This window comes from Vanellus vanellus (assembly GCF_965231255.1).
Source record: "Vanellus vanellus genome assembly, chromosome: 5".
In the NCBI taxonomy this organism is placed as follows: domain Eukaryota; kingdom Metazoa; phylum Chordata; class Aves; order Charadriiformes; family Charadriidae; genus Vanellus; species Vanellus vanellus.
In genome coordinates this window covers 14,106,189-14,178,277 of record NC_138910.1, presented here as the reverse complement: position 1 = coordinate 14,178,277, position 72,089 = coordinate 14,106,189, and the positions used below count along the sequence as shown (strand labels likewise).

At 44.2% G+C, this 72,089-nt stretch overlaps 1 protein-coding gene across 1 annotated transcript; it reads right to left on the bottom strand.

The window, feature by feature from the left end:
• Positions 1-33,893: 33,893 nt before the first annotated feature.
• Positions 33,894-68,681, bottom strand: TFCP2L1 (transcription factor CP2 like 1; the record flags this gene model as incomplete). The annotated part of the gene is made up of 15 exons (XM_082484631.1): positions 33,894-34,068; positions 34,522-34,573; positions 36,649-36,791; positions 37,838-37,938; positions 38,625-38,715; positions 39,607-39,700; positions 39,797-39,845; positions 41,239-41,330; positions 43,078-43,188; positions 44,348-44,500; positions 45,102-45,208; positions 45,480-45,585; positions 47,215-47,291; positions 64,049-64,200; positions 68,620-68,681. The coding sequence occupies 15 exons, from the start codon at positions 68,679-68,681 to the stop codon at positions 34,031-34,033; spliced, it is 1,428 nt and encodes a 475-aa protein (XP_082340757.1). The 3' UTR covers positions 33,894-34,030.
• Between the last annotated feature and the right edge of the window lie 3,408 nt (positions 68,682-72,089).

Genomic DNA, 72,089 nt, shown 5'->3' with positions numbered 1-72,089 from the left:
AAACTGGTATTAGATTTTGGATTCTGTAGGGTACTCTTCACAGATAATATATTTTGATGTAATACCTCGTTAATATGCTTCTGAGTTGCCCAGCTGCACAGAAGTCACGTGTCAGCATGCAACCTGGACACGTACCCGTGTTGTGAGACTGGTCTTTCTGGGGACATCCAGCTGGGCAGTAGTTGGAGAGGGAAGGGGTTATTTCTGTTCGAGACAGTGAGGACAACCAGCAGTTCCTGGGCCAGGGTCTAACCTCATCTGCTGGCAGGGACGTACACAGACACCAGTCTGCATGGGGCTGGAGGACCAGGAGGCAGTTCGTAGTGGTTGAGGCACTGCCCACAGCCCTGCCAGCCCCTACCCTCGCAGGTAGCCCACACTCGGTGCTCAAACGCCCTGGGAATTGAAGGTGCCCACGTGCTGGGATACAGCACGTCCTGGGGAGGCTCCCGTGGTGCTCACCGGTGACACAGCTGTCACCAAGGGATGGCTCTGCTGCTCAAGAGGGACCACAGCATGGGGGCACACTCTGTACCTGCGTGTTAATCCTTGTCAGAAACCATCACATCTAATCAGGAGTTTTATTGGAGAACACTTATTTTTATGAGGTAATAACCGTCTTCTAACCCAAGTAAATTTGATAACCGCAGGCAAAGGAGACTAACAGAAAATGCTACTCCTGAGCAAACAGAGACCACTTCAGGTCATCGTGGCTACAGCTGGCTACTAAAAATATCTTTTGTTCTGGCCTCAAACCATCCATGCACACAGGTTAGAGGGGGGAAAAAACCCTGAGAAACAGAAGAGCCACTGACACCTCCAGGTATCAGGAACCTGTGTTTTCTCTTCCCAAGTGCCAGAGCATGGGGGAGTCGCTCAGTACAAAGAACCCTTCTGTTCAGCGGAGGCACTGCTCCGGGATCTGCCCTGACATCTATGCAGCCACCTCAGATGTTTCTCAGCCTCTGCTTCCCACAAAAGGACGAGCGTGGACATGGCTCCCTGAGGTGTGCCCCCACTTGCCACAGGTCGCTTGGCTCGTGCTTGGCATTTGATGTGCTTCACCAGAAGCCACTAAATAACATCTGTAGGGAGTTTCTTTTAATTCTAGCTTGATTTAAAGAAAAGCCATCAGAGTTTGGAGGATATGGGAAGTTTTGCAAAGAATGCCCATGGCCAAAGCAAAGCTTGCAGAAACAAGAACAGCACGATAATTTCAAGGTAAACCCCAGAGAGAGGAAAATTATTGTGGGATGTGACACAGTTTGATTGCAACCAGGATAATCTGCATGATATCATCTCCATGACATGCCCACTGCAACAGGTAAAGAGGAACATGAGGAGTCCTGAAGGTGACAAATGATGCAGGGAAATTCTGTGTCCAGAAAGGAAACTGAAATCTATTTTGCAAAAGTGTCCAGCAGCCTGAGTAAGCAAATATTGAGAAAGAGTTGGAGACAGTTCACAAGCGCCAGCCCTGCAGTAGTACACAGGAACATAAAGCTAAGATGTTTCCAGGTACACGAAAATGAGACGCTGGTTCAGTCCCCTTGGAGCAGCAGCAAAAGCAGAGACAAGTGGCTTCTGTATTCACACTAATAACAGCAGTGCCAACGTGCTGAAACAGGGAAACAGGGAAAGCAGCTTTGGCTTAGGGGTAAAAACTATTGCATCCTCATGTACCATACAATCCCCTATTGAGGAATATTGCCAAATATCGCCCCCAGTTCAGAACTATAGAGATTACGCACTCGGCAAATTGAAAACAAATGTGGGATAGAGTTGGGGACTCAAGACATTTTCTCTACAGGGTTTCACAAAAGCAGAGAGCAGAAGAGACCACAGAGACTGTGTATGACAGTTATATCAAGAAAAAAACCTGTCTGATCTCAGAACAAACGATGACCACAATTGCCACAGTTAATGCTGAGAACTGGACAGTAATTAAAGCACAGTCAGGTCAGGGATTTTCCCATCAGTTCAGTGTGGAGGTTGCAGTAACTGGCAGGGTTTTGTTGAAAAGCACCAAGGTGCTCAATAACACGTTACAGAGCAACAGTAGTGAAAGAATCTACAAAGGCTGAGAATTAGAAATTGAAGATAAAATCTCAAGCCATTTTTATTGGCCCTAAAAGCAGCGACACGGAGGACATGGTCAAGTTTGCAGCATGGGCAAAGGCCTTGTGCTGGTGGAGTAAGAAAAGGTGTCCTTCCTAGGGAATTGCATGTGCAGTTCTTTAAACTGAATGAGAAATTCATATATATTTTTATTTTCTCTTCCTTGAGCTGGAGATAACACAGTCAAAGTGATGGTTTCACATGTCAGGTGTATTTTTGGAGGACCCGGTTCATCTGACACAGGGATGGCAGTCACACAGGCTGTAGTTCTGTTGGGTGTTAGAGACCTTAAGGTGTTTTGTAGGCAAATAACTGCTTGACCTCACTGCTAGCAATCCAATAAGCCACTGGAAAACATTTTTAAAGTAAGAAAATAACTCCTAAAAGGATTTTGAAGTTTGCAGGTTTAGCCCTGCTAAGGTACACAGCTGTCCCATCAAAACCTGCAGACATTTAGTGTAACAGAAAAGTGAAAATAAAAATGCCAGGAATGGCTGAAACAGAGATCAGAGGAAGTCAGGATTTGTAAGCACGTTAAACAACAGAACTAAGAATCAAACTAAACAAGAAGTCTGTCCGAAATGAGGCCACAGGAATGCTCCCACTTTATCAACATCACACCGACCCACCGGTGCAATGAGCACAACCAGGCAGAGACACTCTGCCTTTGCACGGAGGGACCTAGAGAGAAGAAGAGCAGGGACAATTCTCCACTTTCCAGAAAAGAGAGGGATACAGTCTGGGGGGATTGGGCTCAACTAGTTCAACCTCCAGCATTTGAAAGTTAGTCACCAGTGTAAGGTGGTCACCAAGGCTCCTTCTGCCTATCAATGGGTGAAGAGGATTGACCCCAAGTTGACATGGAGACCTGTAGCTTGCTGGAGGAATTGCTCCACACAAGCTGACCGTAATGGGGTACGAGACCACTAGCTTAGACAAGACACCTGACTTTTGGGTAGCTAAAGATGACTCCTAAGCATGGTTTGCCATTTTACCGGGAAAGGTCTCAGTGCCAGGCAGCAGGCAGCACAGAACAGCCGCAGGACCTACCACTGCCTGATCTACTGAGTTTATTTCCTCCAAGGAGTAGCAGAACTGAAGAAGACCTTCGAATCCAAGCTGCTGCAGAGAAAGCTGAGAATTGCTACCAAACACTTCTGAGTCTTGGCATGCAGAATTTCTTTGATCTTATGAGCAAAAACCTTCCTACAGCCAAGAGTGATGAGACTTGTTTGGGGTCCTGGCCCTGAGGGTGGTGAATAAAACAGGCCAGGTGGGTCTGCTGGCCTTGTGCCCCTGCAGCTAAGCCCTCTCTCCTGCCACAGTTGGACTGGGGGGTGACTGTCTCCTGGGAGTGGTCCTTGTTGGAGGAGAGCATGCTAACTGCCCCTGGCCCTTGCCTGGCAGGGTGACACCAGGCATAATCTGAGGCCATGCCAGGGAGTGCACTCAGGATTAAACAGCATGGACAGCAGTGAGTCAGAGCCCAAGATCAGGCTTTGGTTTGATTTACCAGGTCTCATTTTTGTTTACTGGGTAATGCCATAGCTCCCTATCAGCCAGGTCTTCTTCCTGTGGAAGCCCAGTTCACGTGTGTCAAGATCTTGCCTCTTCCAGGCATTGGGACACAACAGCATCAGGCACTGGGTCTGGCTGTCACAGTCAAACTACTTTTGGTCCTATGCTGTTCCAGAGCCACCGCCTATTTTAAGCATTTCAGTTTCTCAGGCAATGGAGATGGCATTTTTCTGGAAGGCAGAGCACCATGTGGAGCTGCATTACTGAATACAGAGGGTTTCTTTCAATCACTTCTGCCCAGAGTGACTCCTGAGCCCCATTCAACTTAGCTAAAGTTATCATCTGACTACATCCAAAATATCTTAAGTTCTCCCTCAAGGAAAGATTTGTTCTGACCACTGACAGATTGTGTCTGACAATGTCTTCTAGAAAAGGCAGAGCATAGTAAATTATCTTATAAAAAACAGGAGTTATGGACATTTAACAAGCCTGGATCTTGAGAAAAATACCCAGTTAAATCAGCATGCTTGGTAACAGCATTACACTGTCACATCCCAGCAGATATTGTTATCCACCAAAAGCCACGTCTGTATTCTTGAGTCAAACGATTGGCACGTATTGCTCTCTGAAGGCATGAGTCTAGCATCTCATTCCTCCTGTCGACCACTAATGTCTTCCCTAATGTTAGAAGGCATCTTATTCCCTCTGTGCACATGAAGATATTCCCCCTTATTTTCCCTTGAGGAAGGCTTCTCTCCTTCTGTCAGTTAAGCTACTTTCCCTCCTTGATTTTAACTGATGACAAAATCACATCATTAGATACTCTCTCACGAACAACCCAGATCATTTTTTTGCCTGGTTATGCACTGCTACAGTATTTAGTTTCAGGGCTCAGATCCTATGATCAGCTTCACTGCTGGTAGACTTTCCTTCTCCCATTCCTTGTATCCTTATAACCTCTAATTTCATTGCTCTCTGAAAGAAGCGGGGTTTCTGGGTCAATAATTTTCCTTTTGGAACCTCTCCAACTAATATTTTTCTATTTTTTTGTGGTGCCTTTGTGACTATGTTGGGCTGCTATTCCTAAAACAGTTTTAAACTATTTTATTTTTCCCCTTCTGGGATGAGAACACAGACTCCTAGTTCACATTGTCTTCGATTCAGTCTTCACAGCACTACACACATTTTCAGCAGTTTCCTTCATTGTAGCTCATTTGCATTGTCCAAGGATACATCCCATAACACTATGCATTTTCTCTGCCTTTGTCAGTGGCTGCAGTTGACACACAAGATGAGAAGTGGCACGGTAACTCTTGCTTACCATACACAGAGAAAATTTATTACCCTAATGGATTTAACATTCTGCAGCAGAAGATTTACATCTTCTGCCGTTCCTGGTGCGCCGGGTTTGCAGCTCATATGACATATCAGATCTGAATGGCACAGCACATTCTCAGATCTAAACAAAGACCTTCTCTAAGCCCCCCCAAAAGGGAGCTGTCAGAGGACATAAATTGTCATAGCTCGTGGAAGTCAGTGGTATAGTTTCACCAGCTGGAGTTCAAGATAACTTCTTCAATTGATGAGGCAATTAATCCATGCAGTCATCTCTCTTTTTGAAGAAGTTCTATCACTTTATTTTCTTTAATTTCTGCCTACACTTCGAGTCCTAATGTTGATCTTCAAGCTGTCAGCTGAACTGTTCTCACTTGTTTCAATATCACTGACAAACCATTTTTGGTAACACTAATGATTGTCTGCTGGTCTAGGTAATTGGCTTATGCCCTTTCACTATTACCAAATTTAGATTTGCTGTTATGTTGCAATTGGTGGCTAATGCCATATGTTAACATTCCTTTCCAATTAGCTTCTCCTCCAAACACATGTGAACAAAGAGAAATCTTTTATTTTCTAAGCACATACTGCCAGGCAAAATGAATGTACAGCACGGTCTGTGTCCTGAGTGAGAGTGGTGTGCTTATGGCCAAAACGCCAACAAAGTTAAGACAACACAATCCAGGAGATTACAACATGAAAGCTGCCTGCTGACCTGCTGGTGCCCCAGGCTGTAATTTATTTTTTTTTAATCTTATAATTCCCTTTCTCCTGCCCCTTCAAACCCAGGCAAAACAAAACAAAAAGCAGAGAAAAACAAACAAAAAAAAAAAAAGATAAAGGCAAAGACAAGAGAAGAGGCGAAGGACAGGAAGGTGTTCTGCTACAACCCAGCACAGGTAAAGCCACTGATCCTGCCCATTCTCTTCCGTTATTTAGAAATATCCCAGGTTGCACTCAGCTCCCTGGCTTCATCTGACCCCAACACAGCAGAAGATGAGAAAAGACACAGCATCATAAAGAAAGCTTCCTTATCCACCTTCTTCTCAGCTCTGGAGTCCTGCAAGTTGGCCATTTATCGTAGAAAAACCTTAAAAAAAAAAGTTTTAAAAGTCTTTCCTCAGGAATATCAGGACTTCCATGTAACTTCAAAATGTTTACTTTTGTGTGATTAATTTGTGCATCTTTGAGTTGGATCCCCCTATCCCAGAATAAGTCATGGATGACCATAACTCTCTTCACGGATGTAGGATCTTATAAATGAGGATATTGTTCAGAGGCCTTCAAGATAACAAGCTATAATAGACCTGAGTACTTTGTACATGTTTTCTTCCCAAAACAGAACTCCATACATAAAAGTTGAGCATCATCATGACTGCTTTTAATCAAACTTAGTGTTTAAAAGAATTAGACACAGTTTAAGCATATATAGCAACCGGCACACCTTTGAGATGCATACCCCTTTTCTCCACCCCAGACAGCATGAGGAGGGAGAAAGGCATTTGAGCAGGTGACTCAGCCAGGTAAGGGAGGTCTTTCAAAGGCTGAGCATTTTTGACATCATGGAAGATATTTTCCTCAGGGTTTGGGAGCCTAGAGCATCTCAACACAATTGCGGAAATAAGACAAGACACTATGATTCACTGTCATGAAAACTCTCACCCGCTAAATCCCACTAAAACTACATTTAAAACACTGTAGGCTTCGTTGATTGCTTTCTTATGTCTCCTGTCCCCTAACATAACACTTTACAGAGACGAGAGTTGAGCTTTCAGACTGCAGAACTGGATTTTAGAAGCAGCCGTACATGTAACCCACAAGGCAACAAGCCGATGCCTCTGAAGCAACTTTTAAAATATGCTTTGTGGAAACTTATGTATAAGTAGTTGTTAATGACAGTAAGAATTTGAAATTCAAATTGCTATAAAATTAAAGGAATGGATTTGAAGAATGAATAGAAGTTCTCCTGCTTGCAACAGATGAGACATCTTGATTCCTTGTGTACAGTTACCAAATGTCAGAAGGCACTCAATACAAACATTGTCGTTTTGCTGCATGATCCTGTAACCGTCAATGAGAAAGAGGGAGCTGATCTTCTCTCTGAATTTCGGAGTTCAGCTTAATACCAATGACCACAAGGTTGCTCAAATTATCTGGTGTGCTTTGCCACATGTGTAAGCCCTGCTAGCTAAGGACTCCCAGGAACCAGGCAGGATTCAGCCTGTGCGGCGATGGACTGGAGCCACAAAATCTGGATACGCTCCCATGCAGTAAATGTCTCTCATGGATATATATGACTTTTATTAAGAGTCACATAAGGTGGCTAGACAAGACAGTCTGATTCCCACCTTTTTCATGTCCTGCAATAGCTTCTTTAAGGCCTTGTCACTGTTGCCTCTTGCACAACCCACGCTTCACTCGCTTCTTTTGCGTGCGTAGGACCAGGCGGTACTTACGCAGTGCTCCCCACACGGCTGTTTTGCTCTCTGCCCCTGCCCCCAGTTCACATGCAATGCCTTAACTATTTCAGTCGAGGCGCAGACCTACAGGAGGAAGCTGTGGAACAGGTGGGTGCCAGGCTCTGCTCGCCACATCAGCCCCGGCAGCACGGCAGGGTCAGGGCATCCACCCCCAACCCACCTTGTGTCTCCAAGCCCTGGCAGGCAGCAGATGGTCTGGACCACAGCAGCTGTGGGAATTAATCTCCTCCACTACAGGAGCAGGCAGACACCACAGTCAGCCCAAGTCATCCTCAAAATGCCACGCTGATGAGAACACGATGACCAGGTTAGACAGAGGAAAGGGGAAAACAACCATGTCGATGTACATGGCCAAAGTCTGCAACACCAGCAGTGGTGCATGAACTGCAGCCAGTTGGAAACATGAACAAATGCTTGCAGGAAGGCAGGCAAGCACTTTAACACCACTGCTAATAAAGGGTGAAGCAGAGGCAGGGAGGTTAAGTAGTTTACTCAAGCTATGGAGCAGAGCCTAGTTCGGCATCCTGGAGCTGGGCTCAAGCCACTGTTAGACCAGCAGATTTCAAATAATCATTCCCACAAACTTCTTCTGTGGTGATATTTCGGAACAATACCAGGGAACATTCCATCATAAATTGTGCTGTGTTCCAGTTTCCACATTATAGCTATGATGTAACTCAGTAACACTTTGTCCCATCAAGCCCAACAACAATAGATTTAATCAGAACATTTGTCTCAGGGAGACAATGGGGAGTTCTGATTAATCTGGCACCAAACTCTGGCAGTTGCCTATGAGGGATTTTTTTTTTTATTTATATCTAAATGCTTGCCCTTGGCGGCTCTTCAGTATGCAATATGCCAAGCCTGCAGGCTGCCAGGGGAGCTGTGAAAATGTCCCATGCCATTTGACATGCAAAGAACATACTTCATTTGGGAAATGTAACATTTCTGCAGAAGTCCACGGAGGAAGATGCTGATCCCCAGACATCCCACCAGCCAACCACATGAGCATCGAGGACATCAGACCAGTCAGACACGAAAGGTCAGTCCTGCGAGACCTTGCTGGTGGAAACCAAGCTGCAGCCACTAAGCACCCAAAAGACGGGAGTGGACAAGGGTAGCACAGCATCACTTCTCTGCAATGGGTTGGTTGGTTACTTTTACACCTCTGCTACTTTTCAAGCAGCTCAGACCACAAAAACGCTACAAGTTGCTGCAGAGTGGAGAGGCCCCCTCATATAGACTAGATGCAGATGGGAACCCAGGTGAGAAGTCAAAACACAGGTTTACTCAAATATGGTGATGGACAGACATCACCGTCACTCATCAAAGGTACAGGAGCACAGCTACAGCCCAGTGGGATCACAAACAAAGGCAGGGCTCAATTCTGCTTCTGTGCATATTTCTGAAAAGATTGGGGTTGTGGTAGGACAGTGTAACCAAGATGACAAGTGGTCCTAACAACTTGCATGGCTCTTGATAACGCTGACAATAAGCCACACTGCCGCATTCAAGTGGGAAGTGGCAACAAGTGTTCCCCGCTGGCCTGCTGGGTGGCCTAAAGTAGCTTTCAATTTGGACTTAGGGGATATCCTGCATTGTCTCTTCCCGCAGCCCTCCCTGCTCACAGCCCATCCCAGACAGCTTCCACCCCAGCTCACATGCTGACAGCCTCCCCCCATCAACCTGTCCCGTGCACAGCGCGAGCCACCGGTCCTGCCAGCCGGGCTGGTTTCCTGCATGCAGCTGCCTGCCTCCCCAGCACTGCGGTCCCAAAAAAACCTTTCCCCTAAAGGGCCAGGATATACCAAGGCCAAGGCTCAGACTTGTTCTTGAAGTGGATTGCTGCTGGGCAGTAATGCTTAGGAGTCGAAAATTTAGTGGCAGCATCTCTCTCAAACCAGCCCTTGGCATTCGCAATCTAAGAAAGTTTGACGTAGGTTGGGGGGATATAAAAAAAAAAAAAAAAAAAAACAATAAATAAGAAAGAAGAAATGTAGTAACCAAAGCCTGCAACAAGGTCCCAAAGCAACTCACAGCCTCTGGCTCTTGCTCCATTCTTCTTCCTCCTGCTCAGCTTTGCTGTCACTGCTTTCACTGCAGTAGCACAAAGGAAATGGGCCAGTTCTGCTAGAGGAGATTTGGGTCTAGGGAAAGAAAGGGGGCTTCCCCTGTGCTCCCTACCAGAGGAAGTATAGAAAACACATTAGCATGGAATCTTCTGCAAATACTTCTTTTTCCACAAAAAAAATATCAAGGCAGTTTCTCCAATATTTAAGCCCAGACAAAGTTCGAGGTTGCCTTGGTGTGACCAACACCTTCTTTCACTCTCCTCCTTTTGCCTTTTTCATGCACAGGGCAAGAGGTACTTCTGCAGTTACAAAAGCTTTTCTGTGTGTTGATGCTGGAGCTGAAGAAGCTTTCTCTGGATGGATCTAGTCAGCCAGAGAAGAAGCTTGAGGATTGTTACAAGCACATTACTCATCTTGGCCAGCCCCTGCCTCCCATTCATTTCAATAAAATGTGTTTGTTTTGTTATAAATCTTGATTTGATTTTTGGGAAGTGAAATGCCCATGCCTGCAAACAAGAAATGGTGCATTCTACATGTCACCACTACGTCCTCCTCTTCTTAAGAGCTAGATGTTATGAAATAAAGAGATCAACTTATATTAAGGCCAGACTTTTATCAGGTCAAGGCTTGTAAGGAAATGAATCTGTGTATGGAAAATATATTAAAAATGACTGAGGGCTACTGAAAAAAAAAAAAAAGTCACTGCTCAGAGCATGTAAGCCACTACCTTGTTTACTGATTTACCCAAAAATCTCTAACATTCTCATGACAGTATTATTATTGTTTCATCCACCACTGAAATACCATCCCGACTCTGAGAATCCATTTCAATAGCTCTCAAATCATACAGGGATATCACTAAGCATACAGCCATGAATGAAAAAGAGTGAAAAACACCTCTTGAGCTTTCTTAGGGGGCCTCAAGATATCAGGTAGAAACCTCTCTGGTTTCTTAAGAGCCTGGTTCATTACAGGAATTATATTTCTGCCTTGGAGGTGTACAAGTGTTTCCAGTCCTGAGCTTTTGGAGTGATGCAATAATTAGTTTTTCCTCCAAGCTCAGGGGGCACTGGGAAATCCTGAAGATGCCCTTTTTAAGAAAAAAAAAAAAAAAAAAATTCCTGTCCATGTGCATGCGGAGAGGTTTGAAAAACAGACAGAGAAGACCCATCTGTACAAGTAATTATCTTCTAATATTATTTGGAAGCCATTCAGGAGCCAGTAATAGTGTGCATACGCCATAGTTTTGTTCCCCCACCATCAGTAGACTAATTCATATGCAATTATATTCCCAACTGGCATGACCCACTTTGCTAATTTATGGTATTTCAAGGAAATTGTAATGTCACGCTTAGCCTCTTCATTACTAACCAAGTGGATATTTTAAAAACTTCTCTTCAGTTGCTCAGTATTTTCATTAGAGATGGTTTCCGATTAGATTTCTAATGCCCCAGCTTTGGGGCCATTCGCTATGTAGACCTTGGGTCTATCTCTTCTAATAAGTAAGACCTACAGATATTGTTCAAGTTAAAGCAGCCTTTCATGCAGGGGCTCTTTACACCTACCAGTTTTGTTTAGGCCTGAACGTAATTTTTCTTTGCCATTGAGCAAGGCACATCTGCCACAAGTAAACCATGCAGTGAAAACGATGCTTGCAGCTGTAAGGAACCGAGCCCTTCTCAATGGATAGGGCAGAGACCTGGAAAGAGGAACAAATTGACATAACTGGTCAACGAGGCTGTGTTTTAGGCCAAGAAGGGTTTACATGGCGCTTCCCTAAACAGATGACGTTCCCAGAAACTATTCACATCAGTAGCCACATCCACAGTTACGCAGTGCTCACTAGAGGCTTGCAAATACCCATCAGCTACAGAAAACCAGGGCCCAAAGACAGTGATCCCCAGGATAGTTCATCTCAATATGTTATTTATTCACTCCTCACTCTCTTTAATATAAGATATTTGAAGTTCTACCTCCAGATTTTTCCTTTCCATATGCATTTCTTTTGGAGTCTAGTAGGTTTAATTATTTCCAGACCTTGCAGCAAAAAATGGAAAGCTGAAAGAAACCTAAAACATACGATTAGAACATTTTTTTTTTCTTAAAACACGATGAATAATTCATTACAATTATTTATGTCTTTGGATTGAGTCAAAGTAAGAAAACAAGTATGTCATAAATGACATCTTGATATATTTTGGTATACCACTGAAATGCGTCAATGAGATGACTTTTAATTTGTTTGGTTTAGGTTCCTGAGAAATCTTATCAGGATTATTGCTGAACACAAGCCAAAGTTGATATTGTTTGTATTTTGAGTTGCAAATTAAGGGAAACACAAGGCGTGTTTTGGGTAACTCTTGAAGACAACTAAAAGAATGAATGTTTGGAGAGAACAGCAGCAGTTATGATGGTCTAAGGCAATGTCTGTAACGAGAAGATAGTATTTCTGAAAGTGTTCTTTTATGCCTGAAAACTTTTCCAACTATAATAACCATTTTAACAAAAGCTGTGGTCTCTACCTACGAACTTTGCCCAGACTACTTCTACCCTACCCTCTGCCTACAAACCTTGCCCTGATTACCTCTACCCTACCCGCTACCTACAAACCTTCCCATCCCTTCAGGGAATCTTGTTGCTTTAGGTCAAGTGGGATATGAGTGAAATTCAAGCGATGATCTATTGTGAATTAAGATGCATGGCCTATCAGTTCAACATATATAAGTACCTTTGGATACGCCATGCTGAAGAACATCACATCACAGCATGCGCCTGCATCCCTTTCATAGCCAAAAAAAAAAAAAAAAAATCACTGAACTGACTTGTCATGCATTCAACTTTGAGTTTGCCATCATAAGATAATTCAATCCACTCTTTTTCTCTACCAGAAAGCTTGATAATATAGCGCACACTTCTAGCAAAAGCTGGTTCCTAATCAATTCTCATTCATTACTCCTCCAGAAAAATACTCATTATGTTCAATGTTCTATGCTGAAAACAAGATGAAGGTAAATTTTTCAGCTCTGAAAGGCAATTTCCCAGATCTGGTGTGATTAGCAGTTTTTTCCCTTTACTTCTGAAAAATCTACAGTTTCTCTATCACTGCCCTTATTTTGTTTAGAATTTACAAGGATGAATTTCCTCCCCCTGCCATGAGCATTTGGGTTTAAAAAGGCCTGTGAACAGGCTAAAGCAAGGCAATTCATTCATCCGAAATGGTCGGCACACTAAGGAAAACTTTCACTGCACTGAGTTAAAATCAATTAGGTGAGTCTACCTTCCCACACGCCACCCACCTCTCCGAAGGAAGGAGCAGGCTGGTGGCTTCCCATTTTGCTGCACAAAACAGGCAGCAAGTGGGAACTCAGAAGTCAGGATTAAATAAAAATGGCAATCCATGCTGCCTTGCAGAGTGACAGGCACTCTGTGTTTGTTTTTTTTTCCAGTTAACATCTCCAAAAAACACTGCAGTGCAAAGATTTGGTCTATGCACCAATTTTTTCACTTTTGCCAAGTCACCACATTTCCCGCTTTGCATTCGTGCGCAGCCAAATCCCATGTGAAAGTAGTTTTGCCACAGCAGGGCTACCTGTGATGATTAACAAGCTCATGCACTGAGCCTCCTCTGCGGTCTCAATGTCTTGCTAGAAGTTCATGCAGTCATAACTCATCTTGAAACAGCAGTTCTGATTCAAAACTTATGGAAGAAGTCGCACATAAGCAAAACTAGTGGTGCTGGCATTTATGGGTCATTGCAGGTAGAAGATCTTAAGACTTCTGCGCACTCTATGAACTTTACTAAAACGGCACATCTTGAATTCTGTAACAAATTGGTTTTGGTTAAAAGAAAAACCCACATCAAGCTGTTTTGCAGCTTTATTCTGAAGAACCAATGACACAATGTCTGTTGTGGCAGATAAAAATGAGAGCTCTTTGTGTGAGGTTTCCTGGTTTGAGCAATCCTAAAACTTTACATAGTGTGACGTTTCAAGGGCTCTCACAAAGTCATCGAGAGACACTGAGGGCTTTGGCTGTTTTCCAGCTTTCTCTCAAGGGAAAACAAAAGAAAAAGAGAGCATGGATTTGTTTGTCTTTTAAGGAGCTGTACTTGGTGGAAGCATGAAAAGAGGGATAGCTCCACTGGGCAATTAAATAATAGTTCTTTGCAAGTAATAACTCTTCTCACATTGTTTTTTAAAGTAAGTGCAAGAGGTAAGGAGCTGGGGTTGCATCTCCTCAGACCATGTTCTGCACCATACTTGCAGCAGGAAGCCACAAGCAGCTCTGGATCCACGCTGCTGCTTGCTCCCTCAATAGACTTTTGTTCTGTTTCTCTATGGGCCTGTGTTTTTTTTAAGCTACCCTTACTAGTTAATTGCTTCATCCCTGGCTGAGAACATCAGTCAGATCCATGAGCAGCTTCCAGAGCCCATGCTCAAATTCCCTATAGCGAAGCAAAGGCTTGGGGTTAAGGGAGCAGCAGACAGCAAAGGTGGTCATGGCCTCTTCCCCTTGGCCACAAATGCCTGCAACAGCATAGTGTCAGAAGGACCACCCTCCACCCTTGCAGCTCTGCTGTTTGGGACGCCAGGCACCTCAGTCTTGCTATCCTTTTGACACAGCCACCCTCAAAACAGCCTGTCCCTGTCCCCAACACCTCCCTGTCCTGCTGGTGGCAGCTTCTACCATGAGCAGCCTTGGCCTTTCCAGGGCTGTGGCCAAGCCATGCAACCCAGCCCTTCCTGGTGATGGGCTTCAGCAGCCTGCAATGGAGGCATTAAGAATCTGAGCAGGCAACTGACCTTCCTTAAAAAAAAAAAAAAAATAAAATAAAATAAAAAGACACTTTTCTTTATAAGTGCTCAGTTGACTCACCCATTTCACCATGCAGCTCCACCACCACCTGTGCCAGAGACACCCTGGGTGATGAGACAGGATGGGGGGGGGTACTAAGAGCGCAGGCACAGCCTTGTTGTTGCAACACGGCAGGAAGGGGATGAAGTTAAACCATCACAGGGGTCACTGCTGGAGGCTGAGGGAGATGCTGATACGTGGACTTCTGGCCCCTTATTCAAACTCCACTGGCAAAAGGAACCAGCTTTCCAGGGTGTAATACAACTTTGTCACCGACCTCTCTGGTATTGTCTTCAGGAGGACAAGATACACATTTTTAATTTCAGAATGCTACTGTTATACTTGAATATGCGTTTCTTTCCCCACCACTTCAAACACACTGTCTTGGACCAACGTAACCATTGTTGTAGCTATGGAATGAATCACATCAGGTAATTCTCCCAAGCCAAAACCAGTCATTTATTTCTAACCTAGAGTAGTCACTGTGCATGGGCTGGCAGACGGTGCAGGCAGCACACCACAGCCCAGGCAGGCATGGGATGCAGGGCAGGAATATACCTTGGATCAGTGCAGCAGCCAAACACCTCCTCTTGTGGGAGCCCATCCCTAGGTAACCCACAAACACCTCATCCTGAGACAAGCAGTGCAGGATCAACAGTGGGAGTGGTGCAAATCATACACATGAAAGCTGAAAGGAGAAGAAAATGGAAAAAAAAACACACACTGTGGAAGAGAAAGCCATGCGGTAAGCTTTCTCTGGTTTTACCTAAAAGTGTGTAGTGAGCTGTTGCATCAATGGCAAACATTGGACAATACAAAAGCTTGGTCATTAACACTCACATCAATCACTGGGACCGTATGGCCAAACCACATGCTAACCAAGGCAGTGTGCAAGACCAGGGAGGAGGAAGGGTTCACTTTGATCTGCTACACAGTGAAAAGCGGGCTCATTGCAACCTCTACATGAGGATTTTACCTCTCGGTAGTTCACAAGCTCACAAAGTCTCTGAAGACATGGGAGGCACAGGCTGGAAATGTCACCAGCAGGTGCTCCGATTGCCCATGACTCTTACCTTACCCACGCAGCAAGATGAAATACTGCACAGGGCAGGGAGTCCCACCTCTGAGCCCTAAATCTCCAGTGACAGTGGGAACTGGTGCAGCCACAGCTCCCTGGGCTTTGTCCCAGGGCTCTCCCTGGCTACGTTTTCCCATGTGGAGGGCCCAGTCTGTATGGTGTGATACTCTATACCTGCTTGGTGCTGATCCAGCACTTGTATGGCTTCTCTTACAGGGCACTAACTGCCACGCAAGACCATCATCCAAATGCACTCTCTCTCTCTCCATCACACTTTTTATCTCCCCCATTCGTAATTGCACCAAAGGAGGCTCTTGGATAAATATCAGTAGTAACACTTTCTCCCTTGCTTGTCATTGTTCTTCCATGATTCAAACGGCTTCAAATGACAGGTTTGAAAAACAGCCAGGGCTTGTAAAGTGTGGGAATGGAAAAGTTTCTGAATGCTGGCAAGTGCTTATCAACGCCTGCATTGTAGTATCAGCAACCAAGTGGCAATAGAGCTGTGCCAAATTAGGTGGAAAAGGAGAGCACACAAAGAAAGATCAATAGATTTTAAAGTCAGAATTGCTATGAGCATGAGTACTCCTGAGTGATTTCACCCGCTATTTGCTGCAGCGGGAGTTTCTCTTCGGGAGCATCTCTAAGCATTGTTTCAGTCACCCTCAGGGAAACCAACAGAAATATTCTAGTTTTCCTGCTGCAGGGCAACATATACCTCACCCAATTTTGCAGCTTTTAAGCAAAACCAATCCAATAGCTTAGTCGCAGTTATTTGGGGAAAATATTTCATTAACCTGTGACCCATTTGAATCTGCTTAAGAACATCAGAGCACTCAGGCAGCCCTTCAAAGAGAAATGTTCATGTGTATCACATGCTACATGATGCTACAGAGAAGTCCTTGCTCAAGAATACATGCTGAATATTTTGCTCTGTGGGGTGGGATGCTCTCCTTGACCAGTTCTGTAACAGACAGCATTATTTCACTGACCAACACTGAGGTGATGCTCTTTGTTACAGTATATGGGAAACTCAAACGTTGAGCAAAAATACAGTGCACATCTTTACCCTGTGGTAAAACAAGCTTAGCCGTGCTTCACCAGCACAGATGTCATCCCAGGATTCTGCCACAGCAAAGCTTTTTTGACATTACAGAATCTTCATAAGAAAGTTTCTGCGAAAAATAAAAAAGACACTCGCTCCCTGAAAAGTCCATCCAAATATTACAAAAGCAGTTTTCTCTAGCGAGGAATTGCTCCACACTAGCTGAGCATAACAACAGCCAGGAGGTGTGGACATTCACCACGAGGGACTGAGGGACCTGGGTCTTTTTAGTCTAGAGAAAAGAAGACTGAGGGGGGATCTTATTAATGCTTTCAAATACTTAAAGGGAGGGTGCCTGGGGGGTGGGAACAGTCTTTCTTCAGTGGTGCCCAGTGATAGGACAGGAGGTAACGGGCACAAACTTGAACATAGGAAGCTCTATCTTGACATGAGGAGGAACTTTTTTCCTTTGAGGGTGGCAGAGCACCAGCACAGGCTGCCCAGAGAGGTTGTGGAGTCTCCCACTCTGGAGACATTCAAAACCCGCCTGTATGCCGTCCTGTGCAACTTGCTGTAGGTGACCCTGCTCTGTCAGGGGGGTTGGACTAGATGATCTCCAGAGGTCCCTTCCAACCCTGACCATTCTGTGAAATAAACCATGTCACAGACTAGTTAGTAAGGGCTGGGCTTAAACCTAATGCTAAGTAAATTCTTGTTAACCTTACAGATCTCAACTAAGCTGCTCCCCAGGATGTTGCAACCATAGCCAGGAGGCATTCAGAATTATCCAGCTTAATGCTTTCTTCCATGGGTCTTGTTGATGCCCCTTTCCAGTGCCAGACATAGCTATAGCAAAGTCTAGGTTATGCAAGAGCAGCCCTGCATACTCATGTCATTCTTCCTGAAAGGAAAATACTTCAAAATTTGATCCAAGACTGGGTTTTAAAAAGTCCCCTCTATTTACATCGTATCTATAATACTCATATCTTATGCCACTGACTTTTGTCGTGTATTTAAACCAGGAGTCAAGACTTGTGGCTATTGCCATGGAAATCAGGAATTGCTAACCCTGGTAGACAGACCTACCCTGAAGTGTGGGCAATCACTGTGACTCAAGGGACTATGGACCAAATCTCTCCTCTGCCACAGACTTCAGCCAACGGGTAAGCCATTTCTCCTCAAGTCCACAGTAGCAACTAGGCACCAAATAGTGTGGAGGCGAGTCAGGTGCCCAAGTAATTTAGAGGCTCTAAGTCTAAACCTCTTTGGTTTAATTTCCCCCTCACTGAACGAGGGAAGAGCACCTCCCAGCCTCCCCAGGCTCTTGAGAAGAACCTGGGAGATGGGGCGAGATCACACAGCAGCCCATCAGTAGAGCAGCTAATAAGCTATTTAGCTATGACGGACATGTGAGTATCCAAGGGAGAAGAAGAGCTAGACAAGCCAGGTTGTCCAAAGTTCAAGTAGTAAAATGAGCAATGCTCTTTGGGTTTTTTGTACTCTTTCTTAGCTGAAAGCACAGGGGATGTGGGTTTGGACAGCATGTGACATCCTTCCTAGGCCAGGACCTGTAGCATGCAAGACTGCAATATGCCAGGAGATGCTTCGGCCAAGCTACGAGGTCAGATACATTTTCAGAAGACAGTCTGCATACTCAAATCAGTGGAACAAAGTGTACAGGCTAAATAACTTAATAAACAAAAATGTACCTTAGGCAATTGGTGTTCTACCCTGCTCTGCTGCCCTTCATTTACTGAGGTGAACAATGAATTAAATTACGCTTTGCCAAGAAAAGTCTGTTGAATTGTGTCAGAACATCTCATTTTGGAAATGAGTATTTTTGAATGGCAAAACCTAAATTTACCATTTGTTGAGTCACAGTTTTGAGTGGTAGTTTCACCCTAAATATAGATTACTGAAAAAAAAAAAAAAATATTACCAGCTCTGAAACAGAAAGAAGTCTTCTCTTTCCCCAAAACTGTACCAGACACAGGTGGACTGTTTGAGAAAAGTTTAAAATTAAATTCCACAAAAGCGTTTACTACTTAAGTAGTGAAGTTGACACAAGAAAAAATGTTCTATACGACACCATATTATTTATACATTTTGGAAAACAAGCTGTTCACTCAGATTTGGGAAAAAAAAAAAAAATAGGAGACATGTTGAAATTATTTCTATAGCTATGGACCAGAAGCTCAATGTGCTAGCTCTGGACTAAGGTGGAACAAAAAGATGGTTCCCATCTAAAACAGCTCAGAAAATAGCTGCTTAGGTTTATTCCTACATGCAGCCCCTTTGAAATCAGTGGGACTGGTGACTAGAAAAAAAGCCAGAGTGGTTAGTCTGCATCTCGTACAGAGTGCAAAAAGGAGACACATGGATACACCATTGAAGGGTCCAAATTCACAACACACTTTGTCACCATAGACCATGGCACCCATAAAACCTCAGTACTGTTGGCAGAAACTACTTGCAGCAGCAAACGTGTCAGGTGAGATTTGAAATGGGGAAAAAACCCAACCAAATACATAACATTTTTTATTATCAGACTATGCTGTTCTCCACATTTTAGGTCTTTCAAAGGTCAAAGCCTTCCTAGAGTCTGTACAATGTCCATCATGAGCACGCTGCATTTAGGACTGGGCTCTTCAGCGCAGAGCCCATGGTCACAACTCAGCTGACTAAGGAAGCTGCTGAAGCACCTGCTAGAATTGACCCCTTTTTGAAGGGAAGCAAGACAATCATGCTTTCCTTCAAAGGAAAGGCATGAAGGAACCACGTAATGCTTCTTATGCTTATAGCCTATGAGACAGACTCAGCCTGTAAGACATCTTGATTTCGTTGCGGAGAATCCTGCCTGTTGTAGCCTCTACATTCAAATTAAAAAGCATTGAAAGGAAGACTACTTGCATCTTCATTTACTTCAATCCTGTAACTTAAGGATAAGTGTCTGTGTTACCCACCAACTCTGCAGCCATTTGTCCTCTTGATTGTGTATTCTACCAGATACAAAAAAAAGCTGAACTAATGCACCCTCTCATATCTAGATTACATGGGACACCAGCGCAAGTGAGCAGAGCTGGGAATTTGCAGTGCACACAGCCAACTGCACGAGATCCTAGTTTGGAGATTTAATGTATTCTCAGCACAGGTATCCGAATCTGCTCAAAAGGTAGCATAGGCTGCCTCGCACCACAGCACATACAAGGCAAGAGGGCATCCACACAGTATGGTGTAGCTCATCCACCGCAGTTTCACCCCAGCTTAAAGCCCACTAGACCCCTCACGCTCCCAGTCCCACCTGTCGCTGTGAAGCAATACTGTTAGCAAGTAAAACCTTAGATTTTTAGTGGCAATTAATATGTGTTCAGCTCCATTGTGACCAGGCGACCATGTCTCCACAAGACCTGCCAGACTTAGTAGACAGTGGTTGCCAAGTTATATTCTTTCTATTTGCTGGGAAAAAAAATATTAAGTAAACAAATATATCCCAATATAATTTCTAAATAGTCATTCTTAAGGGATGAACTGAGAGATAATTATGGCTTGGCACGCCTGTGTTATTTTACTTTTCTCCCACCCGGCACTGGAAAGACAAAAGCTTTTCTTAGTGAGTGTATTCATAGATTATCTGAAGCAAGAATGGGGCATTATGATCTCTGGTCAGATTTCCTGGCTAGCGCTGGCCACGGGCTTCCGCTTGCCGACACCACACAACACCAAGCAGCCTTTGGACTAGCTTTGCTTTTAGCAAGGTCTGGGCCAGATGACTCTCAGAGACTCCTTCCACCCTAAATTATTTTCGGAGCCTATAAGTTTATAGCATTTGTCACAATCACAGGTTGACGTCAATCACATATTCTGGCAAGACAGTGAAACATGATATTAAGGCTGGGAGCAAGTTTCATCTATACTGCCAGTTTTCAAGAGTAATTATCTCATTGAGTGCAAAATCAGCAGCCTGTAATTAGTTTAATTGCATCCTTCTGCAGCTCTCGCCAATGCCAAGCACTACACAACCAGCACCGGGCTGGTAACAAATCAAAGACCCACAGGTGAGCCCCATCAGGAGGGATCAGCACAGTTTACAGCAGCAGGCAATACTGTTGGCTACCCTGAGACTTTGGCTTTGTGGTTTGGGGTCTGAAAGCTACTTGCCTGCATGCCCATTTTTATCACCTAGACAAGGGTTTGCTCTGAATGAGCAAGATTAACGAGTTGACTGGCGTACATGGCTGGATAGGCAAAACCCCAGGTCACAGAAATCACAGAATCTCCTAGATTGGAAGAGACCTGTAAGATCATCTAGTCCAATCATTAACCTAACACTGACAAGCCCACCACAAAACCACATCCCTGAGCACTGTATCTACGTGACCCTTAAATACCTCCAAGGATGGGGACTGCACCACTGCCCTGGGTAATGCGTTCCAATGCCTGATGACCCTTTCAGTAAAGAAATTATTCCTAATATCCAAACTAAATTTCTCTTGGCACAACTTGAAACCATTTCCTCTTGTTCTATCACCTGTTACTTGACAGAACAGGTCAACCCCCACCTCTCTGCAACCTCCTTTCAGATAGTTGTAGAGAGCAATAAGGTCTCCCCTCAGCCTCCTTTTCTCCAGGCTAAACAACCCCAGTTCCCTCAGCCGCTCCTCATAAGATATGCTCCAGACCCCTCACCAGTTTCGTTGCCCTTCTTTGCACACACTCCAGCACCTCAACGTCCTTCTGGTAGTGAGGGGCCCAAAACTGAACACAGTACTCAAGATCCTTAAGGAACACAGTAGAAAGAGCAGATGGAGCATCACTCACTGGAAAAAGACCATCAAGATCACTACAGATTCCCATCACAAAACTTCTCCAAACTATACCATTAGCTTCATTCCTAAGAAAGTCACACCCATTGCTACAATGGCAAAGCCTTGTAGCACAGCTGGCATAGTCCAGGCACTGCCAGCTCCTGATAAAATGAGAGACAAGGACAGCGATGTGGGGAAAATACTGTTAAGAGTGGGGAAAGAGGAATGCAATATGGAATTTCACACTGTGAGATCTGGTACAACTGGGACAGACATTTAAGGAGCATAATAAAGCCCAGCAAGAAATGCAGTACACACCAGTAGTTAACAACGCGCAAGTTCAACCACTCACCTGGGATAGGCCCTGCTCCTCCTACCCTAGCACTGCCTCTCCTGCAGCCACCTAGGAAGGGAAGTGGCTGAGTTTATGAAGCCAGCTCTCCTGACCAGGTGCAGGGAGGGCTCCTTGTCTCTGCAGCAGTAAGGCTGACCCCATCACGGAACAAACTGGGAAATCAAAACTCACAGAAACACCTGCTGGCTTGTTTGCATCTCCCAGGAATATTATCCCAGCTTTGGTGGCAAGGGGATTTCCAGCCCCGGTTTCCTTTCAAGACCTCCCCAAAAAGTCAAATGTGTGGGTAAAAGGGTGTTATTCTTAATTAAGGCCATTATTTTCTCCCCCAACACTTACTAATAAGAGGCTTCTTTGCCCTCAGCCCACCTGGCACCCTGCTGAAGGTGATAGCTAAAAGAGCTGAGAAACAACCCTGGGGGTGCAACCCAGAGACTTGGGGGGTTCGGCGTTCTACTGGGGTGGGATTTAGTGTCTCGTACTCCTGACTACCAAAATGGCCTGTTAAGTTTTTACTTAATGACTTATCCTGGCTTCAGCTATAAATCTCTACAGAAAGAAACAAGTTAAAAATTTTCTTACGCTTAGTGATACACCCTACACAGACACTACAGGCAACACACATAGTGTCACAACAGATCTCTGTGTTTAGGTCAATTATTAACTAAGTGATGCACATCATGTTTAAGTTCTTGCCATTCTTCCAGTGCTTAGTGGGTGCTAAGTAAAACATTTCTTTTTTTTTTTTTAATGTACGCATTTCATATTTATTACCTCTTATTCTACACCTGAACTCCCTACCTATTCCCGTATTTATTCAACCAGGATCCGTAGCAACCAGTCAGGACTTTCTCAAGAGTCTGACAGTTTGGAGTTTTCTGACTTCCACAATGCTATAATGTCATGAGGATTTCATTATAAAAGCAAGTTTAAAAGGACCCCTCATGGCCCTTCCCTTTTGCCGATGGACCCTTCCCTTCCCACAGGGCCTGGTGGACTTGGGCTATCGGGCTAGTTCTTCACCACAGCCACCAAGCCCTGACGAACACATACACTTGGCCCAGGTTCTCAGTTCAGGCTCCTGGTCCTTCCCTTTGCGCAACTGGGGCTCAGAGGATTTGCATTTAACTATGGTTTTTAAGGACTGAGAGAGACCAACAGGGACACCACCTGTGGGTGTGACAGCCTGAAAGGTGACAGATTAACACCACTCGGTGACATTTAGGAGAGAGGAAAAATTGTTTCATTGTTTTAAAGTGGGAGTCTCCAAGAATCAAAAGGCTCGTTTTCTCAATTGCTTTGCTTGTGTAGCTGGCCAGTAGGTGACTGTAATCATCACCACAATTAGAGGGAAAATTCAACTGTTCAAGAGAGAATTGAAAAGTGCAAAATAAAACCAACCCAAAACTGAGTACAAAATTGCATCACTCTCACATGAAACAGTAGGACCCTCTTTGCTGTTCAGACGCATCCAGCTGTGCATATCGGGCAGGATCATGGTTGTCTCCCCTCCCTCCATAATGACCCACCGATGTTCATCCAAGGCCACTGTACATCACAGCCAGCTCTTGGCACTCATGCTGAGCCGCTCTCTGTGGTTTCTGAGCCGCACAAAGGGCATGGCACAACCTCAGAAATAACATGGGAGGCTGAATGCTCCTTTTCCCACAGGTTGCTTAGTGAGCCATTTGCCACCAGTCAGCTGAGTTTCAGAGTGAGTCAACTGTTTGTTGCCACTTTATCCTCATGGTGTTAAAAATGATTCATGCTGGATTTGAAGTGAAAGTTAAGCTGCTTCCTTGCCTTAGCCACAACCAGCTAATGGTGGTGGGCTTGCTTGAATTGCCCTTGGCAGATGGGCTGGAGACCATTTATTTAGCTGGGATTAAGCTCCATTTCAGACAGGGACATACAAAACAGGACTAAAACACCCCAGCCCTGTTCCCACTGCTGCAATTATGTGGGTGCGCTTCGCTCTCCTTGTCTCTACTCTCCATCACAGACAGTCCTTCAGGTCAATTCAGACAATTATCCACCAAGAATGACATGGGTGGTGTTGATAGACAACCCCCTAATTATTTTGGGACACACTGATTGCTGTCATGAAGCGTAACAGCTACTCTGTCATGACTTCACATGAGCAAGGACATCCTTACACCAGCAGTTGGTTTAACCCCCTTCCCAAACAATCCTGGAATAGCATGTGCGGTTACTAGTTATTTGGGGGAAGATAGGAGGAAAGAAGTAGCATCCAAATAATTAACACAGTTTCTGATGTTAATTTTAACTACACAGCCGTGAAGCAGTTTTTCTGATGACAGACCAGACACCCAACCACTCCATAAAGAGCCTACTTTAAATATGAAAAGCCACTAGTCCTTAAAAAGGTGGCCAGAGGTGAGGCTCCGGGAGACAATCCAACCACCCACTTTCAGCCATCACTTAAGGCTGGTATCATGAAATACCCTATATCATCCATGGAGAGTCACAATGTCCTCCAGAAACCAGTAAGAAGAACAGCCAAGCTGGGAGGCTTGGGCTCCCTTTATCCAGGCACCCAAGCCGAGTGGCGGAGGCTGGTAGTGCAAAACCCTCCTACCCACCTTCATTACATTGCGGACTCACTTTGTTGGTTTAAACAACTATGGAGAGAGGTGTCCCCCTGAGCAGGCTGTCAGTAGATTGTGTTTCTGAGCAAGGTGCTCAGGAGGTGGACCCACATTTAAAACAGCAACGTGGCTGTACGCATATTTGTTTGGGAACAGGTACTCCTCTTCTGCAGACATGGCAGAGATGTTGCAAAGCCAATGGCAGGGACTGGCAGAGCCAGAAAGGAGCCAAAGCCTTTGAAAAAGCAAAGCAGATCGCCTCTCCTTTTTTTTTTTCCCAGCTAATTACATCAACAATCACCAAATTTATCCCCATGTTCTCACTTGATTTCTTTCAGGCCATGCATGTGACAGTAAATGACTATGGCTGCTCAAGAAACAAAAGTTGTGGCCACATAGGCACCACCATGAAATGAGGTAAATCTGTTGGAAAAGGGAAACTGTGGGTGGTTCTGGAATAATTTTGCCCAGGACGATGTTCTTTGTCCTCAGGCCAGCTGTGCCGAAGCACGCACTTGGCTTAACATATGTGGCCTCCATGCTTTCGCGCTGAGCTTTCCTTTCCCAGGCCGCTCCGGCCACACAGCCTCAGCCACATGTTTCTTCCAGCATGAAGTCACGTGCCCATTTTTTACTCAACGTTTCCCTGATTTTACTACCACAGGTAGTAAACTATTAGGTGATGTCATGGAGGTCTTAATTCCCAAAGTGGCCCAAATCATCCAGAAACTCTTTCTTCTGGGAGATGCTAAGCTTTGAAAACACTTTCATGAAGAAATTCTTCCTAATGTTGCATTTGCTTGAGTCTAGCCAACATAATATTTCTAACGTGTCTCCTCTCTTAGGCATGGCCTTAACTTCAGCATCTGACAAAATCTTCACCCTTGGAAAAAGATTTCTCAGTCACTGATGTGCTTGGTTAATTTTGGACTCCCGCTAATCGATCTTTTTCCCAGCTGTATCGTATTTGCTTATGAATTAATACCAGTGAAATCAGAACTGAGGCTTTCTTAGGCTGTGAAATGGAGAGCAGCACTGTTTGCAACAGTCAAAAATAGAAGATTTTAGGATTAAAAAAAATACATAGCAAAAGAAAAAAAGTGTATATATTTTCATAATGAGCAGCACTTTTAACATATCTATCAGGCACCCTCAGAGGTAAGAAGGACAAATCAAGGCCCTGTGTCTCCACATCCACAGCAAGCAGATGCTGGTTTACAAGTCCCAACTAAGGACATAGTTGATCTGGTACTCCAACGTCACTTGTCACCTGGGGGGGACTCTTCATCCAGGGTGGTGGTGTACCATCTTTTACTGTTTGATTTTGGTTTACTTGAAATATTATTTTCTTCCAGCTTTCTGTTTGTTGTCCTCACTCAACAGGTTCCAAAGTGGATTTTATTTGTTGGTGTAACTTACCAGCACAGCATAATGTGGAGTGTAGAGCCTCATTCGCATCACTGCTCTCCAAGAAACAGAAGGAAGGCCACTTTTTTTGTGTGTGACGAGCCAAGACAGGCGCTAGAGCCTATTGTGCTCTCCTAAGCAGACTCATAGCAGTCGGCACCTTAGTTCCCTCCTGTAATGTGAGAGGCTGGTGCACCCCAACGCCCAGTGGCTGCCCTGCCTCCCTGGGCCGCACATCTCTGGGGAGCAGAGAAGTCTATGCTCGTCTGAAACTCCAGTTTGATTGGGACAACCAGCCTCTGCTGTAATACTAAAAAATATAATTATGGCGATGTCAAATCTTTCCTACCCAGATAAGCCTGGAAGTATTTAGCTTCTTTACAGAAAGAGTATGAGGGATGTTATTTCCCTGCCTGCTCCATAGTTGTGACTAATCCCTTTAACTGAAAGACTGTATTGTTTTGTAAATTGGAAAATTAATTTTAAAATGTTTGCTTGCTGTTGAGGATTTAGATGAGATTAGGCCAACGCTTTGGCTAAGCAGCTCCAGTCTTAGGTCTTGGCTCTCCTCACTCACAAAACCCTCTTTTCAGCTCCTGTCCAGTCTTAATTACGACTGCTGCTGACTTCTGCGTATGTTCCCCAGGAGGGCTTTTCCTTATAAGCTTCTCTTGGTGTGTTTCCCATAGAAATTTAATAGTGCAGCATTGCCCCTTTCCCTGTCTTTGAACTCCTTTTATTAGGCAATTTTAGATAAACAACCTTCCTTTTTGCATTTAGCAACCCCTGCCAGCTCATGGGTCAGGCTTACAGGAGAAGAGGGATGCTTACACATGGAGCTCAGTGGGAACCACCCATGTATGCGATGCTCACGTGGCACCCCATGCCTGGGGGGGCTCAGGGAGGGATTCACCACCATCCTCCTGAAGGGCTCCAGGGATGGTCCCTGCAGCTGGCAGGGCTCATGCATAGAATCAGAGAATGGTTTAGGTTGGAAAGGACCTTGAAGATCATCGAGTTCCAACCCCCCTGCCATAGACAGGGACACCTCCCACTACACCAGGTTGTCCAAGGCCACATCCAGCCTGGCCTTGAACACCTCCAGGGATGGGGGCCTCAACAACTTCTCTGGGCAACCTGTTCCAGTGCCTTACCACCCTCAAAGTGGAAAATTTCTTCCTAATGTTTAATCTAAATCTGCCCTCTTCCAGTTTAAAGCCATTCCCCCTCGTACTATCACTACATGCCCTTGTAAAAAGTCCTCCTCCAGCTCTCCTGTAGGCCCCCTACAGCCACCAAGCACTTGCTGCTGGTGTCTTCACACACTCAGCATCCTCCAGCCAGCCCTGGAAAGCCCAAATGCCAGCCTTGGACCCCCGAGTGCCTACCAGCATCCTGCCATCACAGCACAACCCGCCCAGCTGCCCTGCTGCTGCCTGCAAGATGACCTTGAAAGTTTCCAGGGATGGGGCATTTACCACCTCTCTAGCCAACCTGTTCCAGTGTTTCATCACCCTCATTGTAAAAAATGTTTTCCTTATATCTAGTCTAAATCTTCCCTCTTTTAGTTTAAAGCCACAATACCTTGTCCTATTGCAACAAGCCCTGTTAAAAAGTTTGTCCCCATCTTTCCTGTAGGCCCCCTTTAAGCACTGAACAGCCACAATAAGGTCTCCCCAGAGCCTTCTCTTCTCCAGGCTGAACAACCCCAACTCTCTTAGCCTATCCTCATCGGAGAGGTGTTTCAGCCCTCTGCTCATGTTTGTGGCCCTCCTCTGTACCTGATCCAACAGGTCCATGTCCATTAGATCTATAGCTTAACCCTTAGAGGATACTGAAGTGTTCCCAGCCAAACTGTTATGAATACTCCACTTCCAAACCTCACCGCCTCTTCTCCAGCATGTGTCTAACAGCTGCTAAATTGGATATTCCTACCAGGAAGGACTTTTTGCTCATCTCTTATGTCACCGAGGACCAGGCTCTGAAACGCCTGCACCCTCATGCCTTGACCTGGATTAAATACGAACTAATCACTACATTGTGCTTCAGAGAAGTGAAATCAGTCCCAACACAAAGAAGGCCCTGCAGGACATTTGGCTACAGCTGATGTTCTATCACCAGCACTTGGCAAACCCCAGTCCCACTGATTTTGAGAGGGTGCCCAGCACCTTACAGCTGCACACCAAGGAGAAGCTGATGCCGAGGCTCTCCTGGGCCCATCCACACCAAGCGAAGCAGAGACGAAACCCGTGCTTCTTACAAACAAGTTTATTTGCATTTTGACTGGAGCACAGATTCTAGATACAGATTTCTTCTGCACAACAGTACAAGAGCCAGTGCAAAATATGCTTTTTTTTTAATTATTATTCATGTACAAAAAAAAAAACCCCAAACCAACAAACGAAAAGACAAAGAGTGTGGCAGTATTTACTCACAACTGGTATGCCTCAGCCTCCAATTGACCCACCTCCACTCACCCTCGCCCATCACGCCGACTTCGTGGTCAGCATCACCCATCTTGAATGGCTGCATTGTCAGTGAAGAGAGGTAACTCCCGTAGCCCTTTGAAAGATAAACGCTCAACCCAAGCGAACTGGGACAACAGCAGGCTACTTAAAAAAGTTGGACACACCAGCTGCTCACCAATGCGTCCCCCCACAGGGAGCAGAAGAATTTTGAGGGAATGGCAAAAAAAAAAAAAAAAAAAAAAAAAAAGGTACAAATTGGAAATGCACAAGAAATTAGGCACCAGCTTAACCTATTTTTTTAAACAGAGGCAAGGATGTTAAGATATACCTCCAGTCTGCCTTCTGCTATTCACCCACAGTAGTGATGATCAAGGCCAAACATACACTCCCCACTTTGAGTACCCTGTGCTGTCAAACAGATTATAATCTTAAGAAAATATTTCTATTAGTAGCATAAAGTTAAACCATTTCATAACTGGAGGAGGAAGAGAAACTACAGTCTGAATACAAGTATTTCTTTGAGAACAGTAAAAACCAAAAGCAAACAAAAAACCCCTGTCCCAGTCATCCACCAGATGATTGTTCGAATTACAGCCAATGCTTAAGCAATACAACATCGAGCTAGGAAAGTCATTGTACGGTTGTTCTGCTTAGGGATTAGCTCTTACTAGTTTACAAAGCGTCGGGCAAACTATTTCTCTTTAACTTTCAGAAGCTGCAATACAGAACTGCTGTGTTAGTGCAACAATATGCTCATCCTCACCGAGGCCTGGGATTTATATTGCAGAAATTCATCAAATTTACATCACTCCAAGTGCACTATGTCCAAATCACCTAGAGTCGTTATTATGGACTTTTACATTTCTACCCAAGGAATGGCTGGGTTTCAAAGCTTGATCAACCAGAGTCTTTTACATTGAACTGCAATTAAACAAAGCGGAGTACCAGTTAAAGCCAAAGAACACAAGTACTCAGCACATATATGTTTTGATACAGTACGGTATGTATGTGTATATATATATGCATAAATATGTATATGTTACATTATAAGGAGAGTGCCCTTCAGGAATTCACAACTGCAAGAATCCTTTTACAACCTGCAAATCTTGAAACTTCAGCCCATTAAATTTTGCACCAAGACAATGAGAATTCCAATATTTTCCAGATTCAATTATTATTTCTATTTTAGCCAATTAACCAAGCAAGGCCAGCTGAAAGAAGGGGAGCTTTGATTTTAATAACACCAGTTCTGCCCCCTCAGACAGATGGCACAAATTTCTATCACCAGATTATTTGTCCCGTCCCTGCCCTGCAGTTGTGTATCGTGGGCATTTCTATGAGTTCTCAGACCATCAACAGAGTCACACTAACTGATCTCTATCAATTTACTCAGTTGCCAGAGAAAGTGCTGCATTTATGAAATAATTTAAAGCAGCCAGTGCAGTTCTGACAAGAACTTAGCAGTACCGGCTGGCATCATATTGGTTTTAACCATGTAATGGCTCTGCCTTTTCATCCCCAGCAAGCCCACTTCTACTCATAGTGGCTGTCACCATACACGTCACCTAAGAGCTGGACAGTTTGGGATACCATACTATTAAATGTAATCCTAAAACCCAGAGCTTATAAAGGTCTGCTGTACAAATTTCATTTATAGAGCTTAAAAAAAAAAAAAAAAAAAAAAAAGAAGTCTTATTAAATCACTTTAAGCAGGTTTCATTTGTTACTTTTTAAAAAAGAAATAGGAGCAACAACAACAAAAAAGGGCAAGAATAAATGTAATAGGCACTTAAGAGCAAAGTAAATGCAAAACCCTTTTGGATATTTAGATAAGGGGTAGCTACTCATCTCCCTTGCCCTTAGCCTATCTAGAATTTAGACATCTAGCCCAGGTTAATCATTTGCACTTCCTCCAGTCTTGACGAGATAGAAGCTTCCTTTTGGAGGCTATCACATCCTCAAATAGGGCAAATGAGTCTCTCCAGGGATGGCAGATCCTCTGTAACCACAGGGAGATCTAAATGGTTAGCTAGATTACCTGCCACTTCACAGGGGAGACAAGTCTCTCTCATTTTTCACATAAGCCACTAAAATAAATCTTGAAGGCTTTGCTTGGTCCCTGCATGGACAAACTCACCAACTTCAACAGGGCAAGGGTTTGCTTTTGTGGTTTTGCAAGACAGAGGGGAAGGTGGGTTGGTGTTCCAATCTCACACCAACATTGCTCTGACCACTTGCACTAGCCACTCAGCCACAATGGTTCATGGCCAGTTTGCTCATGTACAACCACCCGTTGGTTACGCAGCATCAGGCAACAAAGGTAAAGGGTGAAACGCGTTTTCCTAACACCCAGAGAAGCACTTCAGTTTACACTTTCCTCAAGCGGGGCAGCAGAAGGGAAGCTGCTGACCTCCTCTCGTGGTGACCAGCGGTAGGATACAAGGAAGTGGAATGAAGTTGAGCCAGGGCAAGTTCAGACTGGACATTAGGAAAAGGTTCTTCACCAAGAGGGTGTTGGTCACTGGAACAGGCTCCCCAGGGAAGTGGTCCTAGCACGAAGCCTATCAGAGTTCAAGGAGTGTCTGGACAACACTCTTACTCATATGGTGTAGCTTTAGGTAGCCCTGTGAGGAGCAGGGAGTTGGACTCAATGATCCTTCTGGGTCCCTTCCAACTTGAGATATTCTATGATTCTAAGCTGATGTAACTCAAAACCCTCCTAGACACCAAACTAGCTGTCCTGCATCTTCATGGACATATATGTTACTGAGCCAAATCCTCCAAATTTCTGCTGGGACTAGAGAGGTTCAACAAGGTCTAGAACTACTCTGTCAGGTAAGCAGAGACCTTACACACACATTAAAGTACACAGCTTTACAAACAGGCTAACATAGATACAACAGTGGAACCCACAAAGTAGGACAATATTTATAATCTTTGTGATTGTTTTCTCCGATATATCTTCTTACAGCATGGAAAGGACAACAAGATATATTGTCAAATTCACCCTCATATCAGTATAAAATTATTCTATTTAAAAAAAAAATCTAAATATAACAAGGCTTTAATAGAGAGTTATTTTTGTTCAAAATTAATCAGACAAGTGCTACTGAAACACTATGAGGAGTTTTAAGTGTAATTCCTTATGGGCAAGATTTGTTTTTTAAATAATCAAGAACAAGTTGTTGTGTTTTATTTTAAGTAAGCAAACAGTTCTCAGTTCCTAACTCTAGGAGCAAAGCTACCTCTAGCCTTTCTTCACACTGCTGTGTTGCAGTATTGCTGTGTCCCCTGGGCTATCACACGTAAGCGGATACGGTACAGGCTACACTCCTGGCAACTTCCAGGTCTTTTTTAAACCCTTCTCATCAGGTCAGATTCACCTCTCTGAGTTGCATGTTGACAACAGCCACACCAGTAGTATAAAACAGGATGAAAAAGCACAGCCAACGTACATCTTCCAAAGCACTTTCCACAAAATAAACCAAACAGGTCCTGAGACGCAAGGGCACATTAGTTCCGCCTACTCACAGAAACATCAGGAATTTATTCCCTGTTTTGGAAGGCAGCTGCAACTGTGCTGCCACAACCTGGATGCCTCAGTGCCCAGGGCCAGGGGCTCCCCAGCTGCCCCCGTCTAGTGCACAGCAGTGCAGAGCAGACTGCAGGACCAGGGAGGCGACACAGGCACCAAGGCAGGGTGAAGCTTGGCATGGCCTCACCTTCCTCTCAAAAAGATTGTTTCCCATCCTCCACAAAGACATATCTTCCCCCAAAGCTCACCCCAGCCTCTCTGTCTGACCTCTCTCACTCCAGGAGACCATGTACAACTTCCTCTCCTACGCAACCTGGTTCGCAACCAAGAAGCCTCAAGCTCCTTCACTTCAGGGGGAGGAATCGCCATGCCCCAAAGCCTGGGCATCCTTTTTGGAGAAACACTACAATTCACAGAGCATCCAGGACAGCCAGTTGAGCAAGATCGTGCCTAAGTAGGCAATGTTACTCAATTAGCTGAGTTGGATGAAGGTTTTCCCATTGTAACACGATTTTTCTATTCTAGTATTATTTTTGGTGTAAAAAAGAATCAGTGGGGATGGGTGGGTTTTTTTGTGCAAAACTTGATGCTTTTAATGAAAAAAAGGTTGCTTTTCTCAATATTTTGCTTTTTATTTCTGCTGGGAAAACTTGAAACACATCGTTTTTGTCAGAAAAATATCAGTCCGTGTCTGTCTGAATTCCTCCAGTGTCAGCTGGGAGCTGTAATTCATGGGCTCCATGTCCCCCTCTTTCCCAGAAGGCTGGGCTCCTGGGCACCCCTCCAGCCTTCATGACGCATTCCCCCTTTGACTAACCCACGGTAAGAGCATCATGGGATCTGTAACCCAGCCAAAGAGCTGGGCCCCAAGGGAGACACGGCGCACAAGGCACTTGAATGGTAATTTCTGAGGTCTGCAACAGTAGCTCAAGCTGATGCTGCTTTAAGGGCCAAATGGATTTAATTAAATGTTTCCATTTCAAAAGGCTAGAACATTTTATTCAGCGCTTTCCAGCTGACAGTCTCTCATTTTTTGAAAAATTTCCAATCCAAGAAAATTTTTGGTATTCCATCTTTCCATCTCAATTCAGGATGAAATTAAATGTTCAAGTATCAGAATTTGATGCTATACGGGCATTCGGTTTGGGAAACAGCCTTATTAATTAGCTTCCAACAGTGAAATGACTCCATACATGCAAGAAGGGTGTGATCCAGTTTGCCTTTGACATCAGTGGAAGCCACTTTTTCAGCTTAGTGGAGCCTGGATGGCATCCCAAAAGACCAAGGGAGGGTGGAGCTGGCCATAGTTGCAGATATTTGAAACAGAAGTCAAAAGTGAAACAGCAAGAATATAAAAAGCAGCGACTAAGATGATCCGTTACCTGGACTCAATCAAAACTCAGTTTTACTTACTTCAGCGAGTAACAGGAGGAAAAATCCTTAAGACCATAACCTAATTCCCAGTTACAGTAAAGATAGCAGTTAATCAATACTTTGCAGAGTAGAATAAATCCATAGTATGAATTTGTCATGACCTCTGTAACTTTCAACGTTCAAAACATTTCCTCAGAAAACCTTCATATACTCCATTCAAGGAGACTATTCTAAAGCTGAAGATATAATACGCTACTGAACAGCTTGCCTCAGGTTGTCTGTTCCTCCCTGAACCCCGCAAAATTGTCCTGTTAGATTGGCATTACCGAAGCTCAGTCAGGACGGACCAAGGTCTCTGGACTTTGAGCACATCTACAGGTGGAAAGCAGCTAAGTGCGGGCTTCCAGGGCTGACAGTCTGGGTGAGGACTGGGCACCACATCCATCCTCTGCATTGCTCAATCTGGTTTTGGATGTAGCCCCAAGCCTTCCACCTCAAAGAGTAAAAGAGGAGCCCCAGGGAGCCTATGTCCATCAGCAACAGGGTGTGTGTTGAAAGCAAGAGACCACTCAGAACAGTAAATAAACCAATTCACCCAATCATGAGGGGTCTAGAGAACTGTTTTTGGTTTATCTTTCATTTCCCTTTAGTACAAGGCAGATGTTTCTAAGTAATAAGCAGAAACCTCCATAATTTTTAAGACTGAAGAGGAAGGGAGGGAGGAAGAAACATGTACAAGCTTTGAGGATGTTCTCAGCTCCAGCTTCAAAAAAAAAAAATAACCAACAACCAAGAACAAAACCACACACCACCAAAAATGTATATCTGTAAAAGCAAGTTTTTCCTTAAGCTGTTCAATAATTCTTAGTTCATAGGAGCATTTTATCCAGAAGGTTCTTCATGTTTCCAGTCTAGATTGTAGCAATCTCAGCGAGGCACTAAATTTTAGGCTGTTAAAGTCTTTCTGTGCAGCACGGTCATTTTAAAATGATGTGGTAGCCATCATTGCTTTCAGCTGTAACAAAGAAATACAAAGCATCTTTTCATTGCTTTTAGAAAACAGCATGGATTTTCTTTTTAGGTAGTTTGCAATAGTTTGTGCTCTTGTTCCACAACCCATTCATGAAAATCAATGTTGGACATCTAGGTCAAAGCATTTACATAGAAAAATACAACATACTAACTGTTATCTTTTATCATTTTTCTAGAAGGTTTTCTGTTGATTTATGTCAGTGTTATCAATGGATTTATGAAAACTTTATTGCAGGGAAACTGAGAGGAAAGCATAGAATCATAGAATCATATAGATCAGTCTATCATAGTTTAAGCTGATACAACAACTTGACTTACACCAAATTAGATTACTTATCTTTTCACAAAAGAAGCACTCGGTTTGTCATAACGTTTACTGCAGTTGAGAGGAGAAATTATCTTTAGAACTATGTGTAATAGCAGCAGCGATACATACCTTTTAATGTGCTGATAACAAAACAAGATTCATCTTGGAAGTTTTGCACCATCTGAAGGGCAGAAGAAAAAAGCCAACACACAATAATTTTAGCAATTTCATTCAAGTTTCTTTCAGTGCCAGTACAGACTTTATAGGAGAGTTATCAAACAAAATTTGGTGTCTAGTCCTGAGTAACCCTTCCTGTAAGATTATTAAAGTACATGACTGATTAATTAAGGTTCTTGCAGCTGCTAATGTGCTTACAAGAAGCTTATACTAACGTGCTTGTCTGGTACTGATCTGGCTTGGTCAGCATTTTACCATCCTCTTTGCAGTTCTTGATCCTGCAAGTTCTTATACCACTTCATCTAGTCTATTAAAGACCATGCTCTTAATTGCCTTCAATGAAGCTATACTAGTTTAGACTGGATGAAGACAGACTTTCTCCTGAAGCCTAACAACGGCAATACACATTCAGCTGAACTATGAAGCTCAGCTGAGCTTACATTAGCATCTGGGATACTATCTAGAGGTGGTCAGCCCTGAGAAACAGACTCCTTGCTGAATAAAGGAGTATTGTTACTATAAAGTCATCTCAGCAGAGTCCACCTGGTCATTTTGACCAGACATTAGTATAGATGCTGTGGTTGCAGGAATAATTTACCTGTTTGTATTTTGTTAGGGCAAAGGAATCTTAATGAAACTGCTATGAGAGGCAAGGCAGATCATGGGAAGCAAGATCAGTATCTAAAGCTATTTGAGTTATTCATGAGAAACAACTAGATTTTCAGAACACATGCAGGTTCTAGTGAGGCCCCTAGTTAAAGGGGTGAGTTAAGAGATTCAGCTGACTTCAGATCCAATCTGAAATGGTCATTTAAGCTTCGTCCTTAGTCAATGCTTCCTCCCATCTTAGAGTAGCTGTGTGGGACAGAGGAGATTAATTACCTTCAGAATGTGTCTCACACAGCTGGAGAAGAGACTGGACACCTAACTTCAGAGGGGAGGTGACCAGAACCTCTCTGATCAGCTTAGAAAATCTAGCTTTAAGCTAAAGCCTTCTCCTAGCTATTGAATATCATTCAAGTAGAGCACTTTCCAGCTGTAAGTTCTCACACCAAATATCCTTTTCAACCTAGACTAATCTCCCTATTCTCTTTTGGGTTTAACATCCACTCCCTGCTCCCGCAAATCAAACTTCACTGGCCAGTCTGTGTGTCTGTGCCTAATGATGCATGAAGTACATTCATAGAGTGCCTCGCTCTTGCCACTGTAGTACTAGAACAAGAAAAAAATTATAAGAAAAGCAACAGACATTGTTAATAATTGACTTAAATAAATAGCTAAAGCCTTATACCCAAGCTGGTTCAGGCAATTCCCCTACCAAGAGTTGCCTCCAAGCACTTTACATCCGTAAAGCATCAAGGTTTCTGATTTAATCAGGCTGAAATAGCAAGGAGACTTTAGGAATAAGCATTACAGCCTTCAATTTAGGCTCCAGTTGAGACCTACGCTCTGCTTCATTTGTTTTAACAATGTTTCTTATAAATGAAGGTCCTTAAGCGATTCTGGTGCATGAATGAGTAAGTAATTTGGGGGGGTCCGGTGAGGGGAGAAGGGCAACTCGCTATTAACTTGCAAGTTAATGGAATGGACTCAATTAAGCCACCATATAATGGGACACAAACAGCTAGCAGAGGTCCATGAAATCATAGTGTGCACTTACACAGCACTGACTCTGATCCAGTGGCTGTAATCACTGGCCAAGGTCTAAGACTAATTGTCCTAAAATTTTTCAAATTTGCCTTCTTCAGGAAACTCTCCTATTCATATTTAAAAGTTCTTACTTTAGATCCTCACTTCAGAATTTGTGTAAATAACCAACATGAAAAGGAAGTGGCTAATTTTGTTGTGTGTTGTTTGGCTTTCAAAAAACCCCCTCTTTTACAAAGCAAAGATCTTAAAACCACACTAATATCAATGGTGCACGTGAATGATTTGCTTTAAGTATTTGCTTTAACTTGTTGGGATTGGGAACCTTGCAAAGCTTCCTTGAAGATTCATTCCATAATTTAAAAGGTCATTCTAACTTCAGAAGTCAGACAACTGTTACAGCGCTGGCAAGAGTTTGCCTTAAGCCCTTACCTCATTGCTCACTAATACATGGATCCCCGTGGGTCCCTGCCGATAGATTCGATTTATCTGCTGTGGAGAAATGCTGTACAAATTTGCAATCTTTTCGATTAATTCCAGCGTGGTCAACTCTTCCAAAAAGATTGCATGATATACTGCAACAAGTTGAAAGTAATTACAGAATTACCAAGTAATTACAGAATAGCAACTACAAACAACACCAAGATGCTCAATATCGACAACCAAATGGGTTTAAAATCAAGGTTCAAATCTTGACAGTAGGTAAACAAGCTTAGTACCTTTAAAGCATCCCCCAAATATCCAGCTTGATGATTTGTAGAAAAATACCCAGTATTTGGATGCAGTGGGCAAATAAAGCACAGGTCACTTTTGCCCAGAGGAAAACACAGGGACTAATGACAACTTATATCATGGGGCACTAAAAAAAACCCTCTAATAAACACGTTAGTATTTTTGGATAATCTACTTTACCGATTTTGACATTTTAAAGTAGATCCAATTAAACTGCAAAACACATAATATGGTATAACTCAAAAGTAGTATTTTATTAGATTTTTATCCCACTGTATCAAATAACTGTAGACGTCAGTATTATTTTTTTTAAATCAAATCCACATGATAGAAACAACCAGGTAGAAAAGCTGTACCTGGTTAACGCTATGCACAAGAACCAAGAGCAGCCTCTTTTCTCATTTGATTATACGTCGTGTCATCAGGGATAGTTAAGAGCAGTGAGTCCCCAAAAGCTTCAAACTTCCAAGAACTAGAACCTCACTTTAAGACATACAAACCTTCTGTTTCCCAGGATATTTTCAAACAAGCCGTAGTCTAAAGCAAATTGTGGATGGGAAGATAGTTTTTAATGCTATGGTCCCTATTAAGAACTGAATAGAGACTTCACTGTGGCCTTCTGCAGGTAGCTTGTAAGTTGGGTCTGTTCCCCAGGCAGATGGTACAAGTTGGAACCTGTAGCCCTGAAACTAACTTAAGTGTCAGAACTGAGACAAACAGGCCCTCTTTAAGCACACAGGACACCAAGCTGTCCCACACAGGAGCTCAGACAGAAAGCAGCATTCTTGGCAGACAAGTGTTTATGCAAAATCTTTATGTTTATTTTTATGTTAAAATGTTGTGTTTATTATTATGCAAAAATAAATGAAAAAAATCCATAAAAACTTACCACAAAGACTGCCATCTCCATTTTCTCGTTTTTGGTGGAGATGGGACCTGTTTTGCTCTGGTTCTTGACAGACATAAATTGTCATCTTGGGCCTTACATTTCTATGGATTATTAAAAAATAGCAGTGAGTTATTTAGTAGATCTAAAATTGTTCCAGTCAGCTAGCAAACACTGAGAGATGGAATCATTCAGGCTGTGCATAAATAACCAGCTAAGGGATAGTCTTGATGTTGGTGACTAGATGTCATAGGAGGTCTAGTAAGAGCCCCCTGGGAGGTGGTGGTACAGTGCAGAGCACCTTAATCTCTTTAGGATCAGATAAGAACAGTTTTCAGCACTTGCCAAGCAGCTCATCGTACCTGCCTTTACTGATTTGAATCCTGCCCAGCTGGAGAATTTATGGTGTTATTGCAATAAAAGAAAGTTTAAGAATCATTTGAGGCTCCAGGGGTTGGTTGGTTTGTTTATTACCTGTGATGGAGATGCAACACAGGGTATTGTAGGCTGTGTCTCATATGAAGTGGATGGAAGCTATCAGCTGGTAGAAAATAAACCGCTGAAGATCCACATAGTGCTGCTTCATTTTTAACTCAGGTGTAAGTTCAGCAACATTTCTGAGCTGTACTTGGATTTGAATACCATTGTGGTCTCCAGCCTCTGAGATGACCCCTCTTGAAGTGTTAAAAGGAGGTCTAAATGCTACAGCTCCAGGATTAACTTCTAGTTAACACTGAAACTATCAAGGGATGCTGCCATAACAGAAAAATAGGAAGGAAGAAGTACAAACCTTCCTTTGATTGCATTAAAGAGCCGAATTCCATCAGCAGGCCCACAGATTTGAACAAAATCTTCTTTGGACATCTTCAGTAAGTCAGCACCTACATATTTCAAATTGATTTTTTTTTCAGAAGTTAAGCAAATCTTAGCTTCCATATTGCGTTTACGGGCAGCAGGAAAGGGCAGGGGGAGAGAATCCACAAAGCTAAATCAGACAGATTTGCCTAGAGAAGTTGCAAATTCAGAGAGGTATACACTGCAAATCAATCGTCATGAAATAGAGAGCTAGAAGCTGCCAAAAGAGCAGTGCTGCACTGGAAGATATTCTAGCCAACTCAGAGACAAGCTAGATATTTAACATTGGCCATTAAACAGCCCAATTTTCTCTGTCATGTTCACCAGGTTATTTAATCATGTTGCAAGTCAGAGAGGCTCCTCAATGTTTCAACATCTTTAACAATTCCCCTTCCACCATCTTACTGCTCTGTACAACTACTTAATGAGAGGGTACAGTGGAGATGGAGCTGCAGATGGAGCCAGACTCTTGTCAAAGGTGCACAGGGACAGGAGGAGAGGCAGCAGACAGAATATGGAAGATGGGAAACACTGATTAGGTATAAGGAAAAACTTTTTCACTGTGAGAGTAGTCAAGTATTTGAAGAAGTTGCTCAGAGAGATTGTGGAATTCCTAACCTTGGAGATATTCAAACGCAACTGCACAAGGCTCTGGACTTGCTTCAAGCAAGGGGTTGCACCTAACGAACTCAAGAAGTCCCTTCCATCTTAACTTATTCTCTTCCATCTTCACTTATTCTATATTTCTACAAATTGTTTTGGCAAATGCTAACTAATCTAAGAACAAAGGAACAACCACACTGGATCAGACCAGTGATCCCATCAACAGTGGCCAGCAGCAGATGCTATTGATGCAAAGCATGAGCTGCACTTACAAAAGAGAATAAAGACAAAATAATTGGACCGTTTAAACTCACCCGAAAAACTTGAGAAGAGTCTACAGAATGGAGAGAACCTATTACGATGAAGCCACTGCTGGGCATCTTGAATAGAAGCAGAAGGAAGGAGATGCTACATTGCAAAAAGAATAAGAAGGTCTTGAAATGAACTGTTCACCAGTGTCCTAAAAAAGAAAAGCACCACATTAACATGATCTCAAGTACTTACATCATTGCTGGGAGGCAGGAGCTCCACTTGGTGGGTTGGAGAACTGTTGCTAAAAAAAATTATATAAAGTTGGAAGAGAAAAAACACATTATTTTAAATTTTACATTGCAATGTCCATCCTCTTCCCCCTCCTCCATTTGACTCAACTGTCACGATACATACCAACTTTTTTTTTTCCTCTCAGATTTTAAAAATGGTGTCCTTAGCCAGACCAAGCTAAGAAAAAAAAAAATAACCTCTACTTGAGCCTTTGTTGATTAGTTGAGGTCCTACTCAACACAGAGAAAAACAGTTTACTGACTTCATTTAAACTTTTCCATACAGGTGACTCACTGATGAGACACCATTTCAGCAAGAAAGTTGTGACCTACAGGGTAGCTGAACTCAAAATTTCTACAAGCCAGAAATCCTCTAACTAAATCCACTGTCTAATAATGATTCTTCACAAAAATTGAATAAAGGATCTTATCATTCAACCCTGGTGTTATCCTAAACATAGTAAATTGAAATTTAACTATATTACATAAAACCACATTTCTACTAAACCCTCCTAAAATATAGACAGGACTTCAATGCGTCAAGGATTTTCCCAAAGTGTTAATAATCTACCAATGGAACAAAACGCTCAACAGGTCTCTCTACTAACACCAATTTTCGTCTTGTTAGTGTTTGTCCTTAGTCATAGGTTGAGGTTGCTCATTGAAAATTTGTGATACAACATTGACTAACTAATAAGCTGTGCAGGAAGTTGACAAGGCCACAGAGTCCTAGAGGAGGAAAAGAAAGGACTACACCAAATTCCTAGGGGAAAGTATGTTTCAGGGAGTACAAATGAACCCTGCTGTATATTTCTGTCATCAGCTATCATCTTGGGTGTTTCAGAACCACTAGAACTGCTTCTTTATGACAGCTACATTAATGAATTAAACATGCCTCCTGTTAGTCCTTTGTTCTGGAACAGCTTCTCAAAACCCAGACTGTTTTGCCCCGGAAAGGATTTCTTTACATCCCATTCAACTAGGAATCCAGCACCCCAAACTACCTCAAGACAGAGAGGAAGGAAGAAATACCAACTCTGAAGAGGTGCTGAAGGCTGAAAGCCTCTAACACTCTTGTCAGAAGGTACTGGGAATTGCTGGTACAGGACATGGTGTGTTCTCTGACCCCTACAGAAGAGTAAGAGAGGAAATTCACAGCAGAAATTTCCCTGGTGGTCCTCTGATGCTCACCTCCCATAAGCAATGAACACACAAATAGTACTCTGCATTACAGGGAATTCCTGGGTGGAAGATCTTAAAACTCTTTATGGGAAATATTTTCCCCTTTCTAGGAAGGATGGTCCTTGACCTCTTCCAGGGTATGAAATGCATGGACACACAAAGCACACGCACACAAAGGCTACCATCTCAACAGGAAAGATAAAGCATTTATTTGTTACATACCCATCTCCAAGGTTGAAGCTGTTGGGAGAACTGTTGTAGCTTGGAGATGGAGCATTGTTCATTTGATAAGGCACATCTGGCCAGGGAGAGCACTGTTGGAAAGAAAGGCAGCGGGGATACTTTCATAAGGATGGAAATAAAGGATTCGATTCTCCTCTCATACCACATTCATGCTGTTGCCACGCCACTAACTTCAGCTCATCACTCCTGCTGGGAGGAGGAGACGGGCCATGGATTTTCTACACCGCTCTCCAAGCAGGCTGTCAGGGGGCCAGATTGATTCCAGTTGTGCATTCCACATTTCTCCCATTTCACAAAGCCTGTCCCCAAATAACACTGGGCCAAAGTGTGCACAGCTGTAAGTCAGAGCAACGCCAGTAAGTCAACTCAGACTGAAGGCAGCAATGATACAGAAATACCCCTGGTCTCAATTATAAATCCCTAATTAAATCCAGGCAAGAGTGACAAATACACTCCAGTGGCATTGCTTCAGGTTTATACCAGTGAAAGAGCAGAATTTGAACCAGCCTGTTAAAACCTCTGGTCATTAGTCAAAGAGCTCAAATTATAAACAGGTATTACAGGGAGAAAATTTAAGATAGACAGACAGACACAAAGCTACTAAAAGTCTTCACAAATATAGGTCAAACTCCATATTCCTTTACAGTAGTGCAAAACCAGAGTAACCCAGCTAGAATTGGTGACTCTGTTCTGAATTTAAGCCACTCTAATCAGCAGGAGAAATCTAGCCCTGTGGAACCCCCCACCATCAAGAGCTCAAAAAAAGGCTCTGTAGTATCCTTGTTTGCAATGATAAAACATGTAGCTTTGCAGTTTTATCATCTCCACAAATACTAGCAAATATTTTATCATCTCCACAAGCACTAGCAAATATTTAACTCTTTGGCAACCCACATTTCCCCATCCGATATGTCAAAGTGCATCAGAGCTCATAGGAAGAGTTTGGGATCTGCCAACTCTGTAGAATTAAGTCTGTGTACACAAGAGCCTCGTTAACAACCACCACGTTAAATTAGAAAACATGCTGGTCGCTCCTGGCAACTTGAAGAAACTTGAGTGGGAGGGACTGGATCTCACAAACAGGAAGTTTATTTAAATTAAGAAAACCCCCTCATTTTCAGAAGTCCAGCAAGCCACTTCAAAAAAAACAACCAAGAACTAAATCAAATGACAAAACATTCCCATAGGGAGATGGAACAGCAATTTTAAACCACTGTCTCGAGTCCTGCTGCTTAGTAATTCTGCAGCCTGGGGTAAGCTTATATATACATCTTAGTAATGGCAACAAGGGGTAGAAACACATACATCTCTACACCAGATGCATCAGAATAGAAGACATTCGAGATATTCCTAGAGTACAAGCCAGAATCTTCTGAGGTCTAGTATGTAATAGTAGCCTCATAGGCACATCCACAGAAAAACAGATTAATAATTTAATCAGACAGCCTATTCATCTGTTCAAGGGCCCCGTCTCCAACATGAGCTTTTGCCAGACAGTTCTGAAGAAAATGCATCATACAAGTGGAATCTAAGGACCATGACAAGTGCCTGGGAGGACGGTAGAAGATAGAAAATGTTTCTTTTAAACCTAGGCTGTTAAGGGTTGGTTTATACCATGGAACATAAGAAACTTTGGCAACTTTTACAAACTTCAACAGTGAGAGACATTTAATAATTTCACTCAGGTCTCAATTTCAGTCAGATATGGGCATGCGTGTCTCCACAAGACAATCTCCAAGGCTCAGTTAGACTGCATTTTCTCTCAAATCTATCTCCCAACATGCTGAAGTAGTATGACCCGTGTCTAAAACGCTTTACCTCTGTGAGAATAGTTGTCTCATAGGAAGGCTGATACTTCTCCTTCTCTTGGGTGGTCTTCTTCTCCATTTTTTCCCTGTCAGTCTTCTGTTTTCTGTCTGCTCCTTTAGGCTATAAGCACAAGCACAAGCTTTTCCTTATGCCAAGTATTACAAGTTTGGAGACAGAGGCCAACAGATATTTTTTTTCTAATTTGTTCACAAAAGTCTCCTTAAGATTTATGGGGACTCTACATATGGAACAAGATCAAATCTGCATTTTTTAGACAAACAAATTAGTCAAACATCTCTACTGTTTCTATAACATCTCCCTTTAATACATATTGCAATTCCAAATTAGGCTGACCACAGTCCTGAGATTTGATACCAACGATTTCAGACCATGAGCCCCATGAGTTATGCATTTCAACTGGTATGTGTACCATCTCTCCAGGAACACGAAAGACACTGCTCATAGGAGCAAGACTGGAGCAGCAGACCCTTTCAGAAAACAGGCCTATGAAAAGCCTGTTGTTAAGTGACTACAGGTTTGCCGTGCCCAAATTAGGAGCTTCAGAGATGAACAGTCATCTCTCTCCTCTCCAGGCAGCATGGAGAGGAACTCTGCTGCAACCAGCAAAGGGTATTTAAGATCTCCAAGTTATACTCTCACTGTTCATGGAGGATTGAATCAAAGAAACTGGAGATGCCCATACTTGCCTAGGAGCACCAAAATACTGTGGATACCATGAATATCATCAGTGTAATATGTTGACTCAAAATGACTTAAACCAACAGCTTCAATATTCCCGAGATACCGGACCATATTTTGTATAGTTTGCAATACACATCTTCAGGACACAAACTAACGAGGGGCAATGCCTTCTAGACACTACTTGTCTATATTCCACATAAATTTATTTTGTGCAGTGTTGCCTTTCCAATGGGTTTCCATTCCAACCAGTCAAGGTTTGAGTTGTTGGGGGGGGGTTATTATTGTTATGACCTCCACACAGCAAAGATCTCAGTATTTATACAGCGTTCAAGGCACAATGAACTGGCATAAGTCTTGGTGCAGCACTTGGGACATTTGAACTTAACTAGAATTGCTGTGTAGCAGCTCAGGGCTTATGTCACTTCGTGTGCAAGTCCTGTTTAAGATCTTAAGCACACCCAGTTAAAAGTCTGTTCTTCTACCCAACTCTTTGCGTTATTCCTACACAATTTAAAAACTGCGTGTTGCTGTGTCTTTGTCTAATCCAGTTGATGACAAAGCTAAAACTACCTCATACCTTGAACACTTTGATCTGGCAGCTTGCAGAGTGCAAGTGTTCTGTGTATTCACCATTTTCATTCTGTTTGAAGGTGTCAATTTGCACCCGGAAGGGCACCCCTTTCTCTCCTCCATGTTTCCGTGGAGTAAATTCTGTGCTGATGCAATGTACCTGGCAAAACAAAAGCTGTGCTCATCTCTGGAGACAGTTGGAAACTGTGCAAATCTGAATTTCAGACTCCCTGAACTTGCAGGGTGCCTGAACATGAGGGTTTGGCTCCTCCTGAAAAACTAAGAGAGGCAGAAGAGTTCAAAATGTTTTCATTTTTGTTCCTCAGGACAAAACAATTAGAAGAACAAGGAGCCCAGAGAGAAACAGGGCATCAGGAAAAGCATCCTTTGATTTAAGTAAATCCCCCACACAGATTAAAAACAGATAGTTGGCATTTGGGATGAGAAACACTCATGAAAGAGGAAAGCAAGCAAAACTAACAGGTTGTGAACAGTTTCCTCCAGACAAAACCCATGCTTAGAAAGGAACATCCATTTTAAAAAAAAAAAAAAGAAAATCATAGCTGTAGCAGATAGTACTCCAAAGCCAGCAAATAGATAGCAAGTATCCTACAAATTAATTATACGTTATTGTCTCTTGAGTTTGTATATTATCATTAGAATCTTCCTCTCTTCTTCATGTCCTGGCCACCTTAACCCTCCAGGTCTTTGTAAGATATCTCACCATAGAATTTACCACAGGAATATCGCTTCTGTCTTACCTGAATGAATGCTGAGGCTCTCTTTGATGGGTCCCACAGAAATTCAACAGTATTCAACTGGGTTGGGCTGGCCCTGGGATCCAAGATACCAACTGACAGCGGAATATCTGTAGAAGAAAACCCCTAAAATTTTAAAAATATTAAATTGAAGAAGAGAAAGCATTTCCATACAATTACAAGATGCATGTGAAAAGCCAAGCCATGAATGATATATCTATTTGGGACCTGTAGTGCTAGACTTCCTTCCCCCCCAAAGACATACAGGATTCCTAAGAGAGTAGGATATAAAAAAACCTAAACACACAGGCAAACACACCGTACATCACTCAGCACCTCGCTTCCAAACACTGCACAGGAACCATAATGAAATAGTCTCACCTATATCAAGGATGCGGTCCCCAGGCCGACTCCACCTCCAGCCCTCCAGCTGCTGGTGCTCTGTGTACTGCAGTCGTCGATCGTGGAAAACTACACGAATTATGCTCTGTTAAGAAAAGATGGCAGGATGAACAACATGATCCAAAGGCCCTTCTCTTGACATGACTTTGGTTTTCCAGCGTAGAAGCAAAAGCTGATCTGTTATGTTTCTCACCCCCATTCATGAGGAGACCAGAGGGTCCACCTAAGAGACCCATCACCATGTTTATCAGATTCCTAAGGGACCCCTGAGTGAGAGAGCAACACATTTCCCTTCATAGCGCACATCTACGCTGCGTAATGCAGCTCTGTACAGCTTTCTGTGATTCAGTCTGGAAGCACTATAGCAATGTCCACCTAATCTTAGGTGTCATGCCATGCAAACATCACTATACTGCCTCCACACCCAAAATGGCTCACATTGGGGTAATATTTAGTGTGTCTGTACCATACCCCAACCCCAGTATATCCCACTCTGACTAGCAAATGTGAAAGCCAGCTCACCTGTCCCTGCACTGGTGGAGCTGACGTGCCCAGACACCTTGTCAGTGGGAATTAAACTTGATTCCAGCCATTAAGAGCCAGTCATTGGCACTGGATTTGCCCCAGTACACTGGTAAACTGCTCCACTACACAGTTAAACAAATAACCAAATAGAATAGAAAAGCTTGTGTAACAGGAGAATTTTCATCTCTAGCCTGCAATGGTGCAGCCATGTCAATGACTGGAGAAGAAAGGCTGGAATAAGAGCAATCCCCAGGGCAGAGAAGTCCAAAGTATCCCTAACATATCCTTTTGTATATTGAGAGTGCTACGCTAGCATGAGTCAGTGACTCCTTACTTAGTTTCTCAAGTCCACGCTCCTGCTGGGGACTTCTGCATCAAATGGGAGTGAGCATTTTTTGCCAATGAACCTGAGAAATGCCCAGATCAAACCCTAGCTCTAAGAAGCAAGCAAGCCACAGAGGGAACGCCTGCAAAATTGGAATCGCAATCCACATGCTTCCCGAAATGGGCCAAAAGACAAACAAGGGACTGCCTGAACTTGGACATTTGAAATCCAGATTGGAATCCAAATTTTGCAACTATTCCCCACTTCTCAAAAGAAATCCTGAGGCAGAACAGTCAAGAATTTGGGAGAGGAAGGCTTGAAGGTTGGATCCAGAACCAAGATCCGGACCCAAGTTCTTGAATTTGAAGTGGTTTGGGAGGTAGGAAACAACGACAAAAAAAAATCCCCAGAACCAAACAACCAAGTTCTGTATGTTCATAATTATGCCCATTACCAAAGTAAACTGGAGCTATGCAGAATCTGCACGGCAGAATGATGCAAACACCAGGGTCCTCCATTTGACATGTAACAACCCAGGCGTGTTGCTGGGGTTAAGAAGGGAATCAAGTCTGCCTCTCAGCGGTTTTGACCATGTTCACCTCTGAACTTTGGGATTCCCCTGAACCCAATATTCACAGTGAAACTCTGGGGTCACGATCACAAACAGAATAAAGGTTCCCCTGAAGCCCTGTAAAGCCAAGCTGCATAGTCCCGTGAAACTAGCACTCATCAACTCCATCAGCCCGGCTCCCATTAAAAACAATGGCAAAGTATTTTCCATTGTCTCAGTGTGAGCAAGGTCAGGCCCTTCATTAGAGGCTGTATGTAGTAGCAGGAAGAAAAGAAATCTATATTTCTCCTTACCTTTACATATTTTGTGTTTAAATCTTGAAACTCTCCCAATTTCCTATTCTCAAGTAGACGGATTTCATAAGACTGACCTAGAGTTTAAGGAAACATTTCCAAGGTGTTTAATACGTTGTAGCAATGAGAGAGTCATGCTGGCATTTACGTGGCTAATAAAGCATACGTTTGATCAGGGAAAGCTCATTTTTGGTAACATAATGCATTTGCCCCCAGTTATCAAGTAGGCACTAAAGCATGGCAGAAATCTGAGGGGAAGGTTTGTCTTTTGGCAGCTAAAAGCTCTCAGATAGGACATCGATCGTCGTCTGTCTCCCAGGGCTGCTACAGTTTTCTGGTCACCCTTCAGAAAGTCACCAAGGTGTTCCAGGCAGTTGTCCCCGTGTCATGTGGCGGCAACAGCACTGCCTTCGTCTGTCCCTCCTGCTGAAGCCATGGTTGTGTGAAGAGCTGCTGGCACAACAAGTCTAGGCACTATTCTGCAGACGATAGGAACTCGGGCGAAATCTCGCCTTCTGCAGAGAGCAGGCAGGTCTGTAAGGTGTTTCGGTGAACCAGAAATACAAGATTTGTTCCATAAAGCCTTGAATGTGGCTGCCCGGGGCATAAATACTCCTTCAGACAGGCATGTGGAAGCAGCAATGGGTATTGCAGGATGCACAAGGACCAATTCCAGGAACGGAATTCATGCTCCAGCACTACACCACCACCCTCAGCATAAGGAATTTAGCCAGTTCAGTAGAATTCAGCTAACTGGTTTATGAAATAACATCTCCCTCCAAGGCTGACAGTAGACAAAGGAGACTGATGTCTCAATTCCTTAAGCACGAATGGCTAAAACAGCACAAAAGCTCATTGTATAGGACCAACTCAGTACAATAAACCTACAGCTGGTACAGAGGCAGGGCAGGATCATTAGGATTAATGGAGCATATGTATACCTTATAGCTAGTTTTTCTTGTTCGTCTTGCTACTCTCCTTTTTACTGAAAAACGCAAAAGTATGACAAGGCAGGCACCAACAAGGAGATCAGTTTGGGTTTTCTGGCTCAACCAGTATCTCCTCCAAACCGGTCCTACAGAAGACTGCAAAGCAGATATACCTCCCTCTAAGCAGTTGCTACCAGCGGAGACAAAAAAAAAAAAAAGCTACATTTCTTGATCTGGATCTGGAAATAGAAGACTTACGACAGCAGATGTGTCAGGAGGGCACTGTATTTCAGGCAGATTCCCTTTGGGGAATCCCAGCTCTTCTGGTTGCCCATGTGAGTACAGACCATATCACTAGAGCACGGGGATAATTGTGCTTATTCAGCTGGCTGGCAGGAAAAAAAAAAAAAAAAAAAAAAGGACAAGAGAGGCCATATCAAAGCCCCAAATATTTGCACAACACTCCTACTGATGTCAATAGGAGTTCTGCAAACAGGAAATGACCCTTGAATCCAGCGAGTGGCTTCGGGCATGGGGAGAGGGAAGAATAAACCATATGAAGTACCAAATTAAGCACTGGAAACATGCATAGAACTTAACCCATATCTTTGTGCTTATGTAAACCAAAACAACAATAGTGACCTTCCTTTGAAGATTGCTGGACAATAAAAGTGGATTTTGTAAACCAGAGTCCTGAAATGGAGGTCTTCCACACTTTAACTCAAGAGACTTTCTAATGTTCCCACTGATACACGTTAATATTGTTCACTTGGCAATTTTTAGAGAGATTACGCATCTCCCCACATAATCAATGCTGTTGCATCAGCATAAAAAGATCATGCTCAGGTTCACAAAATTAGTTTTCTATGCTGTATTATGTATCTGTGTATATGTTGTACATATGTATCTGTGTTGTATGAGGTACTTGGCTGGTTGATGGCTCAGTTTGGGGATAGATTTCACCACCTATAGAGTGATACAGTTCATTGCCACAAACAAATTTACACAGCCAAGCATCTCTTACACTTACAGTTCGTTCCCGTGCAAATATGAGGCTAATTAATCATGCCAGAAACTTAATTTAGTATCTGACACCATGAGCGTCCAAGAGACATCAAAATACATCTATGACTGTACTCAGATGGGGTAACAGGTACAGAGAAATTAAGTGGCATGAGCTGTGCTATAGAGGTAGGCAATGGTAGAACCAGAAGCCCTGCCAGCCATTCAGCGAGCATCTCGGGAATAAGCAGGTTTTTGGGTCACCTTTGTGCACTGATACACTCCTACTCTTTGGTCAGCCTGCTCTGCTTATCTGTAGTTCCAATTAGACAAAAGAAAATAATGGACATAAAAACTACTGGCCATGTTCCCTCCAAACTAGCATCGAGCACTCAAAAACTCTGCAGCACGCATCTTCCAAACAGCTGCACGGGATAGGAACAATACTGCAACCCATCAGCCAGCAGGCACCGCACATCTCCTCCTGACGGGAGTGATTCAGCTCGGATGGAGTTAGAAACACATTCTGCCCGCTGGTAAAAAAGAAACTGTAGTGGAGACAGAGTTAATATTAAATGGAAAGCCAAAGAGGAAATAAAATGCTTTGATGAAAGATACATGGGTCATCTGATGTAAGCCCTGGAACTCAGTTTACGCCATGAAAAACCTCAATCAAAATGGTATTTTACGTTAATTGCTTTCTCCTTGACCTCTGCATGTTTAACTGCAGTTACTACACAGAACTGTTATCAAAACAAGACTGCTCCCAGCCAAGCTTCATAAACACACAGTTTATTTCCCTCTCTGTGGAACTATATCAGTGAGAATTTGCTCCTAATTCCTCACAATTCCTTTGTATATAATTTCCTTGGTATTGATTTTGAAAAATGCATTCTCCCTACAACTTATTCCAGCAAATATATTGCTACGTGGCTAATGGTTCCCATAATTCATTTGTATTAGCATGGACGGGGTTCAGATAGTGTGTACTTTCATAGCACCAAACTGCTCGGACTATATTTTTTTCATTAAAAAATACATTCCAAACCCTGTTTACCCTAGGTTTTCCACCACCGTTACCTGCAAAACTCCTGAAACGGTGAATTACAATCTCAGCCTTGCAATTATAGCAGGATAACTATACTCCCCCTGGCGTCAGAGCGCAAAGAAGTCACTCAAGGCTCTGGTACACAGATCTTCTATGAATCCTGCATCGCTGACTCATCAGCACTAGCACGCATAGACTGCAATTTTCTGCTGAAACTAAATCAGTAACAGACCATTCTTAGTCAGGTATCTAAATTTGTAAAGAAACGTGGCTGCAAGTGTGACTAAAACAGACTGTATTCCCAGTTCCCAAGACAGACTGCTACTCGCTAAGCCCAAAACGTACATCTGAAACATAGAGTTCCCCTATACTGAGTTTTTCCATCTGTCTCAGATGAGAATACAGACTAATACAGGCTAGATTACATCTTTCAAAGCCAACGCTTGATGGTAAAGCTGGAGATGGGGCCAGAGGGTACCAATGATGAGACTCTGCAATGATTTGATTGAACGGTCTGACCTTGACCAGGGCAGTATCTGGTCCTCAGCTGACAAGCGTTTAACATCCCCAGGACTCAGATGGAAGAAAGAGCCTGAAGAAAACATCTGTGGCAACAGAAAGCAGTGGTGGCAGTTTCACCGCAGTCCTTACCAGGATGATATTCAGCATCGTTGAACGTTAGTCTTAAACCCAGTGCTGAAGGCTGGTAACCTGCTGAAACCCCGTTCCTTCCATGCCCTCAGCACTGGCCACAGCTACACCACCACAGGCAACGTGGGTTCAAGAGAGCTTCAAAGCTGGTGACCAGCCAGGCGTCTGGTCACGTTGTAATATTGACACACACATACAAGGGCACCTAAGGCATCTCCATCAGTGCTTGAAATGAAGAATACATTTTGCAAGCAAATCGCCAGCACAGCTGAGGCCAGAGCAGCCTCCTGCCTGCGCTCACAGCTCCGGTGCTGCCCTCGCACAGAGCTTGCCACAACCCTTTTCCCTACCTCAGGCAGGGAACAGAACGGTAATAAATATTTGGAAAGCCACATGAAATTCCTGAGATGCAGTGTGTCTCCCAGCTTCACCGAAAACTTCAGGGGCACCAATAAAAACCTGGGCGGGTGATGATACACTGTAATTTGTATTTTGAACAGACATTCCCTGAGCAACAGCAAATTTATGCAATCTCCTCCTAGGCTAGAGTTTGAGCAACTCTGCTTTACAAACAAGAGCAGTATCCAGCAAAGTAGTAACCACCCAGGTCCAGAGAGTTCCTGCTTGGTGATTCATAGAGCAATTGCATCTATCTGAAAGAGGATTTATAGACTGTTTACTTTTTTAACTTTTATTGTCTTTGGTAATCAACGCACATTAAATGCGGGCATGACCACTTCGTTTGGGGACAAAAGAACTGAAAGTCCACAATTTGCTACGGATGAAAAATAGTTTAGTTCAACGTGGGAATGCTTTCACACCCTCAAAAGGTACAATCTATAATAGCTTAACTGATTTCCATTGCTGGAAGTTGGTCAGCCATGGGGAATTCTAGGCAACTTCTGATTATAGAAGATTATCATTATCTCAAACTCAAAGTTATGTTTTGTTCAAAGATTATTTGCTACACAACGCCAATATCCGGCGTGCTTTTTTTTTTGGTTTGGTGTTACATTTCAAGAGCCACTTGCACTACACATTTTGTGGTTTTCTGCACAATACACTGATACAATACAGTAATTTCAAATTAGGATGCTGATACTCCAGATCAATATGACTCAGGCCTTACCTAGCCTAGACAAGCAGTCTGCTTGCCTTTCCGGCAATTAATTAAACTCTAACCTTATACTAAGCAATATCCCCAACAAAAGTCTGTGGAAAGAAAAAAAAAAAATCCAAACTGCGAGTCCTCTTTCTCAGAATGGATCCACACAGCACTAGACAGAACCAGCCTGGAAACTGTTTGATTATTAAGCCAAGCTGGCCAATAAAAATTCCATTTAGCAGCTTTATATGGACATCCTAAATAGCGCACAGATAAAGGCAAAGGAATGCTGACAGTCAAATGCAGCACGCAGAAGGAGGGGGAGGAAAAAAAAAAAAGGAAGCATTTCTCCTCCTAAACCAAAGCACATCCAGCAGGCAGGATCACCTTTGAAACAGCCAAATGCAACTATTCAGGGCATTGGGCACCCACAGGGATTTTTCTGACAAGAAAGATTAATGAACCCACAGGGTAAACAGGCAAGAGTGACAGAGCTGGCATGCTTGATTGCCCGCACCTTTTTTAGCCAGACAAAAGCAAAACTAAAACTTAGCATAAGGCTCACTGAAGTATCCCACGTGCAGACACTCTGCAGGACACAGAGCAAGGGCTCCCTCCCCCCCACCACAAATGGCAGTGGATATTCTGTGGTTAATTACTGCAGCCTCGTTTGACAAGATGCTGTAGGAGATGTTTATCCAGTGGATATTATGAATTCACCAGCTACACAATAGGCCACCCTGAAAACTCCCGCTATGCTAGGAACATGGAAATCCTGCAAAGGAGGATCAACTGTGCACCAGGAAATGCAAAAGGAAAACAAGAGTCATCCTGAGACATCTTGTCCCACACCTCATCTTCAACACAGCACGTTATAAGCGCTCAGGGATGGGGCAGGGTGGATACAGCTTGCCCTTTCTTGGCCATAACTTACCAGTTTCTGGTATTCAGTGTCCAGATCATACCCGTATTGAGCTGTCAAGTCATGACCAATGCTCACAAATGCCTCTTTTGTACAATCTTCTTCTGAACTTGCTTATATGGTAGTAATAAGAACCGCAATTTACCCGTGCTTTGCTTTAGTATTCACTGTCTCCTGACTGTTTCCCTTTGCAGCAAAGCTACCTTAGCTCCACTGTGTTTCCATACCCATCTTGAGTCCAACACTGAGGATACCTGCCCTACTTGCCACTACCACCAGGGTAGCAAGACTACAGGAACACAGCAGACCAATTCAACTACTAACACTACTACCACACCACAGAGCTACAATGTCATCGTGACTCTTCCTATGTCTTTCCTCCTTTTACAAGCCGCCCCCAACTCGAGGGGGTTTCTTTGTCCCCTTCTTTCTCTTTCCCTACCTCTTTCTTGTGGGAAAGCCAAACACATGCCTCGGAGCCAAGTTTGCTGGAGGAAAATTTCAGTGCTCATTTACTATATGAACATTTGGCTGAGCCCTACACTTCCCAGACTTTTGAAGATGGTCTATTTTACAGTGGTGACACTTCATAGCTAACAGGCACTAACAGAAACACTCCTCATTTACAGTGGTTTCCACTCAAAAGAGAGGGATGTACATTTAATTCCTCCAAGCCTACAGTCTAACTTTGAATCAAAGACAAAAAACCAGCCAGTAAACACAGAAACACTCCCGGTTGCTAAGTTCACTCTGTGCACTTGGGCTCCTCTTGCATAGACTCTGTCAACTTTGTTGAAGTTAATCTAATCTAAGCCACAGTATAAACTTTGATTTTTAATACAAATTAATCAGTGAAGAAACCACAGACTTCTTATGGAAAGCTAAAAAAATATCTGCCCTGTGAAAATAATTTATTCCTGTATTTCCACTTCTCTAGGAGGTACTTGAAACACCCAGGACTATCTTAGTCACATCTGTCCAGCTCAGAAAAACTCAGCCCCCTCTGTGTAAGTAAAAAATACAAGTTTTTTCTGGTTTCAACCTGATCTAGGTCAATTTGGACAACAGGTTTTATAGCTCTATAAGAGTAGCTTTGTGTGTAATGTTTACTTGAGTTTCAGATAACTAAGAAGAATGGTCCCAGGTGAGCGTGCTGAAGAGGGATGCAGAAGAGCTGAGTACAACTCCTGACCCAACCCAGCAGCTCCCTCAGATGCCCTCGGGTAAGTCGCTTCCTTCATCCCGTTTCCCCAGTAAGAAACTGGGAGAAAGCAAGTCCCACTCCCATGCCTGGCTACTTACCTATGCCTACCACTAACTAAGCAGGGGAGAAAATCTGATTGGCAACCATCCCATCAAAGCAGACTGTACCTTTGACACAGGTCACAAATGTGGCACCAAGCTAGGACAAGAGGAATCTCACTGCTCAAGCACTTGCTGTCTAGTTTCAGGAACACGTAATAAGTGCTTGGTAGGAATAAAAGGGAAAAAAAGGCGCTTTTTTTCTCCCAGCCTCTTTAGAAAGAAGGGATCATACACTACATCTATAAAAACAGTTAATCATGTCAAACCTACAGAGCTCCCCAAGCTTCTTATTGCTATTTAAAACGTGATCTTTTAGGACGCTGCAAGTTAGGGAAAGCTAATTGAAAAAAATCCACATCTTCTCAGATTGATAGGTACAATGATACAGACAGCAAACGCTGTAAAGACACAAGCAAAAATTTCACTATCATTATTACAGGAATCTCAAAGTAGATATGGATAATGGAGGAAAGTAAAAAAGTGATACGGAACATAAGGAAAAAAATCTTACAGATATTTTCTTACTTCTCACTGCACTCAGAGGAACTTCTGAGCACTTTCTTCCTTCACAGATATTGAAGATTTATGGAAATGGGAGAACAAAATGCAGTCTAGGGGCTTCCAGTAGGAGTTGTGCACAGGCTGCAATCCAGCAAGTTCACAATCCCATTTGAATTTCATCCAGATGTTAGCAAAAGAAAGGATTACAGAAAGAATAGAAAACAGCCTCTTGGTTAAAAGGCAACTGAGATTCTAGCTTCCTAGGGACAACAGAAGTCAGATACTCTACTTATGCAGAGGTGCCCTGTCATCTGAAGCAAGATTCATGGTGAGCTTAGGGATGGTGTGGTTTGGAGACAGGGTTGTTTATCCTGGGCTGCCAAGTGAAGACAGAGCTGCCAAACATATGGGGAAATTACTGCTAACACAATTAATGGCTTCGGCTGAGACACCAAAACCTACTCAGAGCTGTCTTCAAAGTCAGACAGGAGACAAATTCCTTCTCCAATGATGAAGAGGTGCACCACAAGAACCAAAAATACCAAGTAGCCAGTCTCAGAAACAGGAAAGGCAAACCAGCTTTGTTAGCCATTTTTTAAGCCATCCAAACCCAGGAACAGAGTGGAAAGGGGTCAGGGAGCAGTACGGCATCCTACAACAATCAGGGATCAAGGATGCACAGGTGGGCAGCCACCAGGGAACACCTCATATTCCCAGTCTCAATGACACAAGGTCATGGCTGTGCTTGTGATCTCAGGCAAGGGTGGAATGCACGTTCACACAGCGGAGGCCGCGAGCAGCAGAGCTCCTTGAAATATCCAGGGCTTGGTCAGTAACGGCAGTGATTGCTAGGAAAAAAGGCAGTTCTTAGCATGGGACAAAGAAAAAATATCCCCACAAACAGAGCTATAATTAAACCAGAAGCACACCCAGGCAGAGCTGGTCACTCAGCCTTCTCTACACTTCATTTAGGCAAATAAAGAATTGTTCCAGGAAAACTACAAACATTCAGACAGTTGTGACCCCATAAAAACTCAATTACGTATGAGTTAACGTCAATCCAAACCAGCTTTTTTCATTTACTGTAAATCTCAGTGTTTAACACTGGGTTCTCTGGCTGTAGGAGACAACTGAATTTGAACTTTAGACTTTTTAAGGGAGGCAAAGGTTCTCTTTTGCCTTCTGTTGCAAGCGATTTAATCTCCTACACAAGCAATTAGCCATCAGCTTCGAGATGTCCTCTTCAGGTGCTCATCACCCAGTGATTTCTGCACCTTTCTTTGCAGGAGAAACCAGGACATGTCTGCAGTGAGCTGAGGCAGGAAAACACACAACAGATTTTAATCACAGCACAGTTTAAAGTGTACCAGTTTAGGCACACGTATCTTGAACCTGGTTACATGCCTTTGCACCTGAGGGCTGAAGTTCGGGGCTTTCATTTACGTGACCCAGACTCAAACTTAGTCCATCTTTAGCTTCATGAGGCATCTGTTGCTCACGCACCTCTACAGCAATGCTCCCAATATCATCACAGGTCTTCTCAGATGTTAGTGGTTTTCTCTCATGGTTTGGGTTTTTGGCTTGTTTGTTTTCTGAACTGTCTAGGACTGGCAATAAAGATGACTCCTGGAAGACACTGTCAAGCAGAGATGGCCAGCCTTCCTAACCCTAACCAGCTGTATGCTAAAATCCTCACATGGCCAAGAACCACAAGTCGCATACCACAGCTCTGGAGAGATGAACAGAGCCCAGGAAAACTTTACAGGCAGGTGATGGCCAGTTACGTTGAAGTACCACTGGGGAACAGGGCTGGATTTGTCACACAGCCTGCTCTCAGTGACCCCCTGCCATCAACCTTAACCACTCTCTATTTGGAGTAATTTAGATCTGAGGCTCTCAGCCAACATCAATGCTGGTCATGAAACAAAATCATTACTTGAATTGCTCACAGTCCACATGTGGTTCTGGCACTACGAGCTAATTCCCCTGGGCAATGACTTTCAGGTTTTTGGCTTTTTGTTTTGTTTTTTAAAGGAATGATTTTATTTCCTCACATTTATTAGCATTCAGATCTACTGTACAGTGCTTGTTTCCTCCGCATTCCTCCTGGTGCAATTTTTGGAACCACCTCCATTGCTCCCATTTCTGTCCGCGTTTGAAACTAGTTTCAACCAGCCATGGTCAAACCACACCCCATATGACTGCAGACCATGGAATATGCAACTGCATCAATCCCTCTTGCTAAAGCAGCGGTTTGTAATATGGTTGCTGGTTGATTGTTTGTCTGAAAATCCCTATCCACAAGAGACACTGAAATAGTGCTAAAAGGCGGGCTAGTTCCAAAAATGTTAGGCGATGTTTGCGCTGCAGACTTCTGGACAGTGTAGCTCTGTTGACAGATGCGATCCCTGACCAAAGGAGCGGTGCCAGCAGCAGCTCCTAATGTGAGGACACAGCACCTTTACCAGTTTTGTAGACTGAGGTGGAGCGGTGTTAAGACACCATACTAACAAGTCTATACTTTGTCCTGCCGGATGAGTAATTCTCCTGAGGTCCAGTAAAGATCTCTTAACATAGGAACTGCCCTAAGGATTAGCAAACTAAGATGATGTTCAATTTGGGCAAACAGGGCTCTGGCTCCAGTTTCCCAAGGAATGTGGGAAGGCGGGGGGGAAGAGATGGGGAAGGACAAGTGTAATGAGTCAGTCTTTGGAAACCAAGCTAAGGATTTGACTCTAGTTACTTCATTTACAGGCTGGTTCTAGAGCTGCGGCCAGCGAGCACTCACAGTTTCAAACTGGAGCAGACGAGCTTGGGAGTCTGCCACTGCTGAATGTCCCCAAGTCAACTTAACACAACAGCTAAGCTCATTCCCTTGTGCTCCCTCACAAATGCTTCCCCTGCCCTTACCAAAAACACTGGTCTCCAGTTCAGGGGTCCTCTCACCTTCCTCCTTCATCCCTGGGGAGAGCCCAGGCCAAAGACCTCTTTCTCCCCAATGCCACTGACCATCTCTCCGGGTCTATCTAGCAAGAAGCACGGCTCATGAGAAGTCATTATGCTCCACAAGCCTACAACCTTCTCCCATCCCTCTCCCGTTTGTATGCAAACACAGCCACTGGACAGCCCTTCTTCCTAGCCCATATGAAACCATTTCAGATCTTACCTGAATCTCCACCAGTTCCTCTTCTATCTCTGCTATGCAACTTGGCCTTCCATTTGCTACCCAGTTCTTCCAGCTTTCCCCACTCCATAGCTCTGTTAGATTGACCTTTATTCTATCCATTCTGTGCATGGACTACCTCCTGAGCTGGTCCACTCACCAACCACCTTTGAACCAGTCACACATGGAGCAAGTGTTTCAGAGCAGGGAGCAGAGTTGCTTCACAGTGACAAAAGGTCAGTTATGAGTGGAGAAGAGCTTGAGTGAGGAAGGAACATTTGGACAGCAAGTGGCAAGAGTCACCCAGCAAGCAGAAAACCCCAAACTCAGTCCTCACAATTTGGATAAGTAACCACGCTGGATGTGAATTGCTTTGTTGGAGCTGGGACAGCCACTGTGTCTTTGTATCTGCCTTACTAGGAGCCAGCTATGACTGAAGCTCGCTCCAGCGCAGACAGGGTGGAAAGACATCCATTAATTAAGTTACCCATTTGCTAAAGTAATCCATCACAAAACTCAAGCATACAAGGAAGAAGGGAAGTTTTGTGTAACAGCGTTTGGCCAGACCATGACAAGCACAGAAAGAGGGAAAGGGGCAAGAGGTGTCCCTTTGCTTACAGTCAGCGTCAGGTGATAAGGTGTAGGGAATGGTCTAAATCACTTCATGAGATGGCTATGGCACTGCAGCTGGGTCACAGTGCTCTGGTGCCAGTCAGCTCTTCTGCCATATCATGAGTACTAACTCCAGAGACCTGGGCTGCCTCGTAGTCCCCTTCACACACTTCCTCGGGCTCATACAACAATTCTATTAGTGGGATTAATTTTCCAGCAAAGCCTTTAACTTGCACCTAGCTCTAGCTCAGGCAGGACAATTGAGATCAGTGTGGGATTCCCTGGCTTGTGTTGAGCAGGTCAAAGTAAAGAGCTGCAGCACCCTCCTTCGGTTTTAGAGAACGGATGGCAAAATACCTACACAACAGGTACCTGCTGGGAAACTGTATAGTGCAAGAATCAAAAGAAGTTCCCACAGAGAAGCGTTGCTGGAAGGAGAAGAAAATTTTACTCAAGCACTTTAATTTTTTGCTTTTAAACAGACACACCTGCTATTCTTTATTCCAGAAGGTCAATGCATGAGGAACATGCTTTTGACACAGGTGTAATAAAAAAGACCAAATTCCCTTTTATGTAGAAGTTCCTAAACAGAAAACTCTAAGTGAAACAGGAGGTTACCTGCCAATTCAAATTGATTCTTTGTTCTGGAATTGGAAGACAAATCCTTATCTCTTTTTAACCCCAGGCAACGTCCTTACTGATATCCCACCGACAGAAATTAGACTTCCCAGCTCTGACCACAGCTGGTTGGAAGGTGTGTCCAGCATCCTCTTTTCCCATTATATGTAGTTACCTTCAATGAACACACAAGCTTCTCACAGCAGTTCACATCCACATGGGAGAAGACTCCAGTCCCTTTTTCCTAAATAGCACAGGCAAGGGATTTTGGTCTAAGGGACTTACAGAATCACAGAATGGTCAGGGTTGGAAGGGACCTCTGGAGATAATCTAGTCCAACCCCCCTGACAGAGCAGGGTTACCTACAGCAGGTTGCACAGGATGGCATCCAGGCGGGTTTTGAATGTCTCCAAAATGGGAGACTCCACAACCTCTCTGGGCAGCCTGTACCAGTGCTCTGCCACCCTCAAAGGAAAAATGTTCTTCCTCATGTTAAGATGGAACTTCCTATGTTCAAGTTTGTGCCCATTACCTCCTGTCCTATCACTGGGCACCACTGAAAAAAGACTGTTCCCATCCCCCTGGCACCCTCCCTTTAAGTATTTATAAGCATTAATAAGATCCCCCCTCAGTCTTCTTTTCTCTAGACTAAAAAGACCCAAGTCCCTTGGCCTTTCCTCATAAGAGAGATGTTCTAATCCCCTAATCATCTTTGTAGCCCTTTGCTGGACCCTCTCCAGCAGTTCCCTGTCCTTCTTGAACTGGGGAGCCCAGAACTGGACACAGTACTCCAGATGCGGCCTCACCAGGGCAGAGTAGAGGGGAAGGATGACCTCCCTCGACCTGATGGCCACACTCTTCTTGATGCACCCCAGGATGCCATTGGACTGCTTGGCCACCAGGGCACATTGCTGGCTCATAGTCATCCTGTTGTCCACCAGGCCTCCCAGGTCCCTTTCCACAGAGCTGCTCTCCAGCAGGTCAGCCCCCCACCTGTACTGCTGAATGGGGTTATTCCTCCCCAGGTGCAGTACCCTACACTCGCCCTTGCTGAACCTCATAAGGTTTCTCTCTGTCCAACTCTCCAGCCTGTCCAGGTCACGCTCTAAGGCAGCACAGCCTTCTGGCATGCCAGCCACTCCTCCCAGTTTTGTGTCATCAGCAAACTTGCTGATGGTACACTCTATTCCTTCATCCAGGTCATTGATGAATATATTGAACAGGACTGGACCCAGTACCAACCCCTGAGGGACACCACTCGTTACTGACCTCCAGCTAGACTCTGCACCACTAACCACAACCCTCTGCTCTCTATCTGTCAGACAGTTCTCAATCCATACCACTGTCCATTCATCTAGCCCGCACTTCCTAAGCTTGCCTGTGACAATGATGTGGGAGACAGTGTAGAATGCCTTGCCAAAGTCAAGGTAGACAACATCCACTGCCCTCCCCTCATCCACCCAGCCAGTCACACCATCATAGAAGGCTATCAGATTTGTCAGACATGACTTCCCCTTGGTGAATCCGTGTTGACTACTTCTGATAACCTTCTTTTCTTCCAGGTGCTTTGAGATGACACCCAGAACAAGCTGTTCCTTCATCTTTCCAGGGATGGAGGTGAGGCTGACCGGCCTGTAGTTTCCCGGGTCATCCTTCTTGCCCTTTTTGAAGGCTGGAGTGACATTGGCTTTCCTCCAGTCCTCAGGCACCTAACCTGTTCTCCAGAACCTTTCAAAGATGGTGAGAGTGGCCCAGCAATGACTTCCCCCAGCTCCCTCAGCACTTGCAGGTGCATCCCATCAGGCTCCATGGACTTGTGGATATCCAGTTTATCTAACTGATCTCTAACTTGCTCCTCATCAACCAAGAGAAAGTCTTGCTTCCTCCAGACTTTCTCTGTTACCCACAAAGTCTGGGTCTCCCGAGGACTGGCCCGAGCAGTGAAGACAGAAGTAAAGAAGGCATTCAGCAACTCCGCCTTCTCTGCATCATCTGTCACCACGTCACCTGTCTCATTCAACAGCGAGCCCACATTTTCCCTAGTTTTCCTTTTGTCTCCTATTGGCCTTGGCATCCCTTGACAGGTTCAATTCCAAGGCTGCCTTGGCTTTCCTTGTTTTATCCCTGCATACCCTGACAGCATTCTTATACTCTTCCCAAGCAGTCAGCCCCTTCTTCCACCTATTGTGAACTCCCTTCTTCCACCTGAGCTTTTTCAGAAGGTCCCTGCTCAGCCATGCAGGTCTCCTTCTTCCCTTGCCTGATTTCTTGCTCTTCGGGATGCCCCGATCCTGAGCTTGGAGGAAGTGGTGCTTAAATAGCAGCCAGCTCTCTTGAGCCCCCTTACCCTCTAGAGCCCTCTCCCATGGGATTTGTCCAAGCAATTCCTTGAAGTGATCAAAGTTAGCCCTCCTGAAGTTTAAGGTTTCAACCCTACTTGTCATTTTGTGTATATTGCACTTAATCCCAAACCCTGTCTTCTCATGGTCACTGCAGCCCAGTCCGCCCCCAACCTCAACATCCTCCACCAGTCCCTCTTTGTTTGTCAGTGCTAGGTCCAGTAGTACACCTCTCCTTGTGGGCTCCTCCACCACTTGAGTCAAAGTTATCATCAATGCACTGGAGGAACCTCCTGGACTGTATATGCCTAGCTGTGTGGCCTTCGCAGCAGATATCAGGGTAGTTGAAGTCCCCATGAGAATCAAGGCATGTGACTGTGAGGCAATTCTCACCTGTCTGTAGAAGGCCTCATCAACTTCCCCATCTTAGTATCAAGGTAGACTGCATGTCAGACAAATTTACAGTCAAGACCTGCCCTTACTACCGGAAAGGGTCAATCCTGGGAGCAAGAGTGCAGCCAATGGTGTGGACTCTGAAGCAATCTGCTGGAGTGGAGCAGAATGGCTTTTAAAGTAGATACCTTGCAAGATCTCAAAAAAAAAAAACACCCAAAAAAAAACCCCCAAAAAACATCTACATACAGAAAGCCTTGAATTTCAAGAGGTTTTTCAAGAAGCCCAGAGTATCTCAGTGTAAAAAGGAAGACGAATTGATTGGGAGCTTAAATAAATGAGGTGAGGATGCTCCTGAGAAGATGGCAGGCAGATGTGAAGCTCCTGCCAAAAGGAACAAAAAGCAGTGAGCCATTCAACTGTCAGGAGATGCACAACCTTTTACCACTAATCACCTCAAAGACCCTCTAGGAAAAGGCATTGTTTCCATCCACTGTGGCAAGCCAACAGCACTGAGTGTCAACTTTTTCCCCCCGCGCCTTCCCAACTTTGCCCCACTGCACAGTTCCTGCCAGCCCCATCCCTGCTTTGCTCCTCCAGGCCTGTCCAGCCTCATGCTCTCCAGGGTGTATTCTGCAAGGACACATTCCACCTTTCCCCTTGAAGGATGAAAGACAGATGCAGAAAATACACAAGAAGCGGTGGTCTGCCACGGAAACAGGTCAGTACTGTGTCAAGATGGAGCAGGAGACAACGCCTTGCAACAGTAAGCAGGAGAAAGGCTAACACAACACGGTCTATCTGCATAGGCAGCAACAGTCTTACTTTACACAAGAAAACCTGGACTGCTTTAGTCACACAGTTTTTTTAAAACTCATGGTATAGTGTAGAGTTGTGTAACTTTTGCCCTCCCAAGGTAAAAAAGCAAACACTGCCTCAAGTACGCTGAAATATTTGGCCATCAGCTGCTTTTCACAACAGAAAATCTTTTACTCTGAAACAAGAAAGAATTTAGTGTTTCACAGGAAGCTTCATCACCATCTCACCCTTGATATGCCCTGTGTCACCTCCTGGGGTCTGCTGTATTTGGATGGATAAACCGGCAAGACAGTCACCAGTCTCAAGCATCTTTTGATCTGCGAGACAGCACAGTGCCAGCTTATGTGACAGGAAACATCTGGCTCCTCAGATAGAGCCTGCAGCACTTGGCTGATCTTCCTAGGGGGGCTCCATGGGTCCACCAGCTAACAACACAGATCTAGCAGCCAGATGCACCTGAGGTCAGATCCCAAAGGAGGTCAGAGCTCTGCTTTGTACAAACATTGAGCGAAAGGTAGCCAGAGCAGCACCTGAGGGAGCTTCACGCTCAGGGCACAAAGCTTGAAGAGCTGGGGCAGTGTCCTGAAGCAGGAGAGGATCTCAGTGACATAGGGCTGACAGCCTTCAGCTTGTTGCTTGGCTAATGCCCTTCTTTACAACCTGGCTGAAAACAAGCCTGGTAAGTTTTAGCATAATCCATGCCTGGAGAAGTCTGATCCCTACAGGACTCACGTGCAGGAGGTGCCACAAAGCGACAGCCAAACTCCAACCACAGATGTGTTGGCATAAACTCTGCCAAAGATGGGGGGGGGGGGGTGGGGAGGGAGCCTAGAGAAACACACAGTGCTTGTTTAGCCAGGAGTAAAAATTAGCATATGAGGTCAGTTGTAGAGGACCTGGCTGCACTGAACCACGGCAGCTTGTCAAGTGAGGGACTGAGCTGAGCCACATCACCCAGACAGTGGGAGCGATGTCACACTCTGCCCAGACCACCGAGGAGCCCCTGGATACTTGTTGACTCATCCTCTGGCAATACCCTCCAGCAGCACTTGGAGGCTTGCAATGTTAAGAGCCCTCCCCAACCCAAAGTTTGCCAACCTGCTTAATTCGTCTGGCCTTTTAAATTGAAGGTAGGAGGCTGCCATTTGAACTGTTTGAGATCAAGCCAGTACCTGGCTACAGGGAAGAGTGCATGCTGTAATGCTGCTTTAAGTCAACAGTTAAATCAACGGTATTTCATTATTTCATATCAGTTGACAATCTACTATATAAATGTGAAAATTAAATATTCCTCCTTTCCTCCATCCCCCTCCCCATCTCTTTCCCTCTTTTGCTCCATCCCGCTCCCTCCCGGTAAGTACGGGATTCAATCTCTCTTGAATTGTTCCCAGGAAATATGCCCTCCTTCAGTGTAGTACAAACCCTACCTTGGTTGAGGTAGGTCAGGGTTTCTTCGTGCAGCTTCACAGCAGGCGACGTGGCTGTGCAGAGGACGTACTGAAAGGGAGGCAGTTTGGCATCATTCTCAGGAGACAGCTGCGGTTCTTCCTGCTTGAAGATCGGCAGCGCAAGGACATCTCTGCAACACACAACGCACGCAGGTTTAGTTATAAAGACTTCATGGAATGTTCTCACCTCAATCTGCATTTGATTCCCATGCTCTGAGATAATGGAGGTGGTCTCTGGAGAAACACCAAGTTATGACGGCTAAAAAAGAAAGAATTTGGCCTCTATAATGTAACAAGGCAACTTCTGCCTCTAGGATGTCAGCACTAGACACAAAAGAACACAGCATTAGCAAAATAAAACATTTCTGAGAACTAATTTATGTTTTTGAAACATAAATCGGATTTATTTTTCAGTTAAGCCGTCTTCCTGATGAGGAAAAAAATTGTCAAAAATAGATTCTTCATCCTTGTGGAAATACATTTGTTTAAGAGTTCGTGGGTTCTCAGATGAAAGCCTTTCAAATAAAAAAAAAAAAAAAAGAAGCAAGAAAGGGCATTTTATTTTGACAGCTGAATGTCAGATTAGTAAAATGTCTACAAGTAGCAGCCAAGGGTGAGGAGCAGACACAGCTCTGGTGGAAAAAGGAGACATTCAGGTAAATGGTGTCACGAACTGCTGGATTAATTGACTCACAACATCTCCTTGCACTCTTAATAAACCCGGTCCCAAAGAATCGCATAGCTCTTATGAGAGCATGGGGCTACCTTCATAAATGCACACACAGGTGCTCAGGAGCAGCTCCACAGGGACCTGTGCACGGTCCCAATTCTGGCTCCCTTACAAGATGTTCATGGTGGCCTGCCTGCTCATTTAGTGTCAGACTCATCCCAACCCACGCTAATCCCCAAGCAGAACGAGTATTAACAAGGCTGAGAGCACAACAGAATGATCAGTACAAAATGAGATGTCAGGAATAAGCATCCGTATCTTAGCATGTCTGATACCCAGAACCACGTTAGCCTTTCCCACGCCGCTAACATTTCTGATCATTGTGTCTACCTACTTAAGACATTAATATCCTTCCAAATTAGGAGGATTATGTTGAATACAGACAGTTCAGAATAAGAAGTGATTTTTTTTTTCTTCTTCATTTCCTCCAGATGTGTGAAGATTTGAGATTCCCCTTACAGAGGCTGCAGTTCTACTCCTTTCAGTAATCCCATACACAAAAAGCTTTAAGAAAAACTGTTCAGGAACACGCCAGCATGTGCAGGCATGCTCCCTATGGAAAGAGCATTAAGAATTTTTTCCTTGCCTGTTCTGTTAATGATCCACCCTGCGTTCATCCATAGCACCCACAACCTTGACGGCTACACAGGTCATCAGCGAAACAGCGCAGCAGTTTATAGCACACTGCTGAAGCACCCGGTTCAAACACAGGTACTCCTATTTATGGCAAAATAAAGCCAGAGAGCAAACTGTGCTGTTTCAGATATAGACAGGAGAAAAGAAAGACCCATCTCCCTCTGTTTCCATTCTCTCTTCCAACCCCACCCCCTCCATATTATCGCCAACTCGAAGCCATCCACCCCCGTTTGCTTACTGGCATTACCGACATAATCACAGCTCTTGCCTAACTGCAGCCATAGAGAGGATTTTTATTTTTTTTCCCCTTAGCGATGATGATTTACTACAGTAATGAAGTGACAGAAATGCCCGCGGTAGATTTCTGAAGTAGACAGCACTGCTCCACACACACACAGGATCTGATACTGCTCCACAGAGTCATCTCGCTCACCCAGGATGCCAACATTCGCTCTTAACGCGCTCGTCTGCACAACGCTATTGGAATGCATGTTGCTTTACAGATGAGAACAGATCAAAACCGCTGAAGCCTGAAAGCTTCTGCAGTTCTGCAAAACAAACAGCACACAAAATCCGGCCCATTTTGTGCACCTATTCAGCTGAAGCAGTTGAGAAATTTGAGGAAAGGGAAGTTGAGATTCAAATATCATATTTCACATCAGGCTTTTAACACCCCTACACTTGCTGGAACAGCTGTCTGTTCGCTGAACACTGCAAGCATGGAGGAATCCATGACTGCTTCTGGAAAGCTTTGCCATATTAAAGCACTGATGAAGCCACACAACTCAATCACATTTTTATTCCTATAGCATTTGAACTAATGGCCAGAGATATCCATGGCTTTGGATGAAGCTCTTCGACAATATTTCACCTTATTAAAAGTGTTTGGAACTTAGAAGTTTGTGAACAACAGATCAAGGCTTAAAAGAATTTCTAAGCTATAGGTATGTAAGACATCACAATATCTGTTCAACTGTCTTCACTCAAGAGTTGTAAATCAAGTTTCGGAAAAAGCAGGCTTTCACAACAGTTCCCATCCTTAAAAAAAAAAAAAAAAAAAAAAAAATGTGGAAATCCTTAAAATTCTCCAAGTTTCACCTTTATGCTAAAGCTTTACAGTTCTGGTCTTAGCCAAGGGTTAGTCCACCTACCTGGGAAGGAAGAAAGTTATTTGAGACAACCACCTGGCAGAACAGAGAGTGAAATACATACAGGGTTTCCATAAAAATGAATGGAGATTTATGAGGATTTTTCTGTAGTATTGTCTTGCTATAGCTACAAATACCACTGAGGTAGGGCTGAATTTACACAGATGTCTCAGATATGCACAAAGCCTTTGATCTCTGCAAAATACAGTTGATACAAACTTTTCCTACAGCTACTTTTAGGGTTGTACTATCTCAACTTCCTCTGTAAAGGCACTAAAAGTGGGTATGGAGAACCTTCAGAAAGGCACAGCTCAGCAGAAGAATGTCCCTCTAGAAATGCATGTCTTGTCACATTCCCATGGAGAGTGAACTGGCCAGAATTAGAGGTCCCTACCAAAAACAAGGGGTTTATTCAACTGACCTTCCCAGAAAAACCTGAGGCTATTGCTGCCATAAAACTGGGTTTAGGGCTTTTAGTCCCAGATCAAAACCACCCCGGTCACTGTAGCAGATACTCACTAAAGCTGAAGTTTGTTTCTATAACACTGACAGGTTACCTTCACACTAGCAGTCTTCCTACCAGATCGGGTACCCTTTATCCCCCCAGCTAGCATTCAAGTCAGGAGAAACTATCATCCAATGTGTTTTCGGGCCAATTCCAAGGAATATGAATCGCAGGCTCCAGCCTGAACCAGACTTGATCTTGTAGCACTCTGGTGCTGCAAATCCACGGTGTTAATGAAGCAACCTGAGCACTGTAAATGCTCTCTAACGCAGAGACCGTACGCACCAATGCTAAAGCTCATCTGCTACCATTCTCACTGTCCTCCACTGATCAGGTTTGCAAGCACAAAGCAAGAGAGAACAAGACTTTTGCCGCATACATGTTGTTAAAAGAGACTTACTGGGAAATAAGAGGAACGAGGTAAAGCACCTTGTATGAAGAAACAGGGAAGCTGCCAGAAAGTAAGAATCTCACGGTATTGTATCATTTGATAATGGGAAATTATTATTCAGTCAAAATACACTGGTAGGGAGCAGGAATAGTTAAGATTGCATGTCTTCCTGAAAGGGAAGTATTATCTGTGTTTGAAGTGCCTCACCGGACAAACTCAATGTTCTCTCAACAGTTGTTATTTGGGGGTACATTTTGAAAGCAAGGGTCTTGGGCCACAGCCAGGTCCTCCACTGCTGCAATTCAGCAAAATCACACTTCAGCGGAGCAGCAGCAGCAATTGACACCAGCTGAGAGCTCAGCTTTACAAATTCAGGAAAAAAAAAAAAGAAAAATTCATAAGCACCCAGTAGAAAGGAAACTCCCAAAGTTGTCTTCTTTGTTGTTTTTTGGAGGGAGGAAATACGGGTTTGTGCTACACATGTTACAGACTATTGTTTAGCAGCCCTTGTGCTTAAATTAGGCACATTTAATTAAACACGACTGTGTGGAGGCAGGAAAAAGCTGGTTTAGACAAGTCCAGAAAGTGAAATTCTGAGCTTTTTCACCCATCGTCCCAAAAAGAAGAGAAAGAAATCCCGTCCTGAGAAAACTGGATGCCCTCTTAGCTTGCCAGCAAACGTTTTCCAGAGACTTTTGCCAGTGCTCCGCAACCGTCGCACCTTCTCCTTTTGAACTGTGCTACCCAAGCCCCTGAGAAGAGGGAAGCCGGCAAAAGCAATAAAGCAAAACTGCAGATAGGCGTCTAACTAGACGCTAAAAAAAAAAAAAAAAAAAAACTCAAAACAAAATGAACAAAGGAAAAAACAACAAAAAAAAAAAAAAGAGGAAAATTTGAAAAAAAAGAGCCCACTTTTCTCAGAAAGAGTTAGCAGCGCTAATCCCAGGCGATGCCGCAGCTCCGGGTACCGCCCGGGCAGCTCAGCGAGCGGGCGGCTTTGGGGATGGATGGACGGACGGACGGATGGAGAACGGCCTCTCCCACCCAACACCCATGCCGAGGGCGCCGGGCACCCTCCCGGGGGAGGGAGAAGGGGGGGGGGAAGCGCTCCAGGCTTGCCCGGGGCTGGCGGGGACTCACCGCAGGTAGCTGCCGGTCGAGTGCTGGTTGTAGTGCTCCGGCTGCGTGTGCCAAAACAGCATCTTGGGGGGCGGCGGGCGGGGCGGGAGGGGACGGGACGGGACGGGACGGGGAGGGGGCCCGGCGCGGTCCCTGGGGCCGGGGGTGGCCGGGCGGCAGGAGGGGGCCAGCCGGGCTGCCCACCCCGAGGCACGCCGGGCACGGCTGCGGCCAGCTGGAACCTCGGCCCCGGCGGCTCCCGGCGCTTTTATGGCTCAGTCCCGGCGGCCGCGGGTTGGCCGGGCCCGGGGAGCCGGAGCCGACCGAGCCCTCCCCCGGCCCGCCCCGGCCCGCCCCGCTCCGCCGCCATCCCCGCAATTCCCCCCCTCCCTCCTCCTTCCCCCCGGGGCACGTAGGGGCCGGGGCAGCCCCGGGGCGGAGGGACGGACACTTCTCCCCGCGAGGGATGGGCGGGAGGTGGCTTCGCCCCCGGAGCGGTGTTTGAGGGAACCGGGATGTCCACGGCAAACCCCGCGGCGTGGGCGGCTGCACCCCACCCCGGAGTGCGGCAGCGCCGCTCCAGCGGGGCCCGGGGGCGTGGGGGCACCCCCAGCTCCGGACCGGCTCCGCTGGGGCTTGTCGTCTGTCCCCCAAATTGCCCGTGTTTTTTAAAAGCGAGCTTCCTCACGTCAGGCCGTGGGGGTGTGCTGGCAGCTCCGGCTGAGAGCAGTGAGGCTGAGCGTGAAATCACCGCTCAGCTTCCTCTAAAGGCTCTATTTTTATAAGTGATGGGCAGCTGATTGCTTTAACGCCATGCTGTCTGTCTCTTACACCGGCCTGTGCTTCATGGTAATGTGAGTTTTATGTCGGGGGGGCATTTTTCAGGTGGGAGAGAGAGACACAGTAATTTGCCAGAGGACATGCAGGAACAACAGGACAGTGTCAGGGACTAACCTCACCTATAACCCATCCAACCCCCTTCTGTCCTTCCTAACCCAAATCCCCTACTCGTTAAGGAGAAATCTGTTTCTTTACCATTTCAAATTGCAGATCCTGACCCTCACCTACAAGGCTGTCCATACCCATCATTTTCCTCACCCCCCGCTCTCTGTGCATCTTCCTGTCCCATCAATCCTTCTCACATTTGATAGTTTGGGGAGAGGGAACAAAAAGCTAGAGGGGATTCCCCTGTTTGATCATGTCCTATTGTCTATCCACAGAAATAGAAACCAGCAGAAATAGAAACAGACCCTTAATTACTCAGAGTCACTAAAAATCTTCCAATCAGTTTTGCAGGAGAAGCCTTCCTACCCTCAAGCTTCCCGGTTAAATTTCAGCCGAGAACAAAGGCAGTTTACTTAGGGTAGCTGTTAGCACATATTGTTATGTACTGCCATATTTTACAGCCAAGATAGCGGCATTTCACTGTCAGATGGAATTTTTGTTATCCTGCTATGATTATACAACATCAACATTGTCATGGCACCTATAGATCATCTTTAGGTCGAGCCCGAGAGAGTCAAATGCAGTGTAACTATAAGCATTGGCAGTTCAAATCCTGATGTGTCATGAGGTGAAGAACAAGGTAACCTAAAGGGTAATTAAGTGGCTTAACAAAGGTGTTAGGAGTCTTAAAGTTTTTAAGATGCATTATTTGTATCTGCCAGTCTCTGCTGATTTCAGACTAAGAAATGGCACAGATAAATGTGCCTTTAAGGTAGTTTCTCTTTTCTCTCTTACTATGCAAAATGGCTTTATGGAGTTATCTTGTCACTTTTTTATACTATTAAAAATATTTAGCTCTGCTCACACAACATCTGAGCAGCAGCAGCTGCTCAGACCTTGATTGAGCAAAGTTTATATATAGCTCTTGGACAGAAAAACAAGACAAAATTTCCTGAGGTGTCCAAGGACTTCTCTAAACAGTAAATATCCTTCCACAGTTTGAGTGCTTTGCTGCGCTGACTGGAGAAATATGTAGTCCAATGTAGGAGTAAATAACCCACCATACAAAACAAAGGATCCCATCAAGTCTGGCATGTCAATATTTTCTTTACTATCTTTCTAGAAAATAAATATGTTGGAGGGAAAGTTGCTTTAAAATAATCCCATGCGTTTCCTCTCCGGCCTGTTGATGAATGTCGAAAATAAGGTGAGATCTGATAAATAATTTTACAGAGACACTGGCAGCAGCTCTGTCTTCTGAATCTTCCTGTCCCTCCCATCCCTTTCTTAGCCAAATCTGATGGAAAAAAAAAAAAAAAAAAAAACACCTTTGTTCTTTGTATACCTCTCCTGAAAGAAGAATCTCAGCCCTCTTCTGGTCTAACTCCTGCTCTTCCCCCAGCACGGAAGTTTGCATTACAGCACCAAATACCCTCTCCTGATCTTCAAAATCCACCACATCATACAGACCAAGTCCTCCTCTGCTCCCCTCTGGGGCTCCCTTGATCACCCAGCGTCTGTTATCCCTCTTTCCCTAACACAGCCCCTCAGTGAAGAAATCTTCTCCACCACAGCTTTCTCACCCAAATCTCCCTTTGCTCTCCTCCTACTCCCTCCCAGATGAAAGTCATCTCTTTCCTTCTGCTGTGCTGATTGCTCTTCATCTGTCTTTGTAGATGCTTTTTCAATTGGCCACGGTAAAATGCTTTGCTCATATGATTAGAAGGGATTGAGTGAATATTTTGTTTTATGGATTTTTCTACTGGAGGTAATGCTACAGAGGGACCTCAGGACACTTTTTTGTGTGAAAAAGTATTTTAAAAATAAGTACCTTTTCCTGTGAACATTTGCTCTTGGGCACAACAGTACCGTGCCAGTGGGTTCAAGCTGGCAGAAAGAGGGACAATACTTTTAAGTATGTAAGTCCTTTTGATTAAGAAAAAAAAAAAAAAAACAACAAAAGCAACACACACGCAAAAACCAAACATGAAACCTTCAAGCATTAATATCTGCACTGTCAGTTGAAGACGTCATTGCCCCAAAAGTTCATTCTGCTGCTTCACTGGTCATTCCAAGCCCTTTAAGCACCGTGTGGAAAACACGTACGCCCTTCGTCTGCTTTGCTGGAGAGTCAAGAGGTTTAGATCAGCTTCTCGGCGCTCAGAGCCAACCTAGTAGACTTTGCACTGAAGTGACTGAGGTACAGTCACATATTCTGTTCCCTTTCTCCTCTGGGGTGCTTCCATTAGCCAAGGGGCTAAAGGGATGCGAGCGTGGGAGCATTGTAACACTGCGGAGGTGGCTAAGTAAAAGCTCAGATCAGTAGAAGTAATTAAGCACTTAACTCCCACGAAATTCAAAGGAAACAAAGCATCTCTGTACCTTTATAAATTCCGCCACAAACACCTGAATTGCGTCTGAAAAGTTTAACAGGAGTTCTACGTCAGATAAGCAATTTTGTGTTCATGAAGCCTAAAATAAACTTAGTTAAAGGATCAAGGTAGAACATTATACTGTATTGAAGAGCTTCCCAAAGCTGCCGTTAG